The sequence below is a fragment of the Onychostruthus taczanowskii genome, unplaced genomic scaffold (assembly GCF_017590055.1).
Source record: "Onychostruthus taczanowskii isolate IOZ18803 unplaced genomic scaffold, ASM1759005v1 scaffold4, whole genome shotgun sequence".
NCBI lineage: Eukaryota > Metazoa > Chordata > Aves > Passeriformes > Passeridae > Onychostruthus > Onychostruthus taczanowskii.
This window is the reverse complement of record NW_024501459.1, coordinates 14,376,172-14,431,685: the sequence shown is the minus strand read 5'-3', so window position 1 is coordinate 14,431,685 and position 55,514 is coordinate 14,376,172. Positions and strand designations below refer to the sequence as shown.

The window sequence follows — 55,514 nt, the reverse complement described above, 5'->3', positions numbered from 1 at the left end:
CTTATATATTTGAAAAGCTCAAACTTAGTCTATTAAAATGTTGTTAGGTTTACAACTATAAAGATTTAAAAAAGACTGAAAAGGTGCTTGGATCATACATGCCTGGGATTTCTGAAGTACAGCAGGTAAATCTGCAAATCTAGATGTTAAAGTATTAATATAATTTGCAGTTTAGTCATGAGAGGGCAAAGGAATGAACACTTCAAGATTTAAAAGATACTTTGCTAACCCAAAGTATTTAGTATCCTATGAATAGACAGTTTTTTTAAGGGGGATCTTGTTGCAACTAAACTGAGCTGGAAGAAGTGAATTTGTTCAGCGGCAGTGTGGTATCACTTCAGCTGTTACTGGTTAGTGAATGGTTGTCCTCCCTGAAGGACACGCAGAATTTGAGGTGTACAGCCCATTGTGGCTTTCAACATCTTGATCAAGGTTTATGCCGAGTCAATCCCATAGTGATTTTTTTTCTGCTGCACTGTTTGCATCCATTCTGGCACTATTTTACATGTGTTTCCTTCTTTTTTCACTCACTGCTGCAATTTCAGTACAGAAGAAGCCAAGTTTCCAATATTTTATTTGTAAGAATTGACAGTGGAGTTCTATGCTCTGCTGAAAGTGCAGAGAAATATTCAAACTGGAATTGTAGCAGAGTGATCTAGTCACAAGAAAAACAACAAGTAACAGGTGGTTCTTTTCTGTTGATTGTTGATTCTATTAAGGTGATTGCCTTAATAGCTCAGCCACTGATGTACAACAAGGTTTTCCCCTTAGTTTTAGATTTTAATGCATAGTGCGTAGTTTAATTTTACTGGGGCCTTGCATTTCTTTAATACTGCATATTTTAATCCTGAAGGATTTTTTATCCTCCAAAGCACATGCAGTCTGCCCACATCACTTCTCTGCTTTTGCTTTGTGTACTGCTAAATGAATTAAAATGCTGACTAGTATTGAATCAAGAATGAGTCCCTATAAACTCCCACTCCATACCTTTCCCACTGATGACCATTGAGTATAAAACACACAACACAACAGTTTACAGTTTTACACTTGATGTGAAAAGGGACCTGGAAAGCTCCTGTTCTAGATGGTACATCTGCCCCAGATGGGTTTTACTCTCTCCAGCTCATTAGAACAAAAAGTAATTTGATTTTTTTTTCTCTGCAATTTTTATTTCTTTTTTGAAATGTAGCTATGAAGGAACAGCATTTATTCTACTAGAAGAAATTTGATTTTGAGCAGAACTTTCTGTAGGAAATTTGGTTTGTTTGTGGAGGAGTTTTTCCTATGCTAGCTATGACAGGCTCTGATACATGCTGGGTGAGTGGTGTGAAATTCAAAAAAGTTATGTTCTGAAGTTGCTGCTACAATCAGGTTTTTTTTTTAGAAATTCAGATAAATCAATGGACCAAATCACCCAAGGAAAGGAAGAATCCTACAGGAATGCCAGGTCTTAGGGGTCTTTCTTCTTTCATTCCTTCCTGTATTTCAATTAAGTCTTCGTGCAAGAGATCAGAACATTCCAATTACTAGACAGTTCCAACATTCCAAACTAGATACATATTTTTCCTACAAAATGCAGAATTTGCTTTAAGGGATGCTTGGGTAACTGAACTGTGTCCTCACATCCATGTTTGTTTGAATCTAATAAGGAATCTAGGAACTGATAATGCAGCCATCTCCAAAAGATGTCTCTCTTAAGAGTTTGTACTCTGGCTGAGCAGTCAATGTACTGACCAGTGGAGTCAGTGGTTCTGTGTTTTTATAATCTTCAACACATTGTTAATGCATAGGATCTTAACCTCCTAGAGGAAAGATGAGAAAGAATGGAAAAGACAAAAGGGAAAGAGGACAAGAGAAACTTGTCCATAGTTTACATTTTTCCCCTTTCAAAAGTAAAAACTTGTTCATTTGTTGACCAGAACTGCTTCTCCACTAATTGTTAGTTTCTGTGTTGTGAGTGGTTTAGGCTCTGTGTTAATTGTAGCCCATTCAGGAACACCTTCTCCCACAGCACTGGTGTTTCTTTGCCAGCCTCCCTGTGCTAACCTTTATCCCAGTCCTGTTTCAGGGGACAACCTTTTGTGTTCAGTCCTTCTCAGGTTCTGCATCGCAAAGAAAACACTGAGCCCAGGGCTTCTGCCCAGTCTTTTTGATCTGCCAAGATTTTATTTGCCTTTTGTTTCTGATGCAACTATGTGGATTCAGAGCAGTGGAAAAATAGGGAAAATACTAAACATTTAGCATAAACATGTTTTATGCTAAGCAATAAAATATTAATGTATCTATAGATATCCTTATTTTGTAATAGATACAAATGACAAAATGTCATCCTCAGAGTAATAGTGACTTGGTCAGTTTACAGATTATTCTCCAATGGGTATATTGAGTGTTGTACTGGAATACAAAATGTTTCTCTTTAAATTTCTCCTTGGGTTGATGAGTTCAGAACCATTCTGATGGTTGTTCTAGAGTCAGGAAAAGGCTGTCAGGAGACATGTTTTAAGTATAACTCTGTGTCACATACAAAGCATCTTTTTTCTTCTGGTGGACATATTTAAAAGCCCCAAACTGCAGTTTTATCCATCATCATCAAAACAAAGTGATATTAGGATTGAAGAATCCTGTTTAACAAGTGTAGGCAGAGTTACACTGATGCTGCCCAGAGCACAGGATGTGCACAAGCAGGATGTTTCCAAGACAAGCATTTTTCACTCTCATGTAACAGGAAGGCTGAAGGAGCTCTGTAATTGGCTGAGTTCTCAAATGTAATTCTGTTCAGCTGGATAAATCAGCCTGATGTATACACTATTCTTACTTAAGAGAATGAGATTTTTTTACATGAAGTCTTTCTCCAACAGAACAGCACCTGACACTGAAATTAAAATTCAGGAAAGCTAGTGATGTTCTGGCAAAGCTTCTCTTTGTCCTTTTATACCTTTAACCTCCCCCTGACACTGAGAAAAATGGTCTTCAGTGCATTTCTCTTGTATATAACCCAGATCCTCACTGTTTTCCTCCCCGTTTGTATGACTCGTGCTTTTTCTGTCTCATTAAGCACATCAGAGCATCCAGCCCAGGCTGGAACTTTGATATGGCTTGCAAATATCGCAAACTGCAAAGCAGGGCAGCATGGCTCTGAAGAAAGAGGAGGCGTGGACCTGGGAGTGCTGAACTTGGAGTAATAATTTCAGTCCTTAGAAGTCCCTGCTAGCCAGAGCTGAACCCTCTGGCTTTGGGAGACAGGGACCTCACCTGTCAATACATCACCTGTCAGGAGGAGATCACTCCCCACAATGCAGAAACACTCAGCATGGGTCTTCCTTCTAGCAGAGACCCATCAAAGCACTGGCATAATAAATGGGATTCTGGAATCAACTCAGCAGTGGTCGAATCTCATCTATTTTAAGGGAAGTTACAAGGTTCTGCACCTTAACGTTTTGCTAAACCTTCCAAAGCAGTGCTCTAGCCTGTTTCCCTGGTTTTCAACACAATCTTCATGGAGACCTTTTCCCTTTTTAGCCCTTTTAAGCTCTTCATGGAAACCCTAAAGGCTTGCTGATTCATACTCAGCACTTGTTTGACTTGAGGATCACCAGAGTGCTCGACAAACAAAGTTTGTCCCCACTTTGTATCTGAGATAGGTATTGTATTTCCCTCTGCTGTGCAAACAAGCAACCTGAGGACAAGAAAGCAATTACATTATTCACCCTAATTGCACAGTAAGTTGGTGCAGTCCTAGGGTTACTGCTGACCCCCTTGACTTGTCAGCAGGCTAAAATTAGATTATTTGCTGATCTAGTAAGACTTTTGCCTGTACAATACAGGAACTTTGTCTTGGGATATCTCAACTGGATTTCAAGTACGTTTAAATATCCTTGCTTATAAATTATTTGCTGCTTCTAGGTTTATAATATTCCTTTCTTCTACCAGTTCAAATTGAAGACACTAGGATGCTTGCATGTGGTGGAGAAACAGGCCTTTGTTTACTCCATCCCATGTGGATTAATGCTTTTCATTGAGAAGAAACCACAGCTGCCACAGCTGTTTTATGGAAATGCTGAGGATGACTATGATACACTGCTTGCTTGCTTGCTTGCTTGCTTGGCAGTTAATGTGGGTTTGCCAAGCATTGTTCATCTGGCAAACCTACTGGGAGAAGGTTGCATATTGACCTTTCATGATCTCATTATTGCTTTGCATTGTCTGAAATATCAATAGATAGACAGATAGATAGATAGATAGATAGATAGATAGATAGATAGATAGATAGATAGATAGATAGGAAGCAGCTGCAACATGTGGGAAAACTACAGGATCTCTCCTCCCAGATTTCCTGTGGCTCTTTCTAGGCATTTCTAGATAACCAGGTTATGGGATGGATTGTTTGTGGTGTGATGGAGTCTCCATTTTCCCCTCCTTCTGCAGGATAAATACACCTGTTACAGGGACAGACAGAGGCAATGGCAAGAGCTCTACCCTATTATGGCAGCTGCTTTCTGCATTTAGAAAAAGTCTTGCCCTAAGAAGTTTATTTTTGTACGTGGATGTACATTATGAATTTAGAAATCTTGCAGCACAGCTTGTAGGATAACTGTAAACCTAACAAAAACATCAGGAGCTTCCTCTTAGATTTTAATTTGGCAAGTAGGTAATAATTTGCATTGGAAAAAACAGATGAGAAAACTGTCTCATTCTGTGTAATCTTTTGCAAAAAAATTACTAAGATTCAGTGAGATGTTTGTGTGCCTGTAGAGACATTGCTTCTGCTTAGGTGTAAAAAAGCAGCCTAAAAAGTGTGTTTCTTGTAGAGATAACTGCAGAAAATGACCGGTCATATCTGACTTAGTTATTCCCACCTAAACAGGCAATTAAAAAATAATTTAATAATGCAGCAAAATTAATGTGCAAAGTAATGTATGATGAAAGAGCATTAAACAATCAAAAATTCAGCTCAAATTTGCTGTGAGTTAACATGAGAAACAAAATGTGCAAATAATTACTTTTATCAATTTTTGCTGTCAGCATGCTGTAGTTCACTACTGGCATCCTCTGTAAGATCAGTTTCACATCTGAGTCTAGAAAACCACGGAAAGACCAACATCTTTCACTTTTCAAATGACGTGAGTTACACAAGACTCACGATTATCCAAAGGTCACAGGACAAGATCTCTTCTCTCAACAAAGAGGCTTCTATGCTCTGCGCTGGTGAAGCAGCTGTTGACTCAGATTTCAGTTTATTCAGACACAATATGTGCTCTAGACAGATTCTCAGGCTACATAAATTAGTGTCTCAACTCGTTATCATTTTCCCCCATCATTTTTTCTCTCCTATTGTCTTCTTTATAAAATTAAATCTTTTGTGTTCAACCACAATGTCTGCTACAATACAGATAAGACCAGCTCTCCAGTTAGTGCTGTTATAAACCTTTTCCAGAACCACTTGGTTTACATGGGGAGATTTTTTTTCCCTAGCTCAGTAAACTGAATTGACTAAAATATTTTGCTGACTGCTTGCAAAGCATTGGGAGCTGAAGGTTTCAACCTGAAAAATGCAAGGTGGTATCTCCAACCTATGTTTATCTATGAACTTCTGAAACTGCATTACAGCTGTAAGAAGGTGTCAGTTCAGATGGAATTTCCTGTGCCAAATAAACCCTCTCCTTGGTAAAGTTACCTTTTAAGATCCATGGGGAGATTTTTTTTCCCTAGCTCAGTAAACTGAATTGACTAAAATATTTTGCTGACTGCTTGCAAAGCATTGGGAGCTGAAAGTTTCAACCTGAAAAATGCAAGGTGGTATCTCCAACCTATGTTTATCTATGAACTTCTGAAACTGCATTATAGCTGTAAGAAGGTGTCAGTTCAGATGAATTTCCTGTGCCAAATAAACCCTTTCCTTGGTAAAGTTACCTTTTGAGATCTGATTCCTCAATAAATCAAAGTGATCAATTTTACACATGAACATCAACAGCCTCAAAACCAGCAGCTGCAATCCCTCCCTGCAGGCATGTCCCACATGCTCCCACCTAACCCAAAGTAGCACTGGCATTATCTCACAATGCCTGACATGCTCTGAACCCTCGCAGGGTCTGAGACAGAGTTGACCAAGAAATCCCTCTTGCAATTCAGTGTCCTCAGTGTGCCCCAATGACATCCAGCTTGCAGCTGGTCAATGCAAGACACAAATCACTGAGCCAGTATTAAACTTCTTCAAAATGAGTATTTTTAACAGATTTAAACCTTTGAGGTTGGTCTTAGCTCTTTGCCCTGGCCTGAGTGTGTAGAGGTGGAGCTGGTAAACTGCTGCATGATGATCTGCTTCTGAGCTCCTGCATTAGTCCGGAGCAGGGAACAAAGCTGGGTGTCAAGGTGGCCATAGACAGGGGAAGGGAAGAAAAGAGACAGAAGCCAGAGAAGCATCCAAGAAGGTGGATTAGTATTGGAAAGAGCATTTTAGCTCTGAACAAGTAGGGATTTGGGGGAGGAGTGAGAAGAGTGGGAGGGTTTCAGCCCTGGTGTTTGCGCAGCACTTGCAGGCAAGCCTTTTCCTCCAGCACGAGCAGTGAGACCGAAATCAGCTCCTGTGAGAAAACTGCAGCCTTTGCAGCCTGCTGGAGTTTCTTGCTGTATGCTGAAGCCAGAGCTCCTCCTGGAGGTCCACAGAGTCCCAGCCCTGGCGCTGATGGACTCACCACTGCTGCTGGGCAGCAAAGCAGCAACACCAGGCACGCCAACACCCTGTACACACACGGGGTACAGACTATGGGCAGGTATGGGTACAACCCTACACATGCCTATATACACATCTGCAGTCCCAGCTGAGTTTAATTTGTTCAGCAGCTGCATGGTCTCTTTAGTAAGCTGAGTACAAAAGTAAAGCTAAGATATCGGATATATTTATAAATTAAATGTATCTGAGCACTCACTTTACTCCTAAAGTACAAGTTTAATTTTTTGAGGAAAGGGTGCTAAACTCAGGGTAGAGTTGTAAATCCTGTTGGAACCCACAAAACACTCCTTGCCCCCTAAGACTTACATGGTGAAAGCTGATGTCACAGCAATGGGAATGGGAGGTAGTGACACCTCCATGGGAGCACACCACCAGTTCAGACGCAAGTATTTAATCAAATACCACCTATTTGATTAAATTTGGCTCAAACCACAGATCCTAAACTTGCCTTTCAGTCCTAGGAGGGTTGGATGCCTACCCTTTGAGAAAGCCAGCTGAGGGGTACCTACACTGCCCTGCTGCCCTAAAAACAACCTGGGTAGCAGAGGCTGCTGAGACAGCACAGGCTGTAAGGGGCTGGGTAAGTGTCGAGCCCAAACTCCTCAAGATGGCATTTGCCCAAAGTTTATCTTGGTAAAGAGGAATTTGACAGTCAACTGTAGTAAACAGCAACCAGGGAATTATCAAAAGACTTCCAGTTGCAGGGGGAAAAGTCAGCTAGCATTCATGCAAGCAAAAGACAAAATCACTAGTGTGCAGGAGAGGAGGGAAGCAGGGCAGCAGAGGGGCTCTGTGACCTTGCCAGACACAGCCATCTTAGGTAGACAAGGTCGTTCAGAAATTTCTAGGCACATATTAGCATTTCATAACTATATAATCTAGTTTGATCCGCAGATATTGATTCTAAGAGTATAGTTCAGTGGTAACAATGTAACCACATGCTGATAACGAAACAAACCATTTAAACTATGATCAAGGTCACACTAAGCAGCTGTACTTTTCCTACAATATACACCTGACTCAACAGTGCTATGAAGGTGGGTCTTGCCACAGTCTCTGCAATAGGGGCAGATGTGAGAAAATATGACAGCTACCTGAAATTATCCTACTTGTAATTCTTAAGATCTCCTGCTAAATAATTTTTGAGACTAAATTTTTCTCCTTATGTTTCTAAAAAAATGACATAATTAAAATAATATAAGCTCTACATCATGAAAGACAGTGAGATTTTCTAAATATTCCCCCTGCACACTCATCCAGTTCTTCTACCTCCCCACAGCTGTAGACACAGACAGCAGTGCTCATACCACAGCAGCTCCTTGGCATTTTGACAAAGCCCTTAGGACTCACAAAGAGGAAAAGAGAAACCGCCCAAGCAATTGAAACCTTTCCACACCAGATAATGAATGGTGGTCCTAAATCACTGCTCCAGCATTTCATAAATACATGTAAATATTTGTGTGTGTACATAAATGTGAGACATTATACACACACACAGACTTTAAAGAGATTCTAATAAGATGAATGAAAAAAATGCCTTATATATTTGTCTCACTTCACATCCTTGTCTATCATATATTTTTATTTTTCATTTTTAAAAGACCTGATCATTCTTCCTTTCAAGTAAGGCCTGGAAAGAGAAAAACACATATTTCTGAAACGATGATGAGATCTTCAGGTCAGAGGGGAGGAGAGGGAGGTATTTTGGATATATTAAATTAAAATAACTTCTTGCAACACAATGGTTAAGTGTGGAGGAATGCAGCCCAAACATCACAGCTTACACTGGGGTGGGATTGGTTGTTTTTTAAACCAAACTAACTTCAAAGAATTCTTGAATTCTGACTGGCTGTTGAAAGATTAATACATAAAAAAAATGTTTCAAAATATTCTCAAATCCTTTAAAAGAGCACTATATCCTAATGACAGTATAAGGAGGGTACTTAGAATTTTGCCTGATAGGAAAAAAAAATTAATAAAAACATGTAACACAAACATGACACCAAAATATTTATTTACAGTGTGTGTATATATATACATACATGAACTGGTTTCACTTTTTATTAATATCTTTTCCCCTTTTTAAAGTAATCCAGGTTAAAAATGTCTAAGCCTGTTAGGAGAAAAAAACAACCTCAGAATAAATAAGCAACAAGAAAGGAAGTCAGTTATAGTACACCATCTGCTACCACAGTCCTCCTGTAAAATATGTTCCAGTTAATAGGGTACATTTACAATAACACATTGACACTATTCACTCTCAGCTTACATACTAAACAAATACCATCTTGGCATGAAGAGAGGCATATGTTCACATAAGAAAGAGCCATTTGTCCCACTGTTATCTGAATTTACATAGGAAAGGGCCACTCCCTCCGCTGAATTAAATCCCTTTTCCCTTGAAGAAAACTGTTGTCAAAAAAAATATGGCAACAAACACTCCAGTTTGTTTGTTGAGGTCAACGGTGTATTTTCTTTTCTGTACATCACTACAGTGTTTCTGAGTATAATCTCAACAACCTCACATCCTGGCCTGTGAACTGGTACATGAGTTTGTCTTTCAGCATCACCAGCCACTATACACAGGCTTTCAGAGCAACTCACCTGAATATTCAGTCTCATTTCTTCACCTTTCAAAAGTTTTGTTTTAAAGTGCTTGGTCTGAACATTAATAAGCTGAACACACCTGAAGCTTCTTCAGGATCAACACTTGGCCAAAACATTCCTGGAAGTAAGCAGTCAAATGCTGGTTTGCAAAGGAGAAGATCTCTACAGGATTATTTTGTCTCCAGTGAGGGGTGTTCACTTGGAAAGTTCTTATTCAAAAACAGCAGGCCCACATTTTCCAAAGCAGACAAAGTCACTTTAGTTTCAAAATGGAAGCTTAGAGACCCATTAGGTTGTAGAGCACTTCAAATATGCCAAGTGCTACCTATGTGAGAGCTGAGCATTGTTAAACTACTAATTCAAACAAGAAAAGAGGCTGGAAACCAGCTTTTCCAAACTAACTATGGGACTGTGTTGGCATGGCCTCATATTTAGAAATACCAGAAGTGTCCACAAGCACACTGCCAGCCTTGCGCAGTCATACACCCAATGTGTGCTAATATGTTCTGTACACAATTCAGAGACCTGCATAAACTGCACACCTTGAACACAGGATTCAAGCCAGAAGGATTAGGATATGGATCTGAAATAACTTAGAATATTTGCTATTTTACTAAATATTCCTACTTTCAGCTAGCATCTCATGCTGAATTTCAGCAAGCATTAAAACCAAGTAGCGTTTTTTTAGTATTTGGTTTCCTACTCCTTGAGAGTTCAAAATGTATTTTTAAATTTAAGGCAATTCTCTTTTTTTCCTATTTTGTATTTAAACAAAAATTAAATAATTCCAGACTTTCTCTACTCTCAACAAAAAGGGACAATTTTCTTGGTACCTCCAAATTTTAGGACAGAATTACCATACCCAGTTTTTTCCAGTAAGAAAATTATCCAAAGTGGCAAGGCTTGATTCAGCTCTCGTACAGATAGAATCCAAAAGCAAGTCCTCCACAGAGCATGAAAGTCCCGAAAAAGTCAGTCTCTCCACAGGATTTATACAATTTGGGTTTCATCCATGGGGCTCAACTTGAAAGGCTCTGAGCAGACCATGTCTAGAAACACATATTTGCTTATACTTAATCTAAAATCTACTAAGCTCAAGGTTATTGAAGCCTGTTGAAGCTGAACACACAGCAAATCACAGGATAAAGCCTGCAGGAGTAGGGGTCAGTCTTCTGTTGCTGAAGATCTACAGAAACCAAATCCACCATTATTCCCCAAGTGGTTCACTCATCACTAAATTTAAATTCATTTGAAAACAAGAAACCTAGATCAAGGATTCTGCTTCTTTCACCCCTAGGAATTCCACACTGTTCTACTATTTCCTTGTGATTGACAGTAGGGTACTAACATAGAGCTTAAGACTTATTTAATACTTTGTTAATACAAAGCAGCCTATTTAATTTTTGGGTTGTGTTTGAACAGCAATCTCTCCATATATGTAGCAGTTTAGCACTCAAGAATGGCATTTTTTCCTTAGGCTAAAATGCTGTCAGTTGGACAGTAACACACCAACTTGACAAGGAACCCAGAATCAGCTTTTAACCAGGGTTTTAAAAGGCCCCGCAAATGCAACACACTGGTATTATTTCCATTCACAAACTGAGTAAGAGAAAAGAACCAGATGCTCAGAAATTAAAACTATTTTGAAATTGTATGACTAAAAGTGTGTTTCTAATTCCTTCCATGAGGATGAACATTATGATACAAAGTAAAGACTCATCCTAGAAAGACAAGGTAGAGGAAAAGAACACAGGAACATCAAATCTCTTCTGGAGTTTTGACAGGCTTAATGAAAATCAGTAGTGTTTGGCAGGAATCTGCAAGAACCTAGACATTTTGCTTTCCTTGATCACTGTAATTTTGTAACCTAGTCAGAAATAGTCCAAAATACAATTCAATTTGACCTATAGAAGTGCATGGGACATTTTGGCCAGTAAAACAAATAACACATTCCACTTCAATAAGCCTATAGAAGAGCTTCCTCTTAATATCTAGGACAGCATAAGTTGCTCCAGGCAGACTGTTTGAATCTTCATGTCCAAATGAATAGTTATTAGTTCTTGGGCTCAAAGAACTTGCAAGTGAGGACACGTATTAAGCTGTTTTGCTAATATTCAAATAGTCTGAACCAAATAACCCTCTAGTTACAGGACCCTGATGACTTACTTAACTTTCTCATTTCAAAAATTAATCCAGCTTTGAACATAAGTGAGGCACATGGGTTTTACAAACCAACAGATATGGTAAGATAGTATCTGTTAAAAACTGATACTAATAATAAAACAAATCTCTTGATGAGGCTTTAAAAAAATTATGCCTGAAGGCTTAGGCAACTATTTAATTCTTTTGTTTGCTGGTTTTTAAGCTAGTTTTGTAATATGGCAGTAACACTAGTCTCAGCAAGATGTGCCATAAAAAAACCCCAGCCTGTATGAAATGCAACCACAGTAAATCAGTGTGGTTATAAAACAGCAGTACAGCTCTTTACATTCTGCACTATAATGTTTGGTGTTATAAAAAGACCATGCTCTTATGAAGCCCAGGCAGCCAGTTTCTTCATTTCATCTTCATCCTCTGCTCTTTTCCTGGTCGATGCTGCAGATAAAGAGACAATAAACATCAATTAATGTAACAGTCAGAACCATTCTATCTGTTAGCATGAGGTCTTGCATAGTACTTTTCTGTTTGAAGATCTCAGACCAATTTACTGAGTAGCAAGCTGAACATGAGTAATACAGGAATGAAACTCATAAGAAATGTGACTATTTTGTCCCATCATTATTTTGTATGGAACCCTAAAGTTCACAATATAGGTCTGAAGTCATTCCTACTGAAATACTCACACAGAAAAAATATTTAATTTCTAAAGGTTGTCACAACCAGCAAAGGCCCACAAGAATGCTGTCAGTTCTCTCACCACCATGTAAACAAGAAAAATGACCTATGCTGGTCAGCTGCACATCCTGCTACCTTTCCAAATAGTGCTGAGAGATTCTGCACATGCAAGTCTCTGGATGAACTCACCCCATTTTAATGGGCGGGGTCATTTATTAAATGGAGAAAGACATTCCTGAACTTGCTTTGCTCAAGTGACATCAGTTAACTGCTGTAGTCACTGCAACAACAACTCCCAGCTCTGTATCATGTTCTACACACACTTTGTACCCAAATCTCCTATCCCACATCATCTGCATTCCCTAAACTAAAACCTCACCCAAACTGGCTTCATTTGCTGACCTGCAAACTAGATGCCCAAGAGCCAAGGTTCAGCCTCAGGCTGCCTCCTCCATCTGTGGGCTGTGCACATCTCTCCAGCCAGCAGTGGAACACTGCTAGTGGGTCCAACACTGCGTGTGCCCCTTTACAGCAGCCAGCTGGCTCCCACCTGAGGCAGCTGCGGGGCCAGGAGCCGCCGTCTAGAGGGGAACTGCAACTACCACTTCAGGGACTAGGGGTGGGAGAAGCACCTGGGGGACCACAGCTTCTGTCCCTCTTCTGCAAGAGTCACAGGTTCACTGTGTGACTGGGGAAGGTCACTATGCCTCGCTTCATTGCAGTTTCCTCATCTTCCAGATCAGGAGGGCAACATGCATCTCCAATTAGAAGCATTATAAATCCATCAACTGGTCGAAGTTTGCTATTGCTGTGTAACAGTAAGCAGAAAACATAAGCCAGTTTTTCACAGCCTTGAACTATATAATTGTAACCAGCTCATCTTGCCTAAAGCAGCCATACAGATGGATGTAGAAAATTAAAATAGTGAGAAGCACATGGAGATGGTCTGGGTTTAATAAAAATGTCAACTGGCACAGCTGGATCTGGATGACAATGTATGAACAAATCATAAATGGCCAGACTGAATTTTCACTGTTTTTCTAAATCCATTTTTTTTACAAGCTATTCAGCAACTGGGTTCAGTAGATGAGGCCACAGTCTCAGCTTGAACATTTTAAACTGCTTCTCAGGATTTAAGTGTAATCTGCCAGAACACATATCATAGTATCTGAGTTGAGCTGGTCTAGGTAACCTGTTCTGTAGCAGAAACCATAAACCACCTGTGTCACTTATGTGCTGTCCTTACCATCAAGTATTTATATTCTTTTACTAATGTCAGTACACAGCAAGTCTTTCAACTGACAGTGAAAAGTGTAGTAAAAGTTGACTGCCTCTGGCTGAATTCAAAATGAACAGGGCAGAAGTACAGAAAAATAAAACTACAGGTTAATACCAGGAATAAGCCTGTTCAGTACAAAGAAAGCAAAGGAATGAACACGTCGTTAAATATGTACTTCCCAATGCCTCCTTCACTTCTAATTAAAATACCAGTGGAAAATATCAAACCACCACCCTGCAAAGCTGTATCTTTACGACATAAACATTTGGAAACTAGGTCAGATTCTAATTGAAAGAAACTAAGGATTTAATTGCCAAAAAGAAGGAGGAAAAAAAGGCAAAAAAGACCATTCCTCAATGATCTTACTACATCTCAGTAGGAGATTCATCAGTATATGTGCATGGTCAAGTACCCCAAGTTTATCACCCCACATCTACAGAGAATTTCATCCTAAGTGCTTTCACAGAGCAAAAATGGAATCCCACTCTGCTTTTTGTGTTAAGCAGATACAAAAATAGGGAAAGGAATTTCTAACATTTTAAAAGTTATAACAGAGTTAAATGCATATCTGAAACCCTCTCTTCCAGCATGGTTTAATCATGAGAAATGTAAAATAGCAAGCAGGCATTTTACCAGGGCGAGAAGGCAGCGATGTGGACGGAACACTTGGCAACCTGACATCTCTCATTCCCTTGTTCAGTTCTTCTTGCTCCAGTTCTTCTAATTCTGCCATCAACTCATCCTAAATTCAAGGAAAACATTATTTACAAATTCTGACAGTGATTACATGCAAGGGTACATTAAGCCACCATGAAGCAAAGTACTACTGAAAAAACAGTTTATACCTGAAAGGTCATATCAAGAAACAGCATATTAAATGTGCAATTTTTACGAGTATGAGCAATTAAGTAAACCTTAATTGAACACTGAAAATAGGACAATGAAAGTTAAAAACAGGACAAGGAATAAACTTAAAACTAACAGCAGTATAATACATGCCAAAAAGGCAAATACAGGAGTAAAAAGCGTCTCCACTCTCTGCTGTCCTCGGGTTTATTCCAAATCTAGAGCCTGTACTCTTTAATGGATTCTAACTTTAACATGCCATTTCTCCCATTTTAAAAGGCAACCACCTTCTACTGGTTATAAGGCAGACTGCCATTAAACATTATGCTTCAGCCCTATCACATACGTGCAGGATTATATGTGATTTCAAAGCAGCACTGGAATCAAAACTGTCCTCCTGGGTCCTGTATTCACTCTTGAAGCACGCAGCACTCGTGGGCTTTTAGGTGCAGAGGCTGATTTGGACAGATGATCTAATCCACTTGTACAATGCTAAAAATAAAAAGGCTGTATGCTTTTTAAAAAAGCAAGGAACTTACTCCTCAGCTGAAATTTCCCAAAGAAAGGAAGCTAAATGTTACATATATGTGGAGAAATGGACCTTTGCCACACTGATAAAATGGTTTAAAAGAAACAATGGACAAAAACAACTGGAGAGAGGTGGGGTAACTGTCAAAAAAGTAGTAAAGTAAGAGCTATTAGGTATTGAAATGGGCTCTGCCTACACATTTATACTTTGTTTATCACCAATGTAGAAGCTAAAATGATAGTTGCATAGCCACCACAGGACTTTATACCTGCATTTACTTTCTCATGGTTTTATAATTTAAGGCAAACAAAAACTATGCCAACACAGGGAGAAGGAACTCTTATGCTACTGTGCCTGGAGCAGGAGAAATCACATGCTTCCATGGTCTCCTTACAGCCACGGCACATGTGTGAAGAGAAAATCCATACAAGTGCACGGAAAAAAACATCCTTAAAAAAAATTAAATTAAATATTATCCTTCAACACTAACCACCTTATATCCCAGCAATTAAGTCATTGATTCTAGCACTGTTAAGGTGCAATAGCCTGCAAACCAGGTTTCCCAGTTACTCTAAGTATTAGGCTCCTATGCAAAGGCTGGTACAACGATGCTCCAAATGACAGAGGTTTATTTCCCAAACAGGAACAATGCACACCAGCTTCAACTGGTATCCCTTAGGAACTTCCACGTCAATCTACAACATGCTTACTAAGCCTAGACTCCAAAAAGTTAAGCACTGTTGAAAAGTAAGACACTGTACAGCTGTTTGGGGTGGTAGGATATTTTTCAATTGTTTGAAGCTCAGGCCAAATCACATTCCCTGTGCCAGTAATGACTAAATGTTTCTTGGAAAGTCTATTTACATTCCAAGGGGAAATACAGGAAAACAGGTAATGGAAACAAAATACAAAGATTCATTATTATTTTCAACAAATTATAACTGTTGAATGAAACTTCCTCTTCCTCCCAATCAAGCAAAATGTGCGATATAGCATTTCTATTTTAGTTTGTTGTCCATTTGGGAACATAGGAACAAATTAGTTTGGAATACAGTGAGTGATTGGAGTATTCAGGACATTCTTCAAATGATTCTTAGTGCTTGGCCATTTTGAAACAAAATTGAAAAACAAAACAAAACTGGTGATATTGAGCTTGACACCCATCTCTGCATTCCACAGATTACAAGAATTTGGAGTAACCTTCACCCTTGAGTCCTCAACCACGGCTGGATCAGAAATAAGTTATATCCTTTTTAGATGTACAAAATCAAATCTGGGGGCACTGGATGAAAGCTACTGCAACAAATTTTGAGAAGGTCCTAAATGCCTTGTGGGCGTTTCAGAAGAAAAGAGCTTTAGAATGAAACCTTATTGCCTCCAACAGGTATTAGTTCTACCCATCAGAGATACTTCTGTGGTCTGCGCAACAGGGAAAGGACCTGCATCTCCAAGCACGAAAAATGACCTTAAAAAAGTGGTCCAAATATTCAGAATTATGAACAGCAGACTGTCCATGACATAGGGACATGCACTTAAGTCAAATGGATGTCTATTTGGAGCAACAAAAATTATATGTTTCAGTGTCCATTTGGAGTAGTACAAATTACATGTTTTAGTGACCTTCTTCCAAGGTCACTATGAGAACAATAACTACAGGAGTGCAGTTAAAAATGCTTTTCTTAAAATTGATACAAAAATAATTTTTTTCCTGTTTTTACATCTACAGATTTTTATTTAGTACATTATATATTTTATATATAATGGTTTTATTTACTTTTTACATTTATAATAAAATTCTACAATTGTCCTAGATAGGGCAAGTTAGAACCAAGGAATTTTACATCCACACTTCTTGAGAAACAAACAACTGCACAGCAGAGTAACTACAGAATTAAAACTCACAGGCCTGAAGTACTAACCTCATCAAACTCATCACCAAAGGTGGCTCGGTTTGAGATAGCATCGGAAATTTCCTGGGCAACATCTTGCTGTTCAGTGATATCTTGCATTAAATCATCAATTTTGTTCAAATCCCTGGCAAGGTAACATGGAAACAATTTTTTAAAAGATGTATCATTCAAATCCTACACAACACACTCACTTGAACAGACCCTGTTTTCTTTCTATGCCCATGACTCTACAAACATCAGAATTCACAGGGAATAATTTTCCTCACGCACACTCAGACCAGCTACTTCCATGCTGGGATTATAACAAAAGTCAAACTGCAGCAGAGTTTGTCTCTCCCTCTCTGTGCTCCTCATACCTCTGCCAGCCAGTCACAGCCCATTGGCAGATCCCTCCAGATCAGCATCTTTACAGGCTTTTTGGTACTTAAAGGAGCTCTAGAGGAAAGATGGGGATAAACATTTACACAGCTTGTTGTGAAGGGCAGAGGGTAACAGCTTTAATCCAAAAGAGGATCAATTTAGATTTGATTCAAGGAAGAAGGTTTTTACAATGAGGGTGGTGAAGCACCAGAACAGGTTGCCCAGAAATGGTGGATACCCCATCACTAGAAACATCCAAGGTCAGGTTGGATGGACTCTGAGCAACCTGATCTAGTTGAAGATGCTCCTCTTCAATGCAGGGTGTTTGGACAGGATTATCTTTAAATGTCCCTCTGAACACAAACTATTCTGTGATTTTATGCATCTTTTTTGATGTTAAACTGTCACCAGAACTGGGGAGAACTTAACAGAATTATACCCCATTTAAAGGTTTCCCCTTATTGTTAACTTTGTTATTGTTTCAGTTCCTGTTTATTTCTCCCCAAACAACCCTTCTGACTTGACTCTGTTTATTCAGGCAGAAAAACACCCCTTGAAACAATATAGGACATACGAAAAAAAGTAATTTTTTTTTTTTTTGGGGGGGGTGGGGGGATGGGGTGGGGAAAGGGGATGCATTTAATCAATACTTTGAATCCCACAGCCCAGCTTATAGATTCTGAGGAAAAGAGTCCACCTAGTTTCTATGACTAGATTTTCCTTCTAGACAAACCAAGGGCAGAGGCCACTCTCCACTGCCAAGACCGACTAAAAAAACCACATCTCACCAGTTAAGTGAACTTCCTTCTAGATTTATTGTTAGGAAATTATATTTCTCTGCCAAATATAACACTATAGCACTAACAGCATTCCTGACATTTAATGCCTGAACCAATAATGAGGTTAAAACTAACTTGGTACAACAGTCTGTAGTAATGGAATAATTTCGAAGTGGTTAGTAAGTTCAACTTGGAAGCTACTAGAAAACACTTACATATTTTCATGAACTTTTTTCATAGCTTGTGCAGCGTAACCCATATTCTTGAGCACTTCTGTGTTGGTGTGGGAATTTTCCAATGCCTCTCTCTGGAACTCAATGGTCGAAAGTGTCCCATCAATTTGATTCAACTGTTTCTCATACCTCTTTTTTCTCTTCAGTGCTTGTAAGGCAGCTGGAATGGGAAGAGGCAAAGTGCGTTGTGTGTTTTCATAGCAAATGCAAGGACAAGTAGTTCAGCATCAAGCTGACCTGCAGAATTCATAATTCTCACCCTCCTACCTTACTATGAGGGAGACAAACTTTGACCACACCAGATCAGCAGCCTGTTAATCACCAACAGGCTGTTGCATGAACATGCTGGGAAGCCTCTTTTAGATTAACTCCTTTTAGCACCACAAGGAAAAGCAGCATCTTCCTCACTGTGGGAGATCTTGAACTCCGTCCTGTGCACACAAGCAAAGCAGGGAAGATGGGAAGGAAAAAGAAAAACATCAGAGAGAAGTCAGAAGGGAGGAAGCAGAAGAGAGAATAAAAGAATAAGCTGTAAAATGTAAAACCTAAGGAAGACAGTATAAGAATTTCTGCCATGACAACCACAACTCCACCAATGGCTCTTTCTGAACTTTGTCTCAGCAGCAATAACTGTGAAGTGCAACGGAGGGCCAAAATGGCCCAGCTAGGCAGAAGGGTTAGATCAGAGAAGGATTTCTCCAGCTTTTAGCTCATCTATTTCTTAACAACCACTTAGGAATGTAATCTTTAAACCTTAGAATTTAAAAACACAGAGAACTTAGTAGACACGGACACAGTCAAATCCAGCTACCCCATGATCTTTGTAAATTGTTGAGATTAGTCTTTTATATTCACTAAGTTATGAGCAGCGTACTCTGCCCAGAGTAAATCATTACCAGAATAAAAACACGTGACAAGCATGAGGAGAAAAGAACTTTCTCTTGGCCTCAGGGTGTGGAGCACACACAATTTTGCCACAAGCATTTCCTGATGACAGTCCTTTCCAAACTACACATGTGCCAGGCTAAAAAATCCCACCAAATGAAACGAGACTGAGTTAACCCATGTTTGGCTTCTTTCAATGTTATTAGCACCCCCATTCCTTCCCTTGTCTCCTGCATTTAATTTTTTAAACAAATTCAGAGCCTGCCAGCCCCAGCAGCCCTGCAAGCCCCCAAACTCAACCATCAGCAGCAGCTACTGTTCCAATCCTGTTATAATTGCCCATGTGCAATAACACTGAAACTTGACACTGGGGTACACAACTTTTCAAATGAAATTAAGATTCCCCAAAGGAGGGCACAAAGATTTATGGTGTGTAACAGCACGCTAAAAATATTAATGCTTTGTTGACAAATGCTTGAATGAACATGATCAAAATTGCTCATCATGAGCTGCACAAGAACAGGCATTCTCACAGGCTAAAATGCCTTCCGCCACCTGCTGTGAGATGTTTCAGGACAGCAAATCACAATCCAAATAGATTAATCAAGGCATTCAAATCCAATATTTTCACAGGTTTTGGGGGATGGTTTTGGGGGATGGTTCAAACATCATGCGTATTCTGAAGAAGTTGCACAAACACATGATGATGCATGCACGATGATGTCATGAACACAGCAAATGTAAGAATTGTAAAATTCTCACTGGCAATTCTAAAATACTTAATATTGATTCAATCCCAAACAATCTTTACCTACTTATTTCCTTACTTATTTATGCTTAGTATTGGTAGAGTTAAGACACCAGCCACTTTCTTTCTTAGCTTCCACTAGATCAAATTTGATCCTGTATTCTTAGGTTAGGAAGCTAGAGGTTCCAGACTAATTTAACAGTCTGAAACTGTCTGAAACATCAGCAGGGCCAGAGAGGACTCTGAGGCCCTGTGGACTGAGGAGCACTCAGCTGGAGCAAGCATCTACCATGGGGAATCTTTCTACTCAGTGTTCTTCAGAAATGGGACTCTGCAAGGTTGCTGTTATTATTGGAAAATGGATTTCCTCATTTAATTAAGCTACACGCAAATCAAGAAAACACAGGAGAAGCTAAACTCTCTGCAACTTCAGCTATTCATAAACAGCTTTTCCTAATTATTGTGGTGCAAGACAGTATCTTCCTTCTCTTTAGTTTTACCAGTGACTTACAGAATAAAGCGGTCCATAGAAAATAAATTCATACTCCTTCCTTATCAACCAAAGCATTATAAATTCTCAGACCACACTATATGACTTGTGTTAAATGAATGCCCTTTATTGCAGAGTATTTTGCTACAGTAGCTCCTATCACTAATTTATGAGAATTTCCTTGTTATTTGAAATCTATTTGCCTGTGTTTTATGAAGCATCTAGAATTTTAGTGGTTTTCTACTACATATTACAAGCATTTTTAAATTTGTGTGCAAGTCTTACAGGACTGAAACATTCTGCTTTAGAATGCTACCACAAACTGGAGAAGAACATATCTATTAAAATATAATGAAATTGAGCGAAGAACAGAAGCTCACTTCACTGAAGGTCTAAGAATGGCACTGAAAAATTGTGTTCCCCATTCCAAAGATCTCAAAGAAGGAAGACAGCCTGGAGAGGATGAGTTTGAGCAGAGGCAGAGTCTGAGGAAGCAAGTGTAATTAACACCAATTCATTCAGGAAGAGGAGGAAGGCTTCTCCAGGAAAAAAAAAAAAACCACAAAAGCAGTCTCATACACTTTTTATTTTGTGCTCCAGAAAAGCCAATTCATCTCCTGATGTCAGCACTTGGCTGGGCTTTAGCACATTTCCTGTACTCCTGAATCCAGCAAGCAGGATACAGCTCACAGATTAGGAACCACTCTTTTTAATATAAGTTTTTATTTCATACTCAAGGTGTCTGGAACAAAAGAAGACTATGATATCAGTTTAAGTTTGCATATTAATGAACTCCTTTTAGTAACACTCAGAAGGGCGCTTTTCCAGTATCGCTACAATGCTGACACTTTATTAAGGAAGCAGAAATGGCCTGCCTGCAATAAGAATCCTGGCCACACTGAATATCTAGATTTCAAAAGGAAAAACAGAAGTAATGGCATAGGAAGAGTTGTGCACCCTTCTCATAGTTTCATGACAGATCAGACTGAAAAGCAACAGTGCAGTAATACCACCTTTATCTGTGCAGCACACCACCAACACCCATCAGTACAGAAAGCACCAACAATCTCATCATCTTCTGAAGCAGAAATAAAACAATTGTTTAATAATCCTTATCATTCCCATGAGGAAACTACTGAAGTAGGAAAAGAATGTTTATTCTGAAGATGTAACACCACTGTGAAAATATCACATCTCACTCTTGGGTACAGTGCACAAACCTCCACCTCAGGACTGCAAGGGATTCACGGATCGCAGATTCTGATCTCCCTCACTACAGGGACAACTGAAGGCAATGCTGCTGAGGCCACAAAAATCATAGGACCCTAATTAGGCTCATTATCAGCACTCATAGTCCTTAAAGCCTTGTGGAGGAAGCCACAAGCAGTTACAACTGAGGAGCTAAATCAAGAATAATAATGAGCTGGACCAGTTATAAGTTTTCCAGTTCATGGCAAGACGTTTGAAATGTGATCATGAAAGTCAGAGAACAGTCACTGTAACTCACAGAGCAAAGACACACCAAGGGCTTTCCTTTATGTCCCTGCCAGAAACCCTCACTCCCAACCTGTCCCACAGCCTGCTGTAGGCGTGACTGTCCTGTCCACCACAACACACACCTACCACATCATTGTTTGGCTTCCACAGCCTCCTGGTTACACCCAGCTCATTGAAAAGGAATGCTACACGGCTACATAAGCCCTGCCCAATCGTAACACACAACATATTTAGCAGCATCTACTTGTGAAACCCTGTTATTCCCACTTTCTTCATAAGTTTTGTCTTCAGCAGTACTATGTGGTTCTTTATGGTTAAGATTTAATCCTGTTCTGGATGGCTTAACTTTATTCTTTTTACTAAGTTTTTTTATATTTTTAGGATCTGTGAAGGACATCGGGCTGAAACAACAGACATTCATGTGTATGTTATTTTCACAATTACAGGCATGCTTCAGAAAACACATTTCCTTTTAAACAAAGTTCTCAAATATTCAGTATCACTTCCTGTTGTTTAAATTTTCTTCTATGTCCTTTAAAACAATGGATAAGAAAAGCGAATATGTAGATGGAGTTGGCAGCTATGCACTGGCTGAAACTGAGAAACCCCCAAAAAGTACAGCAAGAGATTTTAAAAGAGTCAAGAAAAGCCAATATGTAGATGGAGTTGGCAGCTATGCACTGCTGAAACTGATAAACCCCCAAAAACTACAGCAAGAGATTTTAAAAGAGTTTGTGCCTGGAATGGAGAGACATTAGAATTCAGTGCTAACTGTGAAAAAAATATTGTTTCTCATGGCATAATAATATTGCTTCTCATAACATTTCTCCTTTTCAGGAGGAATTTCACAAACAAAAAACCCTGAAGTGGTTTAGCTACAATCAGATATTAATGGGGAATGCTGGAAATGCATCACATAAGAAGTATAGCTCATTTCAGATTAGGTACAGGAACTGCAGAGATACTTCATAAAGGAAAAGCCAGGAGTATTTCAGTGATGTTTCACATCTATGGCATAGCTAATGCATTACAGCTTTTAAATCAAGTTAAGCCTACTGATGTCACATGAAACCAATTCAAGAGTCATATGAAGTCATGAGAAATTGCTGGTGCTTGAATCTGCTCTCTCTTGTCTGGTGCAACTGACTCAGACTCATGCACCTAAAAGTGAGATCATGCTAATTTGGTGCATTTTCTATCCCTAGATACATCTTGCTTCAGTTGCAGACAGCCCTATTTTAGTTTACATAGGCTTCTACACAGATGCAATAAAGAAAAGAAAACTTACCTTAAAAATAACCAGTGATGTCCCTCCAAAACACTTACTTCAACAGGGCAATGTAGATGAAAACCCTTCTTCTCTCATTTGTATGTTTACATAATGTTACAATAGATGGTGGTTAGCACAGATTTTCTCTGAGCCCTACAGTACTACACACCAGCTAATATATCAATGTAAATCAACAGTAATTAAACTGTAAAGCAATTGACATATCAAATGAAGATATATTATTGGGGATTTAAGTTCACTGACTATCCTGCTAAATTTAAGCACTTTGGCACAGCAAGGTTATATTTTAAACAATATATGGTTGATATTGTTTCTCATCTGACTGTACTTAGGTTATCCCATTTTGGTTTTAGAACCATTTTTGGCATGAATAAAAACTGTCCCATGGCACTTTTAGCCCTACTCTTGCCTCTTTACTGTTCTTAACTGTAGGTCCCCGAGCACATGAAAAGGCATTTATAATAAAAGGCAGTTATTTTTAATATATAAATAAAAGGCAGTTATTTTTAACAGTGATCAGCTCAACACTACAGTTTGCAATACAACTCCATGAACAATTTAATAGATTAAAAACTAGGGCAATTGCATATTGAGCACTGCAGTGGAAACAATGATGTTCAGATATCAAATGCTACATGCCTGAAGCAAAAGGCCAACACACCTGAAACCACCATCAACCAGCTAAGTTAAAGAAGAAGCAGATCGGCCTTTTCCCAACAAATTCTCAAAGTCTGTGCCCCACTCTCTCCTTCACAGGTGCACAAGCACTCATGTAGCTACCAGGTCAACTGGTAAGTGGAACTTAAACCATCCTGGGTAAAAAGAAGAACCCAGACAAAGAAAACCACAATATTTTACAGCATACAGCTTTCTGAAACACACCCTTCAGGGAGCTCTGCTAAGGGAAAGGAAGGGAGCAGTACAAAGGCAGGAGTGAGGCAGGAAATGCTTCTTCTTTCTGCAAATGTGCCAGCTTATATTTCAGGTTTGGGATGAAGTTCCAGAGCAGCATGTCTGGATTTAACTAGGAATTGCTAGTCATAGGAACCAACATGTTTGCTTGTATCAGCCCTGCAGCTCAGGTTTTTGCACAATGAATTCAGCCCCAGGAGCCACCTGGTCACTTTGTCCCATAGTAAATTAGCTTCCAGGCGGCTCACCTTCCTGAACTAGCTCACTGTGACAAGTACAGAGGTGCCAGTACCTGGACAAGGGACCACGAGACACTTCAGCTGAAGCCAGGGACTAGAAAGTGTGAGACTGGGACAATTGTGACAATTGTGAGCGCCCATTCTCTTGAGCAGCTGTCTCAGTTAAGCTCTCAACTGACTTTACTCCCTCAACTGTGCCTTCAAATCTATCCCATCTTGGCCCACAATTTTAAATCCATTTAAAATAAAAGTTAGTTTAGCTAAACTGGCTTTTTCTAATAATTATTAAATGCTAAATTATTACAAATACATTTGAGGGCTAACCAGGACACCTCTAACACACAGCTCTGCACAAGTTCAAAGTTACAGGGCATTATTTTTTAAATTACTGAGTAACAGAACAAGCAGGCAAAAGACCTACTTTCTTGTTACATCACAAATCTTTAATTCAAAATAATCTTCTTCTATTATTAAGCATTTCAATTAAAATACTGCTCAGGCAAATAGGCCTCCATGCGACTTCAGGAAGTAATTAACTTGTTTCTCTGAGGCCTGTATATCCCCAAGACGCTGACTACCATCATTTGCTTCCCAGGGGTGGCAACATCAGTATACATAGGAGCCAGGCTTTCTGACCCCTTAGCATCCTCTCCTTTGTAGCTAACAGCGTCCCAGAGCAGTAGTTACTAATGCTCTAAGCTATCATTCTTTTTTTGGTTGCACATATACTTCTTACATTATTTGGACAAATCATTGCATCACTTTGCTGCTCAGCTGTCAGCAATGGGGATAATGTGCATTGATTCGTGAATATACAGGAGATGTGCACATCCTTCATCTCGATCGCCACCTGCCCAGCCAACGCTAAGCCCCCAAACAGCGATTCCCTCCCCTGTTGAGAAGCAGTACTTTGCCCACCGTGTATCCAACCAGCGCCTGCATCGACTGCGGTGCAAAGCACGAGCAGGAGAATCGCACAGGAAACCACAGACAGTACTTTTGTGAGAAATAACAAATTCCCATCCCGCTATATGAATCCACAATTAGTGAAATTAGTGAATCCACGATTAGTGAAAACACTAATCGATGCCAAAACCACCATCTCGCCTGGCGTGTGGTGATAGTTGCTCGGAGCGCACAGCCGAAGCACACCGCACACCTGCGGGGCCAGGTGACCCAGCCACAGCCCCGGCGAGACCCGAGTGCCCCTCGTAGCCAGGGCGCTCCAGCCCCGGGATTGAACCGCGCGGAGCCCGGCCCGCCCTCACCTCGCTTGTTCTTGGTGCCGTGCTGCCGGGCTACCGCCAGCTCCCGCTCGATCCGCGTCTCCAGGTACTCCTGCTTCTTGCTGAGCATCTCCTCCGTCTCTCGCAGCCGGGCCAGCGCCTCCTGCGGCGAGGGACCCCCACGGCCCTTGGAGCCGGCAGAGCCGCCCCCTTTAAAGAACTTGGAGATCTTGCTCATGGCGGCAATCCCAGCTCGGCGCCCGCCGACGGAAAGGTCTGGCCTGCCCGGTCCTCAGGAGCCTCCCTGCCCGGCACACGCTGTGACAGCACTTCCTCAGCCCACGGGCAGCGGCGGCACCGCACCTGGCGGCGGGGCGGGCCAGGGGGCGGCTCCGCGGAGGCCGAGCTGCCGCCGCCCTCAGCCAGCGCCGGGCAGAGCGGCGGGAGGAGCCGGCGAGCTCCGCGGGGCAGCCGCAGGGTCCTGGGACTGGCCGGCGCTGCGGAGGCGGCTGCGAGTTTGTGCTTTCCCCCTAACTTTTTTCCCGTGTCACAGAATCGCAGAATGCACAGTGGGTCACCTGGGCTAGCCTCCCTGCTCTCGCGGGGTCATCCTAGCACATGGCACAAGATTGCATCTAAGCAATCAGGATCTCCAAGGAGGGACATTGCACAATCTCTCTGGGCAACCTGTTCTATTGCGTGGTATCCACACAATAAAAAAGTTCTTCCTCGTATTCAGGTGGAAAATCCTATGCCACCAGTTTCTGCCTGTTGCCTCGTCCTATTGCTTGGCACCTCAGAGAAGAACCTCACTCCAGCCTCTTGGCACCCTCCCGTAAGATGCTTATAGACATTGGTGATGTCCCCTCTCAGTTGCTTCTTCTCAAGGCTGAAGAGGCTCAACTCTCTCAGTCTTTTCTTCGAAGGGAGATAATCAAGTCCCTCGAAAAATTTTGTAGCTCTCTGCTGGATCCTCTCCAGGAGATCCATGTCTCTCTCGTGCTGAGGAACCCAGAACTAGAGACATGCCGCGGGAACGTGTTCTGGGAGGGCATCACCCTCGGGCACAGGCGTGCACACGGGTCAGGGCTGGGAACATAACACTGAATTCTGAAAGAATGTGGTTTTTTTCACAAAAGTGGTGGGTGCGCCGCTAAGGAAACCTCAGTGGCACCAACATACAGTGCCCAGGTCGCAGGGGGCAGGAAGTCCTTTGGGAAGCCGGGCAACCTCCGCTCTGCCTCCGGGAACAAGGCTCTGCCCCAAAGGACGACGCAAACAGCGACACAAATAAGGCACAAATCATGCCTTTTTCTTTTCCCCTGGAACAGCCCGAGGAGTACCAGCCGCGGCTCTGGGCCCACTGAAGGCGGATGCTTGGGCCGACATGGGCCGCTTAGGTTGCCCTGAGCTCGCTGATGCCGCCGATCCTGCCGGCATCCCCGCAGCGCCGAGCCCGAGGGGCGGGCTCAGGCTCAACCCGGCACGGGCCGCCCTCGGCCCCGCCTCTGCCCCGCCCGCGGCCCCTCCGCAGCGCGGCCCTGCCCTGCCCGCCCCGCCGCCTCTCCGCCTCCTGCGTGCCGCCGACATGGCGGAGCTGGAGGTGGGGCAGCACTGCGGCGTGCCCGAGTGCCGCCAGCTCGGTAAGGGATAGCGCGGCGGGTCCCGGCGGAGACGGGGACGGTGGGCCGGGGACGGGGCCGGTGCGGGGTTGCGAGGGGAGTCCTCTGTGCTGCTGCAGCCCTGCGCGGTCTAGTGCCAGCGCCTGTCACCTCGGTTGTCTCACTGGGTAGTTAAGAGCCCGCTTGCCCCTCCCTCACACTTGCTTGCCTTCAGTGATCTCGGAGAGTGTGACTGGAAATGTCGCCTCTCTGAAAGAAGCAGCAGAACCGCCTGTAGCGAAAGCTTTCTGAGGGACCACTCAGATGAAGCGATCGAGACGATCGTGAGCTGAGCTGCGTGGTCCAGTTGCGTGGTGGTCTGTCAGCATAAAGTCCGAAGGAGGGAGAAGCAGAGTAGTGGACTGCACCTGGCATTTGCTGCCATTAATGATGTGGTGGAGTTTAGCAGACAGTGATGTGATTTTATGTGTAAGAATTTATGTGGTAGGCAGGGGATGTGTACGGAAGCTTAGGAAGCGTGTGCAATTTTAATCACCCAAGGACAGTATGTACGATATGATGTAAAAGGCAGGATCATTATGACTGTCCAGTGGAGGAGATCTCTCCCTTCCAAAGAGCCAGCATCTCCTCCAGTTGGCAGCCCATTAAAAAAAATGTAAATTGTCCACTGTCAGTAAATAGTGTTCTGAGTGGTCTTGCAATAAATTCAGTTTTTAACATAATTAGTAATTTTGATGGCTAGCCATACGTTCCAGTGTCATAGATTGATATTGAGAAAAAATTTAATTTAAAGCCTAATTCTAACTTCTGGAATGCATATAAGTGTAATTTACCTGCTCATATGTTTTTCTGTAATATTAATTAGGGGAGATAACAAAAGCCACTTCTAGCTGAAGTGTAGATGCAGTTGCTAAGTATTCTTATACCTACCCTGCGATGTTGGTAAGCAAAAGTTAATCATGTGAAAATTAAGCTAGAAACTATTAACAAAACAACAACCATGTTGTCTTAACTGAAAACAAATCTTTTTGTTTCAGATTTTCTTCCCTTCGTATGCGATGGCTGTTCAGGCATCTTTTGGTAAGTGCACAGAATCACACAGTACCTCAAGTTGAAAGGGTCCCACAAGAGTTAACAAATGCAACTCCCTGCTCCTCACAGGACTAAAACTGAAGCATACAACTAAGCGTCATTCAGACAGCCTTTGCACTCCAACAGACTTGGTGTCATGACTACTTCCCTGGGAAGCCTGCTCCAGTGCCCAGCCACCCTCTCTAAGAACCTTTTCCTAATGTTCAACCTGAACTTCCCGTGACATAGCTTCTTTCCATTTCCTCATGTTGTATGCTTGGTCACCAGGATTTCCTCATCCCAGGTGAAGAATCCTGCACTTGCTCTCATTAAATTTCATACAGTTGGTGACTCAATGCCCAGCTCTCCAGTCTATCAAGAATCTCTCTGTGTGACTTCTCCACCCTCAAGGGAGGTGACAGCTTTTCCTTGTTTAGAATAGTTGGCAACCATAACATGTATCCAGATCATTTATAAAAATACTATAGAGCAATGTGCTAAAATTGAATACTGGGGAACTCCACTGTCCACCAGACTGAAGCAATTGCATTAACTGTGACTCTCTGAGCCCAAACCATCAGCCATTTGCTCAGCCATAGTACTACAGCCTTGCCTAGCTGTGTGCTGGACCTTTTTGTCCAGAAGAACGCTCTAAGAGACAGTGTCAAAAGCTTTGCTAAAATGCAAAACACCACATCTGCTGGCTTCCCAGTGTCATATAAATGGGCGACCTTGTCACAAAAGGAGGTGGCTGATTATGTTTTCTTCTTGAAAAAATTTTGAGGTTTCTTGCAAGGTTGAAATCAGGGCCTGCACTTTGATTTACACTTCAGATTAGCAGAGGGCAGCTGAGAGAAACTCAGCTGGGGGTAGATTTCACTTCTGACATATCAGAAGCCATTAAGGGATTTCTGCCATTATGGAAGGTGATTCAAAATCCATTAAAACAGACAAACTCTTGTTGCTTTGAACTGAACTCTTAAGCATGCTAATGTCTTCCTTCTCTTGAAGTGAATTGTTTATCTTGAGGCATAAGTTCCAAAAGCTAAATGTTTTACATTCTGAGAAAGCATAAGATCTGTCAATTCAAGAAGTGAAATGCATAGGATAGAACAAACATTGGAGAAGATTCATTATCTAATTGAAGTTTTTCCATGATAAAACTTGTCAGATTACTCTTTAAACACTTAAATGTTTTCACATGCAGGTTTTTTTTCCCTGGAATGTTGATAACAGTGTGATATTTTCTTCTTTTTCCACAAAGCCTTCAGCACAGGAGCTGGGATGCTCATGGGTGTTCTGAGGTAATCTAACAATGCATGACAGCCTTACATTAAAAATTCCATTCAACTTAGCTGTGTGTTTTCAGACTAGATAAATGCATATGGTATATAAGTACTAATTATTTAACTCCAAATGTGGAAGAAGGCTGAAAAAAATTAATCTACTCTTTTTCTTCCTCTCAGAAGTATACTGACATTAAGTAGGATGACAATTCTTTTTCAGCCTCTGAGCTAAACCTAACCAGGGCAAAAGTAGGAGAGAATAGTTGGACCAGGTTTGCCCATAGAATGGAGAGCTATCACAGATCTTTGAGAAAGCTGGGATGGTAACTTATATCTGTAGTATCTGTTTATTTACACAAAATATTTTGTACTTACTCCTAGGTGAATATAAGAAACAGTTCTGTGAAACCTGATCAGCACAGATCTTACCCATGCTCATACAAGGACTGCAATGGAAAGGAGCTTTTGCCAGTGTTGTGTCCTTACTGTGAAAAACATTTTTGTCTCAGGTGAGTGGAACAGAGTGTTTAAACATCAATATTAATTCACTAATGTATGGAAAATGCAATAGAAGTTTTACTTTGTTGTTTACAGACATCGTCATCAATCAGACCATGAATGTGAGAAGCTGGACACACCAAAACCTCGAATGGCTGCCACCCAGCAGCTTGTTCAACATATTATAGGCAAGTACAGAGGCATATATATTCATTTTCTTATATTTTTTCAGAACACTGTTTGAGTTTCTGACCTCCTTTGAGGGGTCAGGTTTGACCAAATAAGAAGAAAGGATGGGAGTTCCTTGGTTAATAGCCCTAAACTTATATGTCAGTATTTAATACTGTTTATCTAAACTGAGCCAAAACAACAGTACAAGGAGAATCTCTAAAGAATAAATAGGGTACAGGTTTCTTTCAGAATTATTGTCTTGTTGTCATTCTACAAGTGCTATACTATAATGAATTGTACCTAGCCATTATTGTTTACATATTAATTCATGTGCAAATAATGCAGTTGTGTTGGATGTGCATGTCAATATGCTGGGATCACACCTAACAATCAATATGCCCAGAAAAGTCTAATTCTGCCATGTAATGTTTTGCAGGTTTTAAACAAGCTCTAGGATAGGAAAGAGAATAAACAGCACTGCCCAGCTGGACAGTGGGATTATGTGTAGAAATGAGGACCTGAAATGTTGCCATATGAATGCTGTAGTGGCCACAGGTGTAGAAACTTCAGAATTTGTATCTATTTGTATCTACTTGCCTTTTGCAGCCTGTGTTTACATGGTGATAATGTTCATCTACCTTTCAATGTAAAGGAATTCTGCTAGAACTGAAAATGCTGATACATGACTTTGGGAAAATGTGAACAGACATGAAAAGGGATGGGATCCCTGGCAATACAATGAGATCCAACAGACTATGTCATATAATATGCTTAGGATACTGTCAGAATGATCACACTAACAGGAATAATATTGTTCTCAGATTCTAAAAAGAGTGACGAAGTGAAAAGCAAAAAACGTAAAGGAGCAAAAAACAGTGAGACAGCAGCAAAAGTGGCATTAATGAAACTGAAAATGCACGCATGTGGGGACAAGTCCTTGCCTCAGGTCAGTGATGTTTGTTTTCAATAACTGAATTCTCAAAGGAACTACAAAGAATTCTAAATTGTTTGATCTTCATTGAGTTTCCTCAGCTTGGTTTTGGATTTAATTTTTCAAGACCACAATCCCTTAAATGTACATGTCAGCCTGGTACCCAAAAGCAATCTCACTTGTTTTATGTCTGTAGATGTCTGTGGAGTTTGGAGCAGTGGAATCAAATTCTATTACTTCATAGCAGAAATGTGTTTGCCTGCCACATGGCTGTCACATAGCACGGCAGGGACAAACAGGGTCGTCTGGGGATTCTTGGCAGAAAGATGACAGCACTGAGTTTATTAAATCTTATTATTTTAGCAAAATTTGATGATCAGCATAGAATTTCATTATTAGACTAGAACAGGATTTCTAGAATCACTGTAGCACAATTTTGTAAGTAGTGCAGCACAGAGTTTTATAGCACATCGTAGCTTGTGATTCCTTATCACCTGCATCCTTTTTGCAGATAGTGTCAAATCTTCCAGTGGGCATCTGATGGGTGTCTGCTGGTTATTTTAAACACCAAACAGCTTTAGGTAGGGCTTTACCTCATTTTTCCATAAGGAAACTTTGCCCTAGAGCTCATTTTAGTGGACCATTCCATTCTTGACTGCACCATTACTTTGAGGACAGGTGGGACGCCCAGGAAACTCCATGATTGTCCTAGGATTCCTGGATTTTTTTTTCTTTTTAATGAATGTCATTGTCAGACTGCACAGCAGAGGGCATGGGAGTGTCAGCAAACTGTTGATCAAATCCTGCCAGAGTGGTAAGACCATCAGCTTTACCACAAGCTAAAACTTTCCCTAAGCCTTCCTTATTTTATCTCCAGTAAGGGTGTAACACCACCCCTCGGGTGCTCAAGGGAGAAGTCCAACATAATTAATTTGCCAAGTGAATCAGGGGGCTTATTTCCTGCCCACAATCCATTGGGTCCCCAGAAAAGGTGACCTCCTGTGTGAGGCCCTGACATTGTGTCTTCATCAATTGTTTTAATTTTTGTCTTATTTTTCATGTTTTTCTAGACAGAAAGAATTTACTTTCAAGTATTTTTACCAAAAGGGAGCAAAGAGAAAAGCAAACCCATGTTCTTTTGCAGTAAGTGGAGTATTGGCAAAGTAGTAGATTTTGCAGCTTCCTTAGCAAGCCTTAAAAATGACAACAACAAATCAACGTCCCAGGTAAGTCAGCAATAACAAACATTTTCCAGGTTGTTGCATTTTGGTTTTAGTTTTTCTTTAGCCTTTTGTGCCTCTCCCACCCCACTTCTTTCATCTTGTATAGGCAAATCTTGGTGTTAATTTCTGTCCTATCTGTCTTACAGAAACTGAGATTATGCCATACTGCCTCTGGAGAAGCCTTGCCATTTGAGCACACACTGGAAACATGGCTATCTGATAAAGACTATCCACTGTACAATGGAGGGAATATAATTCTGGAGTATCTTGATAATGATGTTCTATTTATAGAAGATACAGAATCCTACTTTAGTTAGTCAATAAATTTTTACAAAAATAAAAAAAATCCAGTATTTTTTAGAAGCATGGTATTAAAAAGCAAGTCCAGTGTTCTTTTAAAATCACTGGTATGCCAGAATCTGTCTTCCATTGTAAAGACACAATTTCAATCAGTTTCTCAGTTGCTTGACTGACAGAAGAACTATGTCCTGAAGGGAAAATTATAATAACTAATATTACAGGTATTCACATTCTAGAATAAATTCTTGCTCTATTGAGCTGTATAATATCAATATTTTTTTTCTTAAATTTGGTATTTATTTTTGTGTAAGTGGCCGGGACAGTATGTCTTAATAAATAATGAGAATGTAAACTTGCAGTATGACAGTTTTCTGAAGGAAAAAAAACATACTATGCTAATGCAGCATCTTTTCTACATCTACACAAACAGATTTGATTGCATTTGGAAACTGGCACTGCCCATACACCAGGTTCACATTTTTTTCTTAATGACATTTAGGAAGAAAGCTTTATGAAAGAAAAGTAAATTCACTCAGGTGTCTTCCTGATTGTAAATCTTTTTGTGTGATTGGGGGATAAAAGAGCTCGGTAAGCCTGTCACTTATTTTGCTTCACAGTGCTCTTTACTGTAGTTTTAACATGACTTAGGTATGAATAAATTGCTTTACTGGATGTCAGACGAAGGTGATTTTGGTTTCCATGAAGGAAAGGGTTTGTCAGTGGCTGGTTATTTTGGAAATCTTTGTCTCCAGACAAAGATTTGACTTTGTCAGTGGAAAGTACAGGAGCATTTTTCTGCTTTCCCCTGCCTGTCTCTCTGGTTATCTTGCTTTCCAGTACAAGAGCAACAGTTCCCTTTTCCCTTGTTACTTATTTTCCTCCCTTTAATCTGCAATTGTCTGTTCATCTTTCGTTTTATCTTAGGTTGTTGTGGTACAGAATATGCAGTAAGAGCCCAACCAGCATTGTGGAACCAGTGAGCTGGGAAGAGCCCTAAACAGAACTTTTTCCCCACCCTGTTGCTACAAAAGCAAGTGAAAAATACTTTTGTGCAACAGAGTAATTTCCCTTTTTTTTTTAGCAGAAAATCTTCTGCTAAATCTTCAAGAGTTTTCTACTTATACCCCTTCGCCTGCCCCGATTTTTCTGCCTTAGCATTTGCAGGCAAAATAACTGAAATAACACTTTTTTTTGTGGATGAAGAGAAGACAGACTTGGGATGCAGGAAGTCAATCTTTGGGGAGACCTCAGAGGTTTTACCAGCATGGTTGCTTTCATCAATTGCCAGTAATGGCTAAGGTCTGTCAGCCTGTAAATGACAGTACAAACATGGCAAGTCACAGTTGATAAGACTCCAAAAAGTTTTCACTATCATCTTATTCCAGGAATGTGTCTAGGATTGTACACAGAAGCTCATTCCAGGTAGTTTTCAGAAACTGAGAAGCAAAACCAAATTAGTCTGACATAAATAATTGAGAAGAGATGAAAACTCCACCCTAATCAATAGTACTAGGAACAAAAGCAGAAACTTTTCCATACCTCTAGGATCTTGCATAGGTTAGAACTGCTCTCATTTTACCTGTTTAGATTCCAACTTACCTTTACTTAGCATTTTGGTTTGGTTTTTTTTTAACTCATTATCTTAGCACATTTTCGTACAGAAAGTTCAACAACTAGATTGGAAAAAAAAGACCAAAATACTTCAGAGGAATCAGTTCTCATTTGAAACCACTGTTGATTTTACAGGCCTGTGTTCAGAAGGTGCTGAATTTTTTCACTTCTAAGTTAATAAACAAAACTTCTAGTAGATGCCAAAAAAATATGTAAAGAAACATATGTAAAGTTATGCAAGCAAGAAAAGGAATTTATCAAAAGAAATACTTCCTGATTTGACAACAAACATGCTTTCAGCCAAACTACAAAAATAGGTGACTATCAAGAGTTTTAGTTGTTCTAGCTGTAATTTTAGAGAATGGACGTGGTCAAGGATTTATAAACGCTTTATGAGATGCTGTGGTAGCAGCTCCTGGCCTTGTTCCAGTTCAAACATTGCTGCAAGGTTGCCTGGCATGTGTTTGTAATATATGCAACAGTTTGGAAAAGGTTGTATTAACACCAAGAGTTCGATTCTGCTTGGATCGTGACCTGTTAGATTGGCTGGGCAATGCTGTTCTAAACAAGAAATAATATATCACACTAAGAAAGCAGGCAGTAATCTCTCATACTTTTATTTTCTCAATTTTCTGTTTCTATGTCTTTTCTGGAAAAGTATGCACCCTGGGGTGTGATCAGTCTGGTCCGCAGACTTTTTTTTATCAATACGTCACCTCCATTCATCCAGTTTATCAGGTGACACATAAATACACCTTGCAGCTTAGTTTTCCTCCTAGTAGCCTCATATATAAAATACAAAATTTCATTTCAGCTGGAACAGAAATTGTGGTTTGGATTAGGAAAATTCTTATACTTGTTAGGAGAGAACTTCAGGCATTCCTGTTTTACTTCTGCTGATTTTAAGGTGAATGCAGAATTTGGAATCTGTAAAACCCTTGCTGTAATCTTAAGTATACATTAATGATGTCAAAAAGCCATTTTTCATAACAGTCATGCAGTCCTGTATAGATTGTACTGAGGCATGTACGGCTGCTTGCCTCAACAAAAACTGAATCTGAGCCAAAGTGCCTCTTTCAGTGGTCTGTGTGCTTTTGGTGTAACCTTGTAAAGAACGATTTGCAAAATAATCAATAAAAACACAACTTAGCATCTCTGTAGTTCTTTAATGACTTTGAATACTTTAAAAAGCAGGCTTATTCTTGTTTATGAGATGGGAAGGAGGAAATGTGGAGTTGCACAGTGACTTGCCTCACACAACAGATTCAGTGAGAGTGGAAACTTTTTCAGTGATGTGGAAAGGACAAAACTAACCCCCTTTGGCCTAGCTGTGCATTAAGTTGGCATTGGGGCAATAGGGTAAGACTGCTTCTTTTGGTGTGGTAGACATTTTATGATTATTTTAACCATAAAGCAAATTGCATCCTCGCCCTGTTTAGCCAGATCACCATTTTGCATAGGACAGTCAATTACATCAGTTGCAATTTGTAAGGACAAAACAAGCCCTCAGTGTTTTTCCTTTACCTGACGACAGAAAATGGGCTCAAAAGACCACAGAGGAAAAAAAAAAAAAAAGAAAAACTGGTATTAGTAAGGCTTGGATTTTAATTAATATTGAAGAAGCATCAGTTGCACTGCAAATTGCTTTCAAAAATCGTTGAGTTCTGTGTGAACTCGCCCTCCGTGAGGGCTCTGAGGCACTGACACAGGTTTCCCAGAGATGATGTGGATGCCCTGCCCCTGGAAGAGAACTAGGCCCGGTCGGATGGGGCTCTGAACAACCTGCTCTAGCGGAAGGTACCCCTGGCCACGGCAGAGAAGTTGCTTATGATCTTTAAAGCTCCTTCCAACCCAAACCATCCTTTCAGTTTTATTATAAACTTCAATCGCGTGGTGATTGAAGTTTATAATAAATGGTGAGCATTTACGGTATCTCCGCCCTGCCACGTCTAACTATCAACAAGAAGTCGACATCGCCACCGGCGCCGCGGCCTCGCCCGGCCCCGGGCTCCCTCACACGCAGGCGCGGGCGCCGCCGAGCGGCGGCAGAGGAGGCGGGCCCGGGGCCTCGCGCGCGGCGCCTGCGCCTGGGCGGGAGCGGCGGCGGCGGCGGAGGCGGCAGCCGCCATTTCGGGCGCCGTGAGGGGGCTGCGCGTCCTGCAGCCCGAGGTGGCGTGGGGCGGGGCCTGCGCTCAGCCCGTTCCTCGTTTGGGCAGTACTTAAACCGGGTGAAGGAAAAAACTTCGAATTTGTTTAAAAAAAAAAAAAGGAAGAAAGCAAGCCATAATAATTTTTTTTGCGTTCATCTTTCCTTTTGCTAGGCTCTTTATCTCGGGAAAGATGGGAGATCCCTGGCAAGAATGTATGGATTATGCAGTTGGTTTAGCAAGGAAAGCTGGGGAGGTATGTATAAGCTCTTTATAAATAATAAGGTGATTTATTGAGTCTAATACATATTTAGCTTTTGAAGGAGGTTGATGTTGGAATTTCTTTTGGAGCGTGTTTTGTCAAAAACCTAAATGGGCAGAATAGTTTGTGATGTTCAAGTGCAAGATTAGAGTGTCTTTTATGTTTAGAATTCGGTTAACTTAAGAGAACAACTTTGCACTTTTCCTTGACTTGGAGTCCGATTAAAGACTAAGGAGTAACTTTTGTTTCTTGAGTTTGATTTAAAAAATAAAATCAGAATTGAGGTAAACAAAGAACATCTTGACTTCTACCCTTTAACTACACCTGTCTGCAGTATTATTTTACCACCTGAAAGCTGGGGACAGTCTTTTCTTGTGAACACCTCAGTCAGCTTTGTACAGAGGCTTGTTGACAGTACTGAATACATTATTGTGTTCGCTATCCTTGGAAGTGTCCAAGGCCAGGCTGGACAGAGCTCTAGACTGGTCTAGTGAAAGGTGTCCCTGCCCATGGCAGGAGAGCTGGAACTAGATGGTCTTTTAAGCTCATTCTAAACCAAACCAATTATTTCTATGATTGCTTCTCTTCATGAAGACTGCTTTGCTTCTGTAAATAAGAACCATCCCTTACAGTGGTGATATTTTATCGTATGAGATTTAAGGTGGCTTAGAACAAGAAAAAGTTTGTACATCTTGGCAAAGCCTCAGCACGAGTGGTTACCAAATGTTTTGGTTCTTAGTACATTTGAAGGCTGTGGCAGCCAGTCAAGATGGCACATGTAATAATTCTGTCCCCTGGAGCTGCAGAGTCTGTGAAACATTGTCTCTGCAATGACCTCATTAAAGTCTTCAGTCAGAAAATCTTTTGAGTTATAGTAAAATAATTCTGTGGGCTGTGAGGCATGGGTTCTTGCTTAAGCTGATACTGATGGTTTTCAGATCCTAAATGCAGGGTCTGGCTAAAATACCTGGCTTGAGCTCAGTGTTAGGTGTTTTATTCAACTGTGATATTTAAATTTGTAAATCTAAAACTTGTCCTTACAAAATGGACTCCGGTTTCATCTGCTTGGAGATCTTCCTTTTGTACTTAGATTTAAAGCCATGTAAAACTTTGTACTGAGTAGGGACTAGAGATGCAAGTCCCAGCTCCTGCAGTTAAATCCAGGTTATGTCAATGCTTGTGTTTTGTATGTGCAGTACAGAAAATGACTGTAAAAATTATTTCTAAGTTTTTTGGAAAACTTATATTTTCTATCTTGTTAACAATGAAAGATTTTTTTTCAATTTGTTTTTGTCTCTACAGATAGTCCGTGGAGCAATCCGAGAAGAAATACCTGTTATGACTAAAAGTTCACCTGTAGATCTAGTGACAGAAACTGATCAAAAAGTAGAAAACTTCATTATTTCTTTGGTAAAAGAAAAATATCCTTCTCACAGGTATGGCTTGTATGCTTTTGACAGAAAAAAAATGGAAAGTTTATGATTTTGCGTGGTAAAGTTTTATTACAACTGGCATGCTGGCAAGTTGTAGCATTACCTTCAATAAATTAAGTGTTTTAGTGTAGTAGTGGGCTGAAGTTTTGCCCAGGGCTGTAGCAAGAAAACGAGATGTCCCCAGGTCTCCTGACATGAGACAAAACTTAATCTGAAAGTCGCTTCCAGTTGAGCCAACTGTAATAAACTTCCTGGTTATTGTGTTGGAAAGTCAAAGGTGGCCCCAGGAGACCTGGAAGCCAAATTTCTTGTCTGCTTTTGCACTAGTGTGCCTTTTCTGTCTGTGTTGGATGGGTCCCGTGGAACTGAGCGTGACTTTGGCAAATCTCATACAGTTTTGCAACATAAAACATCCTTTAAAGAAGGCAGTATCTTCTTCTGCATAACAGACTCTCATACAAAATACTGTTTTTCTAATTGCTTTTCCCCTTTTTCCCCCTTCTTCTGTCCCTCTCTATACCCCTGTCCCCCACCCCCTGAGAAATGTATTCTTGAAGGGTAATCTATATGTGTTTTGCTCACATGGGTCTGTCTTTAACGTTTTGACATAATGGCTCAAATCTAATGCAGTTTCCTTAAAATTGGTTTGCTATTTTTTTCTTTCATTTTCTTGGAGATTTTGTAATTGTAGCTGTATATGTGAAATGTAAGAAATCTGTATAGAACTGGAACAACTGAGGTGGTGCAAAAGTTCAGGAACCAATTTAGTATAAGCTTACAGACTTGCAGAATGACCTTGAAAGCACAGTTTCTGTGACACTGATAAGCATTTTAGAATATTTTAGCTTCTTTTTATTTTAGGTAACCAATGTCGCATTAGACATAATGGTGCTGAACTTCCTAGTGAATTACTCATCCACCTACATTCAGTCTCGTTTTTCTGAAGATCTGCTGCTTTTTGGAAAGATGCTGTTTCTCCCTAATTAGTCATCTTCATGTCTGTAGTTAATCATAAAACTCCCAATCAATATTAAAGAGACCTCATTTGTTCCGTCGCAGCAGTTATTTTACATGTTTTTGGAGGAAAGCATGTGTTTGCTGCAAACTTTTCATAGGTTGAGCAATAAATTGTGACAACCTGCAAAAGGCCTCAAAGAGAATTCCTCCTGCTTAGACTCATTCTAATAATTTTGCAGTCTAAAATGCTTTCCTGAGCAGCAAAACTTGTGGAATTTGGGGTGCTGTGGCACTATGCGTTCTGTGTCCTGGGGTTTAGTATTGTGGCTGAGCATGCACTCGCCCATCTTCTTCAGGAACTCTGGTTTGAATTGATCCCTTTACCATGTTACCATTTTGTCATGCTTGTAAAACTAAAGTTTTGAGATTAACAACTTTCTGTCGTATTTCAGTTGAAATCAGTCTTCAAATTTAACAGGTCCTGCAGTGTTCTAACCAGGTATGTAAGACCACCGAGGCGTTCTTCACTGAAAACACAAGCTACAAAATAATGTTGTATAGCACAAATAAGCTGAAAGGTGTAATTAGCTTATAGGTATTTGGAACAAAATTTGGTGATGCTGTTACTGGAAGAAAGTTACGAAAACATCAATGTTCTGAATGCTAAATTCTGGTATTATTGTAGTATATTGTGAATGCTAAATTCTGGGATTATTTCTGTGTTGAAACATAAAATTCTTTTCCCTGCAGATTGTGCTTATCCTTGACATCATAAACGTGCATGCGAGCTTGGTCAGATATGGTTGGTGCTTTCTGGATAAATACTGTATTTCTCAGCTTTTGGCATGAGATCACTGGTGGTACTCAAAGCTTCATCTCACTTCTAAGAGTTTCAATGTCAAGGACAGTGTTGTAATTGAGACATTTTAAACATTTTCTGTCTTTAAATATGTTTCTACTGTAGCTTTATCGGTGAAGAATCTGTTGCAGCTGGAGAAGGCAGCATTCTGACAGATAACCCCACATGGATTATAGACCCTATTGATGGAACTACCAACTTTGTACACAGGTCCACCTTTCTTTTTTTTATGTTAGCAACCTTAACCAATACCCTTTTTCTTTCTCCAGTTCCATGAAAGTAAGGTTGTTTAAATTGCTTTAAAAGAGATACTATGAATTTGTTAATAGTTACAAATTGGTGCTTACTGAGAGCCATTGGGCAGTCTTTGCGAGCATGTTAATATTCCTTTGAGTGTTATAATAGTCTTGCACTGTTACCTACATCATTTGTTCCATATGAGGCCTGTATTATATAGCAGGGGTCAACAGCCTTTAGCATGGATTTCAAAGATAGATGGGCAGATTTCAACAGGAACAGGATACAGTATAAGAAGTTGCAGCATCTTCAGAAAGGAAAATAACAGCTTCAGGTGCTGATTTCTAAGAAATTTCAAATCCATTGAGATCTAGGAGCCTCAGCTGTGAAGGAAAGCAGGATATCACCAGTAATTATCAATGATATTTTGCACCAAGATGAGGAGGGGACTTACAGAGTAATGCTGACAGCCTATTCCTTATCTCTTTTAAATGTGATAGATTTTGGCCCCAGTGAGCTTTTCTGAATCTGCTTGATTTCAGTTTTGAAATGATTGCTGCTATGTGCACAATGGCTTTCAAACACCTTCTGAATCCTGCTAAATAACGTGTTAAGAAAGTTACAGGAAAAGAACTCATTCTGCTGAGTCCACAGGCTTAAAAGTTGGTATTTTTTTTTGCAGAAAGAATAAAAGCAAATGTCTAGGAATTGAAAAAAAAAAGTAAAAATTAATTAATTAATTGGTGGATTCATTGGTTCGAACTTAGACTGAGATGCAATCCACCATGTCCCATGGTCTTCACTCCTCCTGCATTCTTCAATATCTGTCTTTGTCCTGGCTTGGGTGGAGGAAGGGGCGGTGGTGGGAGAGGTAGCTTGGTTCTTTTTGTGAGACCATTTCGGCCAGCTTGTTCCTTCTGAGAAGGGTTACTAGCATAGAGGCTTGTTTGCATTCTTTGGCTTGTAAAAAAAGTCCCTAGGCTAGGAACAGCTGTAACAGCAATGACAGCCCTAGTAGGTAGAAAACTTTGTGTTTCAAATGGTAATCAGTGTTGTTGGCTCTATTTTCAGCTAAATTGTACAAATTCTAGAAAACTCAGTTCTTTGTAGTCCAAGTTAAATATACATTACATTTAACTGAACACTATCTTTATTAAGAGTAAGCAGGATAATAAAAGAAATTTAGTATCTCACTATAAATTAGTGAAATGTTTTGTTTTGTAGGTTTCCATTTGTGGCAGTTTCAATTGGCTTTGTTGTAAACAAAGAGGTATACTTTTTATTACTTTAATTAAATTCAGATTAATTGCTTGCACCTAGTTACAACTAAGTTCTGTAATTTCCTATTTCACAGGAAATAGGAAGAAAGGGGAAACCTCCACAAGGTGTTTTTCCTTTTTCTTGCAGATAGAGTTTGGAATTGTGTATAGTTGTATACGAGACAAGATGTATACTGCCAGGAAAGGAAAAGGTGCATTTTGCAATGGTCAGAAACTGCAAGTATCAGGCCAAGAAGGTAAGCTGAACTCAGTAGCTTCTTTCTGGTAATTACCAGGTTGCAAGTGGGACAGGAGGAATTTGAGATGTGGATATATTGGTATTTCTTAGCTCCTAGTTTCGTTTTGCAAGACTTTCTTTTACCATGGTCTGTTTAGCTTTGAGAAACACTTTTTACGTTCTTTTGGATGCATATGATGTGATCTGTGCAAAATCAAGACTCTACAATTGAAGATTTTATTTCCCATGTATTGTGATTTTGTTAGTTTGTTTCTATTTTTAATTCCCTGTATGTCTGCAATCTGTTTGAGATTTTATTTTTTAGAGTGAAACAAATCTGCCAAACAATTCAGCTTCTCCCAGATGTGACCTATTGGTTTAAGTCACTACCACTCGTCTATGCTTACAACCCTACATCAAGTAAAATTCAAGCTTCAAATGACATCTTCAAGTATCTCAAGACTGTTTTATTTTTTATAGCAATAGAATTCTGTATAGTACTGGTATTGATTAATGTATATGCGCAGTTGGAGCAGATCATGCTTCCTTCATTGTATTTTTTCCTGCAGTTTTCCAAATAATAACAGATTTTTATATGTTTGATACATGTACTGTTTTATTAAGATACCTCACTTTTATTCAGCCTTGTAAGAAAGCAATGAAGTAAACACTGCTAGTTACTGTGACTATTTAAGTTGTGCAGTTGGAAGAGTGAGGTTTTATTTCTTTTCCAGACATTACAAAATCCCTTTTAGTAACAGAATTGGGGTCAAATCGTGATCCAGAGGCTATAAAAATAATTCTTTCTAATATGGAAAGACTTCTCAGTATTCCTATTCATGGGTAAGATGCTTCCTATTTTTATATATATTTATATATACTGACAGTGGTTAATATTGTAAACACAATAATTTTTAGAAAGCTTTGGTCACATTATATTTGACACCTTAAATACAAAATATGATTTAAATGTTTCTGGCTAGTAGCTTCCACAGAGAAACTCTGTTTTAACTTTTTCAAACAGACATGCAGAAGAGAACCCTAACAATCAGTGTTGAGAAGCAAAGCATGTTTGGGCTTGTAGGACTACAAAGTGTTGTATTTACTAGTTAAAAAATTAAATACAATTTTGTGCCTATTTTTTTTCCCCTAGATAAAACTGGATAAACAGAAGCTGTATTACATTTCTTAGTTTCCTTTCCTTGTAGTAATGAAAATTGTTTTATTTATATATATATATATATGTAAGACAAAAGTAGATCCCCCTTTCCTCTTTCAAAACCATACAATTTTAGTTTGTCTGAGTAGTTTAAATTGTCCATAAACTCCTCCTACTTAGGTTGCATTTCCTGCTTTTTCTCCTGTAGATAAATCAGTCTACATTTCCACAAACCATTTTGTATAAAGTTAGTTTCAGTAGACAATTTTTCGTTACTCAGCCATATCCATGTCTCTGATCAAACAAGTTTTATGCTGCCATTCTCAGGATTCTTGTTTTGACACTTAACATGTAGGTTTTTTCCTACTTTCAAAAAGTCTTCTGATGTTGTTAAATAATTTATGCTAAGATGTAAGTAGGAAATACGTTTTAGATGTGCTGTGAGTTCAACTTAGCAAGTAAGTGTGACTTGTACAAAAAACTGCAGTTATTTCAATTAACAGTAAACTGTACATTAAATTGTAATTGATAGCAGCTAACTATTGCAAGAAGCAACTTAAATCAACTTCAGTCTCAAACATTGTTTACAAATAAAAATGCCTAAGTACATTGACATTTCCAAAAGAAACTGGAATTTTTGACACAAGGGTTTGATGAAGTTATCCAGACCAAATTTATGCTGTGTAATTTATTTTTATGATTGCTGTTAGAGGGTTTGGCAAGTCAGAGATGTTTACTGAGCATCACCAGAGAAACTGAAAAAAAAGAGTTTTCATCACTGAAAAGTGCATACTCTCCTTGAATTCTTGTATGTAAAGGGCAGAATAGACTGTTACTGTTTCATGGGAACTATCTTCTATAATATGTTTTAGTTTAAGAAATCATTTAAAATGTGTTTAAACAAAAATTAACAGAATTTGTGAATGTAATTTCTAGAAATTTGCTATATTTTGAAAACTCTTCAAGCTATTTAAGCAACACTTCATTTCCATCTTTTTATGTTTCACTGCAGCATTTCATCCTGCTTGCTCTAGTTCAGTTCACTTCCATCATGACATTTCTGTGTTCTCTGTGTTGTCTGGTACAGACACTGTAGCTTTTTTTGCAAACTCTCCTCAGTTAAAACAACATCTTGTATCCTTTAGGATTAGAGCTGTTGGTACAGCAGCTTTGAACATGTGCCTTGTGGCAGCGGGTGGAGCTGATGCCTATTACGAAATGGGGATTCACTGCTGGGATATGGCAGGAGCTGGAATCATTATTACTGAAGCCGGTGGAGTACTGCTGGATGTAACAGGTAAGTACATGGGCCTGCATAATACTCTCTTGTCCTTTTAAATGGCTAATAGGGAGCAAAATGTAGCTGAAATGAGAAGGCAAGTTCTTTTCAGTCCTCTTTCCAAGCTACCACTACTGAGCAGTTGCCAACCTGTTAGCAGATGAAGAACAGGTTAACTGTATGTTCTTAAGCAAGAAGACAACCTTTGCTCCCTTGGCTGGACTCCTGGAAAAGTGAAAAAAGACAGTAAACATACATTGAAGAGAGTTGAAGTCGAGCTCATATGAGATACCTGTTGTGTTAAAGGCATTTTTGTCCAGAGGAAAAATTTGGTCCTAAATAATAATGTATAATTTACACTCGAGTTTTTCAGTGCTTATGTTCATATCAACTTTTAATTTTCTTCATATATAAACTGGTTGCTTTGTTTGCTTTGCTTTCTAGGTGGACCATTTGATTTGATGTCTCGAAGAATAATTGCAGCAAGTAGTCGAGCTATTGCAGAGAGAATAGCCAAAGAACTTCAACCAATTCCTCTGAGAAGAGATGATGCAACCAACTGAACACCAAAGCTGCACCATAAATGTCCCTGTCTGGTGTTGTCTCATTTTCCCACATGGTGGTCGTTCTGCCTTGAATAGATGGTAGTCTTTCAGTAGTGGTGTGGCTGCTAAGTAGAGCTTTGGGATTGAACAACATTCTAAGTAAGCTTTAACTGTTGAGTATTTTATTTGACATCACAATTAGATAAAAATCTAGAAAAATAAGCAAATATATGCAACTAGTATTTTAATGTTTTATACTGTACTGGAACACATAGCAAGAGACTCTTAGATATATAGATAAATAAAGATACCTAGTTCTGTAAGTGACAAAAAACCCTCTGTCCTAACACCACATCATCACATCTGATCCTGAACTCAAAAAGATGAAGGTATTACTGTTTATCCTGTCTTTCTCTGTCTGGTCTCTCATCTATCCATTTCCTTACCTCATTGCAGTTTTTGTAGAGCTGGTTCACACATTTCCAAACCTGTTGGTTGCTTGTAGTTTTGGCTACAATTTAAAGCCTTCTTTACTTATGTATCATTGGTTTTGTAGGCATCATTCTACCCAATGGTAGATGGACACAGTATCATCTTTAGCCCCTTATGTGGCCAGTACACTTGCAAATCCATTACAATTTCAACAGTAATAGTTATGGTGCCAGAAAATATGTTCATCTTTCAGAATTAAGTTCTGAGCACACCTATCACCAAATGTACTTACTTGAAATTAAGATGCAGTATGATTTTAATTTTGTTAATTTTGACTGGATTTCTTCATGGATGAGTGTGTTTCAAAGTCTAAGGAACCATTAAATCCAAGCGAGTTTTCAGTACTTCAGCTGGAAAAAAAATAAGCCCATAGTCCTTATTTTTTACATAATTTTCTAATTTTTTGCAAGCTATGAAAGCAATGACCAACCTGGACCAGATTTGCATTGTGTTTTACAGAATGTACACAGAGGAAGATATATGTCTGAACCTAAAGGGTAGTGATTTAATTCTAGGTGTCAGTTGTTGTAAACTTTGAAAATTATACTGGTTCTCTGCATTTTTGTATTTAAGATTGTTAAAAGCATCAGTGCACTGTTCAGATAATTAATGCACTTTAAAAAAAATATGTCAGATCGGTTTTTAGACTGTTTTTTCTTGTGTTGAAAAGAAAGTTGTCTCACTGGTTGTTTAGTTAAGACACAGCAGTGCTTTGGAAAACCTTACTTTATTGACTGTTGTCCCACTATTTTTACTTTGAAAAATGAAAATTAATGAGATTGCATATTATAAATGTCAGGTTTTTATATCAGTTGATTTTTGCAGATTTTTCAGAAACACTTAATTTTAAGATATATCTAATGCCAGATGATTAATGTTAACAAGGTCAGCCTCCTATTTAAGGGTCTTCCCAAAAAGCCACACTTAGAATTACTTTACTTTTTAAATTCCTGTTGACAAGGATATAAACCTTTTGAGCATTTCACTGTAACTTTATTGCTGTAAACAATATGTGTGAGATCATGGTTATTTTTGAAATGTCTTCTGTACCATTTCGGTGGCTTTTGTATAACAAAATCTGCATAACTTTATTTGTGAAATGGCGATATGTCTAAAAAGTACTTAAGATGGGAGAACATTAGAAATAAATACGCTTCAGCAGCAGTGGCTTTAGCTGTGCTTCCTTTCTCAGCATTCATCAGGTCCAGTGCTGTGACCCATCAAGCTGGATCTGTGAGCCTCAAACTGTCAGAGTTGAACACCGCTTCTTCTTGGCCGCTGATGTGCACAGATCATAAAGTGTTGTGCCTTTAGATGTAGGGTTATGTGTGCACCTGCAGTTGGGTTTTGGAGCTTTCAGCTTACTCCAGTGAGATCGTGGTTCATTAATCATCTGCAACCTCAAACTTTAGACTCAAACTTTATGGGTTATCTTGCCAATCATTTGTGTTGGAGGTCTGTCAGCTGGTTGAAGCATGTGGCTTTCTCATTGTTAGGCTTCCCAATTATGTTACCTGAGGAAGAACTTGTTATGATTCTTATCTTGGCCCTCTTCACTCTATTTGTGTTAGAAACTAGCCATTTTGCTAAGCACTATCTTCTCAGATACCTTCAATATGTGCCCACTTTTGTCATGTGAAAAGACACTGAAGTGTAATCATTAAGTTCAAAGACATTTTGTTTCTGTTCTAGCCTGCAATTTTGACAAGTTTTTGTAATAAAGCAGAGAAATCAAGATTGCTCTGTATTCAAAATGCTTTTGAGTTTATATATGAGGTAGTCCCTGAACGTTCAAAACTACAAGTAGTGTGGTTTTGTTGCTTTGAAAGATGGAGTGGCAGAATTAAATTTTTAAAGAATAATTTTAAGATAAAATTATATAATTACAGATAGCTTTTGATGGGCAATGAGACAATTAGATAGGAAGGGCAGTTACCACAGATTGAACAGACAAACTGTCAAGGTCATGAGTATTCCTCATGAAGGATCGAGTATACAGGGAACTTTGTTGCATAGCTTCTCAGTGAATAAGGGAGGACTTCAGCTGCAAAATTCCACTGTGGTTTGAGTGAAGAACACGCAAAATTTACAGGTGCAAGAAGATAAGTGGGACAGAGTCAGCAACTGGAGCGACTGAATTTTAAAAAACTACTACTGGAAATTCAAGGACTATATGAGCAAATTTAACCTGTCCCTTCGCCTTTACTTTGAGAATTTAAATGGTAAACGTTGTCACTACAGTTACTGCAGAGCCTACTGCTTGTCTTAACAAAGGTCTTCAGAGGAGAGGGCTGATTTTTATCCTGACACTAAAACAAGCAGTACTGCAAAATGGGTAATAGTGTCTTCTAGCACTGCTGTGTATGAAGGAGCCTTCATCTACTGTCCTGGCAATCATCCATCACCGGTCCTCTCCATTTATTGATTTGCTGATAATTTGTGATTGTTTCCTGTGATGGCCTGCAGAGTTTTGCTCTAGCTGCAAAGCAGAGTATTCCAGTAGATGCAATCCTGCAGAGCTCTTCCCAGTGTGAAATATTGCCACAAAAGGCTTCAGGCTCTTGTCCAGCCCTCTTCAATATCTCTGCAGAAAATCCCTCCTCTGCTTCCCCTCCCCTTATGGAATATGGACTATCCCTCATATCTGTGACCTAAAGCTGTGGTTTAATATTGCTTAGTCTAATGTCCATGGGAACTAGGCATTCTGACTAGATATAAATGTCATCATGTGGCATTGGTAATGAAGCATTTTGAATAAGAAACATCTCTTCCTAAGGTTCTTCCCATCCTCTCATAGTCAGCTGCTGATGCAATTCTATTTATTACCTGTGAGGGGGGTAATTACTTTATTTACCAGTCCAATCCTGTTGCTACAGTGCTGGCAGGCAACTCTCTAACAGCACACCGGTTTTGGATCTACAGCAGCTGCCATGGCTGCCTTTATTTGCACAAACTCCAGGCATCACAAAGATGTCAGTGATCTGACACCTCAAGAGTGACAGCCTTGGACCTTGGACAGCCAAATCTGTTCCACCTGTGGATTGCTGCTTGTCCAGCACCAAGAGCAACAGTGAATGTATTCTGTCGCAGCATGCTCCAGTTTGCACGATCTTCACGCAAAGATCTACAGCTTCTTAAAGATCTGTGGGAGCTTCTGAAATGTCCTCTGTGGCCACCAGCTGCTGTCAACAGGACCTGCTAAAACAACAGGAATTCAAAGCCGTGTGCAGCATTTGGAACAAACAAACTGGAGGACTGTGCTCAGCCGAGAGCACATTATGGCACTGTATGAAAGAGCTACAAACTCCTGCCTGTTTGAGGAGGAGAATGGATTAAAGAATGGAATGCTCTCTTCCAAAGCAAAGCAAAACTAAATTTCTGGCACGATTCAAGCTATTAAGATGCTAAAAATAATGAAGAGTGTACATCCTGTTCCAGATGCTCATAGGCTCTTTTGATGGCTGGTACATTGCCTGCATACACTGTGGCATACTTACTCTTGGTTTGCACAATCCCAGTGATGACTTCTACACTGAGGTGGTTCTCTCTATACAAAAGTTTATTTAGTTGGGTTTTGGGCTTTCTGCACTCACATTAAAGTGGAAGGAAAAGAGAAAGAAAATACAATAGCAATGGCTGTGCCACAGCATTGTAATTGTAAGCCAGTCTCCCCTTTTCATGGAGTGGAAGATTAAGGTTTACATTTTCTTATGTCGCTCCTTATCTCAGCAGAGAATACATTTACAACCATGTGAATCACTTTATTTGGAAGTGGTTGTACTGCAAATACTTGAGAAACTCATAGGAGCTGTTCCTCAGCTTTCTGGGTTCCATCTTCCTCCGCTGCTGTGCCGGGAGAAGTGGTTCCATGCAGTTTACGCTGCCCGTGCGCGCAGGCGGAGGGCGGTCTGGGGAAGATGCACAAACCCGCAGAGCCGCACCCCTCACCGCTCCCGGCACAACACTAGATGGCAGCCGGAGCCAGGGAAACACCCGGTGGGTGTTCCTTTGCCTTAGAGAACATTCCCTTTTCCATGCCTCCCTTCCACCCTCCTTCTGCTCCCTGTAGTTATTGTTAGATAACTGAAAGCTATTCAGAAGAATTATGCCAAAATTTTTTGAGCATTTTAGCTCTGCTTTTTTTTTTTTTTGTGACTTAACAAGGAGTGTGAAACAGTACTTGTGCCACAGAGTTAATGTTCCCTCCTTTTCAATGCATGTTGTAGATTGTAGTATCGATCACAAAACATCACAAATCAAAATTCTAAAATAAGATAGAAACATATAAGTGCCTTTCTTCAAGCCTACCAGATAATCTTCTGGGCACGCAGGTATTTTTTGTGAATGCAGGTACAGTCCTGCAGTCCTGGAAGCAAACCCAGATGCAAATAAGCTCATCTCTATGAGTTTTGAGATATAACTGTTTTATTTTCCAAAGAAAACACAAGCCCAGTATTTTGCCTCCAAATGTGTTGTGAAGATGTAAAGGAACAATAGTAGCTGTCTGCATTTTACTTGTACAATAGTATATTCAGACTATATTTTTCATGATCTGCTCAAGCATGGACAGGTAACACATCTGTTTATTTCAAGGTTTCCCAGGTCTCTGTGCTGCATCCTGTAAAAAGTTTATTTGTATTTATGATCTTGCCTACAAAGACAGTGTCCTAGATGTTAAGTGCCAATGCTTTACTGACAAAAATTTCACTCTTTATCTCAGTGTGGCTGTTGAGAGGTACTGCCTTCCACAAAAAGACTTGTCTCAGGAAAAGACTTTCCTGCCCTCCCTGTAGAATGTCTGCAGATGCCCTGCCAGGGCACACCACACAGGACATGCCCAGCAGAAGGACACTACCAGGCACATCTCCACAGGCTGTTGGGGACGCCCCAGGGTACTCTGCTTCCTAAAAGCAAGTAGTGAAAGGAGAGATGTGTCTGCAATGCCCTTTTATATAGGTCAGGGTGAATTAAAATAAGTAACTCCAGAGGGATCAGTATGGTGTATCTCTATGGTGTTGCAAGACAGCTACACTGTCCTTCCTTCCTCAATTACAAATTTCCCTTTGGACATGAGAAAAGCTCCTCATGCTGTTTCTAGCACTGGGGTTCTTGTCCAAGGACAAATACCTGTGGAAGGAGGGTCCCAGCTGAGATGTGTTGACCTGTGGATTGCTGCAGTGTGGGATCTTTGGGAAGGTAGGAGAGGGACTTGACCAGAATTGACCAACAGCAGCAGGGACAGGAGGTCCTAGTTTGATGCCACCTTAGGGAATGTTTGATGTACCTGCAGGGAATGTTTCTAGTTTTAGAAATGTCATTCTTTTCCAGCTCTCATAACAAACAAGTATGATGACATCTATAGCGGCATATAGAAAACCTCTGTAGGGATTTTCAAATTTCTATAATTTCTCCAGAATTAAAACAAGTACATTCAGGTGTAAAAGTTCATCAGGATGACTTTATTTATTATTAATGGCATAAACCTCCCCTTTACTGGATGTTTGCATTGGCCTGTTGTAGGCAAACAATCACCTCACTACTGAAAGGTAAAAATAATAAAAACACCCTTTACTTCTGCTTCATTATACTTGAAATTGTGGTTACAGTTCTCAACAGTCCTCCAGCAAAACACATTTAAAAGAGAGTAATGGTTAATGTTATTAGAAATTCCTGTTTCAATATTTATTTAGTTGTAATTAGCAATGTAATAGCTGTGTAAAAGTAAATTTTCCCCCACTTCATCTGTGCACCTTGTTCAGTTCACTGTGTTGAAATGGAATTCATAATGACAAACTGTCATAGCAGAGGGAGGTAAAAAGCTTTGCTTCTGTAGGCACTGAGATGATAATAGCAGTTTCCACTGAGAGGAAGTGCAAGCCTGGACATAATGATTCCCATCAACAGTCATTTTGTGTGGCTGACACTGAAAAACACTGCTATTCTGTCAAATGAATCAATTAGTAGAGAAAATATGTTTTCCACAGTACATATTCCAGTTCAGTTAACTTCTCCTATCTTTTATTTAAATATCATGGAAAATGAATAACTAGTAGTTATTAGCCAGAAGTTATTAGTCAGAAGCATTTTTTTCTGCCAGTTCTACCTGCCAACTGTTAATCCTAATACTTGAGATTTTAGGAAATGCCACCCCAATTCTATATTCAGTTAGTTCCTCCAGTTCAGCAGATTCTGTTTCTAGTGTTTATTTCTTCTTCCCAGAGTTTTCATTGCAATCTTCAGTGCATCTCAACTGAAGTCAAGTGGATTATGTCTCCTTGTTAATCCAGAATAGAGTGTTGATTGTCTGGGAGGTTTTATTTGTTTGTTTGTGATTTGTTGTTGTTGGGATTTTTGTTTGTTTTTAATTTAAATGAAAGAATTATGGACAAAATAGTCAAAGGATTGGAAGCAGAGAGAAAGATCACAACCCCATTCCCTCTCTCAAGTAAACATGTTCTTCACTGGAGTTCTTTAGGACAGGATACCCTCTTGTCTTCCCTTTTAGAATGACACAACTTCAAGAAGTGAAGGAAAAAAAATTTAAAAGATCACAAAAGTATATCTCTTGATTTACTTGAAATGAGCACTAAATGCAGTTACTTCCACCTCACACACAGCTCTGGTCCAGAAGGCTCTGTACCCAGGCAGAGCCCTGTGGAACTGATATAATCCATAGTAAAGTTTATAGATTGAGTTTTCTGGAAAACAGATTTTTGCATCTCTTTAAAAAAAATAGCAGAACATCTAGAAAAGTAAGTAATTCATTTTTCACGAATATTTAAAGCTGTTTAATTGGCTTAACTTTCACAAGAAAAGGCACCATCTGCACAGAAGATGGAACAGGAGATAAGAAAGTGGGAAAAACTCAGTTACAGTTTAACCTATAAAGAGACTAATGATTTTCTAAAGTGGCATCAGTTACAATAAAAAGCTCCAAATCAAATTACAGCTATTGAGATAATGTAGACAGCAAATCAAACAAAAGAAGATGTTTTTCTGCTTTGTTCATCTTTACCTGAGCATGCTCATTAAAAATTTGTTTCATTTGAAGGCTTTTTTCTCCCCACTTGCTTCATATCTTTCAACATATGCATGATGACACACGGAGGCAGTGTCTCAGATGTGTGACTCTTCCATTACAGTCTGTGAAAATTTATCCCTGGCATTTCCAAACGCAGTGCAGGAGATGTAAATCCACTCCCACCCTGCTAGTTGCAATGTCTTCTATCAATGACTTCAGAGATAGCACGAACTCAATGAACTCAGACAGCAACACCATTGACAGGATGCATTTAGTTTTGCAAAAGGCATGTAAGGGAGGGTTGGGAGGCTGTCTTATGGTGGCAGAGATCTTGCAAGCTAATGATAGAAAGGACAATTTGCAATACCTTTCTGCTAGAAGGAAGATATTTGGGTAAACAGAAGATTCATGCAACAGAATTTGCTTGGTTTGGTTCAATTTTGGCTCTTAGTACGCTGGATTTTTAAAGCAAACACATTCACAGCAGGTACGTAGGAGGGCCTGAAGAGACATACAGCAGGTACTTTGTCACATTAAACCAGATTGTAGTTGATGCAATTTGAACTAATTAGGTGAGTGAAGGCAGGGGTGGGAACCTAGATGGGTGAGGTAGTTTTGTGTGTAACTCCACTGATTTCATGCTGCCACATTCAGGAGCCATGGAAATGACTCCTGGTGGCATGAGGAGAAAATGCAATGTTAATCTACTAGATTCAATACATCTATATTGTACATATTTATTACCTAGCCAATATCCACATGCATAAAGAAAAAAAAAACAGGCTTGGAAAAGTTAAATTTCCTGTAAAAATTAATGTATAATGAAGTTTAAATTTTTAAACTTTTACTTTATAAATACTAATTTAACTTGTACCCATCAATTTGCTTTTTTCATGGCTAGGCTAGGAGACCTTGTGTCAAATACTTTCTTCTCATCACCACCAAAATGCTTTACATCCCTGAGCCTCCGCTTTCAGCAGTGACAAACCAACACCGTGCCAGAGAGGAGGAGGAGGTTCTGGTAAACAGTTCCTTTTCCCCCAGCTTCTGGGGGGACAAGTATTCAGATCTCCCACTGCTTCTGGCCTTGTGAGTAGCTCGGTGCTCAGCAGCCAAACCCTGCAACCCCACAGACCTGAACGAAGAGAGCAGCCTCTTCTCAAATCTTCAGTGGGTAACAAGCCATTTGATTAATGCAGCTTGAACCTCCTGTGTGATTCTGTCTCTAGTGGGATGTTATTGATTTTTACAGCTTTGTGTACATCCAGCAAAACATTTTGTCACGTCCTTACCTGTAGGTTCTCTTCTATTCCCAACGGCACCATGGAGCATGCTTAGGGAAACTAAGCACATGCCTGGGAGCGTGTCACAACCTAATGAGCTACCTGACTTGTGGGAGGGTAGGGATCATGACTGCAGTTTTTAGGAGTCCATAATACATAAAGACGTAGAGACTTTTATCCTCTAGATTTCTCTATCTTATTACTGGTTATCACGAATAGTACAAAAATCAACAATGGCAAGTGGATATGATTAATAAAATGAAGCTATACATATATCAAGTAATAAAAATGATGATAAGCAATCAGCAACATAGTATCAATCACTACTAGATATCTGACATTAGGCAGATAATAGCAGCAGCCAATTGTGTAGTAGCAACAAAGGGGGTATAGGTTATTACAGGTTATTACAAACATCATTAGTGAATAGATTACAATAGATTATTTCTGTGGGTATATGGTACTGGCTAGTATCAAGTGAATTAGACAGATTTCAGAAGGGACCAAACCATCCCTAAGGAGAGGACAGACTGACCCGAGAGGGCTACCCAACCATCCCAGAGGTGATGGAACAATCCCCCAAAACTGTGCCCAAAGGAAATACAGTACAATAATTATTCAGAGTTCTCCATTTGGAGATGATCTGTCACTGAGCCTGGAGTCAGCTGGACATCCCTGTGAGTGTCCAAGTGCTCAAAAAAGTTTCTGTGAGATTTAACCTGTTTGGGAAAGAAAAACAAGTGAAGCATAGGAAGTACTCTGAGACAGTGCCTTCACTTTGGACTAAAATGTCTTTCAGATCATAGAGTCATAAGGGGGTGTGAGACTTCACCACTTCAAGCAGCCAGTAAATGCTGTGAATTTTCATTTTTGCACATGTAACAACCAACAAATGATGCTGTTTGCTGTTCCTTTAGAACCATTTTATTTTCCCAGACTGTTTCCAGTTTTTCAGACAGTAAGTTGCTGTTACAGCTTATTTTGGGGCCTGTCACTAGTGTTTCAGGATGTCTCTGGTTTACAGGTACACAGCTGTACTTCATATATGTCAGCTGCATTTCTCAAGCAAGTTTCTCTTTCCCAAGCCTAGTACCCTGTATCACTGTTCCAGGCTGGCAGGCTTTCCTCTGTCACTATTTTTCAGCAGAACATTTTCTTTTGCTCAGCAATTTTCATCCTGCCACTTGTATGGCTGTTCATATCAGGACATGCAAAGATTGAGGGTGTTGCTGGAGCAGAGCCCTCCATCCCAGCAGACAGCAGTGCACATACTGAGTCTAAGGAGGCAACACTGACATTTCTTTTTAATAACTGGATCTGCTGAAACTCTCTTTTGTTATGTTCACTCATTGTAGTTATTTTCTCCATGTTGCTACTGCTTCTCTTGATAAATGCCTGCATTTTGATATAGCTCTTTTTCTCCCACAACAAACCCCTTTTAATATTCTCTGCCATCAATGTTCATTCTTTAATTAACATCACCAGAGAGTAATAGGTGTCTTAGCTATGCCACAGCAAAGCAAGAAGATTTAACATGAACCACAACAGCAATGTTGGAATTTAATTATGATTGCAGCTGCTGGAAAACAGATAAAAGATACAGATGAATAGTGATCTTTACATACATCACAGATATTTGATGTGATAGAGGCTTTGATTCTCAAAGCTGTGCAAGTGCATGACTCCATGAATTAATGGGAGGGTTCTTCTCTTTCTAGAGTTAGGAAAAATTATTTTTATTGCATTTGCAGTCTATTTTTTTTCTTTGAATGTTCTAACCACAGCAAAAAGGAAGGGAGAGAAGAGTCAGAGTCAACTACAATTGTTCATCACTGACAAATGTAGTGTCTTCAGTCTGAAAGACTTAGATTATCTTAGATTAGCTAAAAGGAATACATTCTTTACTGTGATGGTGGTGAGGTACTGGGACAGGTTGTTTGGAGAAGTTGTGGATGCCCCACTTCTGGAATTCTTCAAGGCCAGGTTGGATAAGACTTTGAGCAACCTCGGTCTAGAGGTAGGTGTCCCTGCCCGTGACAGGGGTGTTGGAACCATATGGAATTCAAGGTCCCTTACAATCCAAACCATTCCATGATTTCATGTTTGTTTAAACTGTTACTACAGACCTCCACTGACACAGACTCTGAAGGTGTTTCCTTCTCTTTGTGACAGAATTAGAAATGTTTCTACCAATGTCCAAAATAAATCTTTCTAACACTTAAGCTCATTATTTC

At 39.8% G+C, this 55,514-nt stretch overlaps 3 protein-coding genes across 6 annotated transcripts; 2 read left to right on the top strand and 1 right to left on the bottom strand.

Moving 5' to 3' along the window:
* Positions 1-11,812: 11,812 nt before the first annotated feature.
* CHMP4C (charged multivesicular body protein 4C) lies at positions 11,813-25,701 on the bottom strand. Of its 2 annotated transcripts, none has more exons than XM_041412897.1 (5): positions 25,439-25,701; positions 18,091-18,268; positions 16,746-16,860; positions 14,085-14,193; positions 11,813-11,932 (listed from the first exon to the last, which is right to left on the bottom strand). In XM_041412897.1, the coding sequence occupies exons 1-5, from the start codon at positions 25,632-25,634 to the stop codon at positions 11,868-11,870; spliced, it is 663 nt and encodes a 220-aa protein (XP_041268831.1). In that variant the 5' UTR covers positions 25,635-25,701; the 3' UTR covers positions 11,813-11,867. The 2 variants fall into 2 exon arrangements, with proteins under 2 accessions (XP_041268831.1, XP_041268830.1); XM_041412896.1 differs by having other exon boundaries at positions 11,824-11,932; positions 14,040-14,193.
* A 1,283-nt stretch (positions 25,702-26,984) lies between these two features.
* ZFAND1 (zinc finger AN1-type containing 1) lies at positions 26,985-32,775 on the top strand. Its single transcript, XM_041412724.1, has 8 exons — positions 26,985-27,039; positions 28,056-28,098; positions 29,354-29,393; positions 29,757-29,884; positions 29,970-30,061; positions 30,866-30,990; positions 32,046-32,201; positions 32,345-32,775. Exons 1-8 carry the CDS (start codon positions 26,985-26,987, stop codon positions 32,513-32,515), a joined length of 810 nt encoding a protein of 269 aa, XP_041268658.1. The 3' UTR covers positions 32,516-32,775.
* Positions 32,776-36,190: 3,415 nt separating this feature from the next.
* Positions 36,191-46,140, top strand: IMPA1 (inositol monophosphatase 1). 3 transcript variants are annotated; one of them, XM_041412721.1, is made up of 9 exons: positions 36,191-36,337; positions 36,431-36,512; positions 37,821-37,954; positions 39,873-39,977; positions 41,229-41,274; positions 41,412-41,520; positions 42,236-42,344; positions 43,806-43,957; positions 44,384-46,140. In XM_041412721.1, exons 2-9 carry the CDS (start codon positions 36,450-36,452, stop codon positions 44,500-44,502), a joined length of 837 nt encoding a protein of 278 aa, XP_041268655.1. In that variant the 5' UTR covers positions 36,191-36,337; positions 36,431-36,449; the 3' UTR covers positions 44,503-46,140. The 3 variants fall into 3 exon arrangements, with proteins under 3 accessions (XP_041268655.1, XP_041268657.1, XP_041268656.1); XM_041412723.1 differs by having other exon boundaries at positions 36,237-36,278; XM_041412722.1 differs by lacking the exon at positions 36,191-36,337 and having other exon boundaries at positions 36,350-36,512.
* The last annotated feature ends 9,374 nt before the right edge of the window (positions 46,141-55,514 follow it).

Excerpts from the sequence above, each read along its gene's own strand:
- CHMP4C (XM_041412896.1), bottom strand. The coding sequence starts at position 25,634 with ATGAGCAAGATCTCCAAGTTCTTTAAAGGGGGCGGCTCTGCCGGCTCC. Across the intron at positions 18,269-25,438 it reads CGGCACCAAGAACAAGCGAG|CTGCCTTACAAGCACTGAAG; the intron begins GTGAGGGCGGGC and ends TTCCCATTCCAG. Across the intron at positions 16,861-18,090 it reads AAAAAAGTTCATGAAAATAT|GGATTTGAACAAAATTGATG; the intron begins GTAAGTGTTTTC and ends TTACCTTGCCAG.
- ZFAND1 (XM_041412724.1), top strand. The coding sequence starts at position 26,985 with ATGGCGGAGCTGGAGGTGGGGCAGCACTGCGGCGTGCCCGAGTGCCGC. Across the intron at positions 27,040-28,055 it reads GCCCGAGTGCCGCCAGCTCG|ATTTTCTTCCCTTCGTATGC; the intron begins GTAAGGGATAGC and ends TTTTTGTTTCAG. Across the intron at positions 28,099-29,353 it reads GGCTGTTCAGGCATCTTTTG|CCTTCAGCACAGGAGCTGGG; the intron begins GTAAGTGCACAG and ends TTTTCCACAAAG.
- IMPA1 (XM_041412721.1), top strand. The coding sequence starts at position 36,450 with ATGGGAGATCCCTGGCAAGAATGTATGGATTATGCAGTTGGTTTAGCA. Across the intron at positions 37,955-39,872 it reads GAAAAATATCCTTCTCACAG|CTTTATCGGTGAAGAATCTG; the intron begins GTATGGCTTGTA and ends TTTCTACTGTAG. Across the intron at positions 39,978-41,228 it reads ACTACCAACTTTGTACACAG|GTTTCCATTTGTGGCAGTTT; the intron begins GTCCACCTTTCT and ends TTTGTTTTGTAG.